The 72,089-nt window shown below is 40.7% G+C and overlaps 2 protein-coding genes and 1 pseudogene across 3 annotated transcripts in view; all 3 read right to left on the bottom strand.

Annotated features, from left to right (window-relative positions):
- The window catches only part of LOC111154340 (NADH dehydrogenase [ubiquinone] 1 subunit C2), a 9,961-nt gene extending 8,987 nt beyond the window's left edge, over positions 1 to 974 (bottom strand). For both annotated transcript variants that reach the window (XM_022513889.1, XM_022513890.1), the window contains exon 1: positions 613 to 974. In XM_022513889.1, the coding sequence (XP_022369597.1) occupies positions 613 to 781 (169 nt within the window). In that variant the 5' untranslated portion in view covers positions 782 to 974. The remainder of the gene's footprint in view (positions 1 to 612) is intronic.
- Positions 975 to 13,327: 12,353 nt separating this feature from the next.
- On the bottom strand, positions 13,328 to 39,729 carry LOC111154338 (ALG8, alpha-1,3-glucosyltransferase). Its single transcript, XM_022513886.1, has 13 exons — positions 39,605 to 39,729; positions 35,966 to 36,044; positions 30,487 to 30,680; positions 28,552 to 28,661; positions 27,417 to 27,484; positions 24,081 to 24,207; positions 23,507 to 23,610; positions 22,585 to 22,705; positions 20,009 to 20,148; positions 18,392 to 18,531; positions 16,989 to 17,086; positions 16,576 to 16,648; positions 13,328 to 15,030 (listed from the first exon to the last, which is right to left on the bottom strand). The coding sequence occupies exons 1-13, from the start codon at positions 39,697 to 39,699 to the stop codon at positions 14,799 to 14,801; spliced, it is 1,581 nt and encodes a 526-aa protein (XP_022369594.1). The 5' UTR covers positions 39,700 to 39,729; the 3' UTR covers positions 13,328 to 14,798.
- Positions 39,730 to 66,005: 26,276 nt separating this feature from the next.
- Positions 66,006 to 69,535, bottom strand: LOC111154383 (annotated as a pseudogene).
- Between the last annotated feature and the right edge of the window lie 2,554 nt (positions 69,536 to 72,089).

Below are 72,089 nucleotides of genomic sequence, written 5' to 3'. Positions count from 1 at the left end.
AAACCACTAAATAATAAATGAACAGATAGAATGATTACAGCTCAGTGGTTCATCCTCTCCTACTCAAAGCAAGTCCCCAGACCAGCTTTATCTGGAAACTTTTTAACAGCAGGCTTCTTCCCAGACCTTCTGAATCAAAATCCGCATTTTAACAAGATCCCCAGATTATTAGTATGCACAGCAGGTTTGAGAAGCACGGACTTTGAATATAGACTTGAGGTCTAAAAACAGGCTTGCTACTTAATGGCCATAAGACGTTGAGCAAGATGGGTTAACCCCTCTAAAGCCGTTTCTTCATCCCCCAAAAGTATTTTGAGGACGAAGACTACACTGCACGTAATGTCAGTAGTGCATGGCACGAAGTATACACTCATTTTTGCACACACCCACTTGTGGGTTAGTGGGCTGCAATGACCTCAGTTTCCATAGTGCCACTTTGGCCCCACCGGGTTCTGAAGGCCTCACGGGACGCAGAGGTCCCAAGGAGGCGAGGCGGGGCCTGCTAGGTGAAAAGGCCCGGAAAAGCGAAAGCACTTGGGCGTCCTACTGGGGAACCGGCCGGCAGCCCCCGACCCCCTGCCTCCCAGTCGATCCAGCCCGCGTAGCCCTCACCGGCAGACATCACCGGCCTCCGCCGGATCGCGTTATCAAGTAGGCCGGAACAGTAGCCCAAGAAGCCGATGTAGGCGAGCCGCGGGTCGGTCAGCTTGGGCGGGGGGAGGCTCCGGGCCTCATCCGGCAGGAACTGTAAGGGCACTCGGCCCGGCCTTCCGTCCATCATGGTGACGCCGTTCCCACTTGAGGCCTGGCCTCGGACCACCAATTACAAAGAAAACTAGCAGGACCACGGCCTGGCCGCCCGCCTCAAGCTTTCTCCTCCGAAAACGCCGCTGAAGGGCAAAGCGCAGGGCGGTGCAGCACCCAAATGCTTCCCGGTGCACGCTGCTGCCGGGACCCCGCGCACGAGGTTCCGGGCTCCTAAATGGCCCACGCTGCTCCAGCTCCTGCCCGCGCTAATTCTGGCTGGTAGGGTTTGGGGGCTTGATGCCGTAGGTTCGGGGCTACAGGAAATGAGCAAAACTGGAAGAAGACTAGTAGATACTGCTTTTTTGGTTCAACACCCCCCCCCCCCCCGCCCCAGGAATTGCCTCTCCCTTCCCTGACCCTGAATGGTCCTTCTTCCAGAATTTTTCTCTGTATCCAATACCCACAGGTAAGCTTGATAGATTGTTCTAAGAAACATAATTAAACGAAATCTCATAAAAGCTTGTTTGCATTTCCTGGGGTTCCCGCCTTTCACAGATAGACCTTCCAGAACCTAAAATTAAGGTACAGTCAGCAACAAAGAATTCAGAAGACACCAGGACCTGATCATTTAGCCAACTTGAAAGTTAGCCTGGGTGGCAGCACCCTAAAATTTTTCATCTGTGGGTCTTCAGGTCCTTGCCCGCCGCTGAAGGAAAAAGCTGTTAACTAAAGGTTTGGGGAATGAAAGGAAGAAGGAATTTATAACATTTTACTAAGTGTCCAGTCTCTGCTTGCTTGCCTCCAGTAATGGGGAGCTTCTACCTTTGAAGAGCTCTCTTTAGAAAATCCTTACTAATTTGAGTGAAGATGTCTTTATTAGTGAGAGCAACATTTTATCTAGATGAATGCTGATCAAACCCGAGATAATTGCAAAGGTATATTTGTACAAGGTATTGAGCTCTAAAGCAGTAGAGTATAGTTAAGAGAGGTTAAAGGATTGGGGGGCCTGGGTGGCTCAGTTGGTTAAACCTCTGCCTTCAGCTTAGGACATGATCTCAGGGTCCTGGGATCAAGTCCAGAGGGTGGCTTCCCCCTCAGCAGAGGGCCTGCTTCTCCCTCTGCCTCTGCTTCTCTCCTGCTTATGCCCTCTCTCTGTCAAATAAATAAAATATTTAAGAAGTAAAGAGAGAGTGGTTAAAGGATAGACCTTTTGTGCCTATAAAAAGCACTCCCAGAGCTATCATGTATCAAGTTAGGATTTCCTAAAGTAGTGTATATTGGGAGTTTCCTGGAAGGCAGCAAATGTTTCAAAGTTTCACATTCTTTGACCCAGTAATCACAGGGCTGGGAATCTATCCTATGGAAATAGTATGACATTTGAAAAAGCTGTTCTGCAATTAAAAAAAAAAAAACTCACAGTGTTTATTTTAAAATTACATCAAAAAAAGGAAAACCACTAAAAATTTTCCACAGTAAGATTATGTAAATTTTGAATACTAGATGAACTCTTAGGCAAACACTTAAAAATATTTAAATGATGTTTACACATTCTTCTTCCCCACAGTCTTCTGAGTCCAATTTGGGGCCGTTTTTTTTTTTTTTTTTCCTAAAACAAAACTTAAAAGACAAAAAATTACAAAGAACAAGATAACAAATATGCATATTCTACCACCTAATATTAACAACCATTAATATTTTGTCATATTTATTTTTTTATTTCTTTAAAGATATTATTTATTTCATTGACAGAGAGAGCACAAGCAAGGGGAGCAAAAGAGGGAAAAGCAGACTCCCCAAGGAGCAGAAAGCCCTGATATGGGGCTTGATTCCAGGACCTGGAGATCATGACCCTAGCCGAAGGCAGACACTTAACCAACTGAGCCACCCAGGAGCCCCTTGTCTTATTTATTTTTAACCTTTTTTTATTTTTATTTTTATTTTTTTAAAAGATTTTATTTATTCATTTGACAGACAGGGATCACAAGTGGGCAGAGAGGCAGGCAGAGAGAGAGAGAGAGAGAGAGAGAGAGAGAGAGAGGAGGAAGCAGGCTCCCTGCTGAGCAGAGAGCCCGACGCGGGGCTCGATCCCAGGACCCTAAGATCATGACCTGAGCTGAAGGCAGAGGCTTTAAACCACTGAGCCACCCAGGTGCCCCTAACCTTTTTTTAAAAGAAAATAAAACACTATAGATAAAGCTGTATTCCCCTTTCCTTTCTTTCCCAGAGGACCATTATCATGAGTTTAGTGTATATACTTGCAGTTCACTTTTTATATTTTTATATATATTTAGTATTGTGGTATGTGTGTTTTTAATTTTTTTACCTCAATAGTATAATTCATTGTTCTCTTTTCTCTCACTTTTGTCTCTACACGGTCATTCCTTTTTGACTACTATATAATATTCCATCATATAAATGTCATATTTTATTTATCCATTACCCTTTTGATAGATATTTAGATTGTTTTCAATTCCCTGAAAGTCTATACTCCAAGCCTATACTCTAATGTCCAGAGAAACTTTTGCATACATGTACCAGGACTAGGAGATGTATAATATTCACAGGAGGAGTAGCCATTTGTAATACTCCCAAACTAGAAACATCCTAAATGTGCATTCGGAACAGAACAGATGATAAATTATGGTATTTTCATAGAAAGGTGTATCTATGTATTAGTATGATGAATCTCAAAAAAGAGAGCCATGTTAAAAAGTGAATAAACGATAAGGGAACCACAGATAAGTTATAGGGGAATATATAATTCCATTTATATAAAGTTCAATATTAGGCAGAAATACATTGTTTAGGGGTACCTGTGGTTCAGCGGGTTAAAGCCTCTGCCTTCAGCTCAGGTCATGATCCCAGAGTCCTGGGATCGAGCCCCGCATCAGGCTCTCTGCTCAGCGGGGAGCCTGCTTCCTCCTCTCTCTCTCTGCCTGTCTCTCTGCCTACTTGTGATCTCTGTCTGTCAAATAAATAAATAAAATCTTTAAAAAATACATTGTTTAGAGATACACATATTAGTGGTAAAACTGGAAAGAAAAGCAAGAGAAGGATTAACATAAATGTTCAGAATAGTTATCTCTGGAGAAGAAAAAGCACATAGAAGGCCTTTAAGATATTAATACTATTCTACTTCTAAGCTGTGTGGTGTACATTTTATTATTTTTAACTTTACATATGCATTTTACATACTTTTGGATTTATGATATCTTAACGTAATAATAAATTTATGTTACTAAATTAAAATTTTAGCTTTTTATTATGGTCAAAAATATATAACATTAAATTTACCGTCTTAACCACTTTTTAAGTGTGTAGTTCAATAGTGTTAAATATATTCACATTGTAGTGCAACATATCTCTAGAACTTCATCCTGCAAAATGGAAATTCTATACCAATTAAACACTAATTCCTTTTCCCTCCTCCCCTCAGCTTTGGCAACCACCCTTCTACTTTCTAGGATTCTGACCTCTGTAGATTCTTCATATGTGTGGAGTTATACAATATTTTCCCTTTTGTGACTGGCTTATTTCACTTACTATAATGTATAACCTTGAGCTTAACCCATGTCATTGCATGCGACAGGATTTTCTTCCTTTTTGAGGCTATATAATATTCTGTCACAAAATACATATACTACAAGATTTTTAAAAAGATATAGGGGCACCTGGGTGGCTCAGTGGGTTAAAGCCTCTGCCTTCGGCTTGGGTCATGATCCCAGGGTCCTGGGATCGGCCCCGCATCGGGCTCTCTGCTGGGCAGGGAGCCTGCTTCCCTTCCTCTCTCTCTGCCTCTCTCTCTGCCTACTTGTGATCTCTCTCTCTCTCTCTCAAATAGATAAATAAAATCTTAAAAAAAAAAGATTTATTTAGGGTGCCTGGGTGGCTCAGTGGGTTAAAACCTCTGCCTTCAGCTCAGGTCATGGTCTCAGGGTCCTGGGACCGGCCCGCATCAGGTTCTCTGCTCAGCGGGGAGCCTGCTTACCCTTCTCTCTCTGCGTTCCTCTCTGCCTACTTGTGATCTCTCTCCGTCAAAATAAATAAATTACATTTTTTAAAAAAGATTTATTTATTAGAGAGAGTGAATACTGCACAAGCAGGGAGATGGGCAAAGGGAGATGGAAAGAAGCAGATGCCCAGCTGAGTGCAAAGCCCCACCCACATGGGCCTTGATCTCATAATCCTGAAATCATGACCTGAGCTGAAATCAAGAGTCCGATGCTTAACTGACAGAAACCCCCAGGTGCCTCCTACATCTTCTTTATTCGTTCATCTCTCAATGGACATTTGGGTTGCTTCTACCTTTTATCTACTATGATTAGTGCTGCAATGAAAATAGATGTATGCAAATAGCCCAAGATCCTGCTTTGAATTCTTTTAGATATATATGCAGAAATGGGATGGCTGAATTATATGGTAATTCTATTTTTTTTTTTTTTTATTTTTCTGAGGAACTTCTATACTGTTTTCCATAATGGCTGTTCCATTTTACATTCTTATGGTGCCTAAGGGTTCCAAGTTCTCTCTGTCCTTGACAATACTGTTCTTTTGATAATGGCCATCTTATTAAGTGTGAGATATTATCTCATTGTGGTTTTGATTTGCATTTCTCTTATGATTAGTGATGTTGAGTTTCTTTTTTTTTTTTTTTTAAAGATTTAATTTATTTATTTGACAGAGAGAGAGATCACAAGCAGAGAAGACAGAAAGGCAGCCAGAGAGAGAGAGGGGAAAGCAGGCTCCCCGCTGAGCAGAGAGCCCGACGTGGGGCTCAATCCCAGGACCTTGAGATCACGACCTGAGCTGAAGGCAGAGGCTTAACCCACTGAGCCACCTAGGTGCCCCGAGCTTCTTTTCACATAACAACATGTAGGTCGTGTGTGTATCTTCTTTGGATAATTGTCTATTCAAGTTCTTTGACCATTTAAAAATCAGGTTGTAGACAAATGGCCATCTTGATTACTATTATTTTGTACTGTTTTGAAATCAGAAAGTGTGAGGTCTCCAACTTATTTTTTAAAGATGATTTTGGTAATATGGTATCAATAATACATTTTTTTCCGGGGCACCTGGGTGGCTCAGTGGGTTGAAACCTCTGCCTTTGGCTCGGGCCATGGTCTCAGGGTCCCGGGATCGAGCCCCGAGTCGGGCTCTCTGCTCAGCAGGGAGCCTGCTTCCTCCTCTCTCTGCCTGCTTAAAAAATAAATAAATAAAAATCTTTTAAAAAAATACATTTTTTTCCTTCCTCTCTCTCTCCCCTCCTTCCTCTTTTTTTCTTCATGTAGTCTCCATGCCCAGCATGGAGACCAACCTGGGACTTAAACTCAGGACCCTGAGATCAACACCTGAGCTGACATCAAGAGTTGGATGCTTAACTGACTGAACTACACAGGTACTCCCATTTTTTTTTCTTAAATACATTTTTTTAAAAGATTTTATTTATTTATTTGACAGAGAGAGATCACAAGTAGGCAGAGAGGCAGGCAGAGAGAGAGGGAAGCAGACTCCCCGCTGAGCAGAGAGCCCGATGTGGGGCTTGATCCCACGACCCTGAGATCATGACCTGAGCCGAAGGCAGCGGCTTAACCCACGGAGCCAGCCAGGCGCCCCTCCCCACATCCTTTTTAACCCTTGCCTGCTGCCATTGCCAAACTTTGATTTTGCCAATCTGTTGGTAGAAATGCTATTTCATTATTTTTTTCTTTCCTGGATTATTAGTAAAGTTGAATATCTTTTCATATTTATTGACTCTTCCAGGTTCCTCTTCTGAATTAGTTGTTCTGAATTAGTTGAAATCAACTAATTATCTTTTACTTAGTTAGATAATTTTTCCTTAGTTAATTTTTATGTAATTAGTTAATTATCTTTTACTCATTTTTCTTTTCGATCATCTTTTTTACTGGCTGATCTCCAGTAATTCCACAGATACTCTCAACACAAATGAAATTTACTGTTTTTATGTAGTCAGATATATTCATATCCCGCTGTTGTCGTTGTGCTTTGTGTGTCTTGCCTAGGAAATCTTGTTCACCCATAACAATGCCTTTCCGTTCTCACCTTCAATTAAATTGCTCTAATGAGAAAACCAATGACCTCCATGATACCACACCCCTTGGTAACAGTTTTACTCAACATCTTACCGGCGTTAGACTCTGTCGTCATTTCCATACTTTTGATGAACACTCTCTTCCTTTAGCTTCCAGGACAGCATGCACTCCTAATTCTTCTCTTGCTTCACTGGCTTCATTTTATCAGTTTCTTCGATGTCTTTTTTCTTTTTCTTTTTAGCTTGCAAATGTTAGATTTCCTCAAGACTTGTCCTGGGTCCTCTTCTTTTTACTATCTATTCTCTTTCCTCAGGTGACATATCTACTCCCTTGGCCTTAATTATCATGCATATATTGATGACTCCAACTTGTATTACTCAAGCCCAACTCAGTTTCCTGAGCTCAAATGATGCATCTGTTATCCTGCTTAGAGTCTCTGCCAGGATATCTTACTACCATCTCAAATTAAGTATGTCCAAAAATAAGTCTTCACACTGAGAAAATTTTTAAAAAATTTACAAGTATAAGGAACAATATAACAAATACCCGTATTTTTACCATTGTAACATTTTGTTGTATTTACCTCAAATCATTATTTCTTGATGTGTATATGTACATGCACACATTTGTATATTCTCCTTCACAAAATATGTAAATAATATAATACGGAGCTAAAATTCTTTTTTTTTCCTTTTTTTTTTTTAAAGATTTTATTTATTTATTTGATAGGCAGAGATCTCAAGTAGAGAGAGAGAGAGAGAGGAGGAAGCAGGATCCCCGCTGAGCAGAGAGCCCGATTGTGGGGCTTGATCCCAGGACCCTGAGATCATGACCTGAGCCGAAGGCAGAGGCTTTAACCCACTGAGCCACCCAGACGCCCCTGGAGCTAAAATTCTTGACCTCAATCCTCAGTCCCAGTCTCTTTCCTTCCTTCCTAGAGACAACCATGATCCTGAATTCCATATGTATATTAGTGTCCATATTAATACATTTGCAGTAATAAATAAATGAATTCATGAATAATATAAAACAATTTGTGGTGTGTGGTTTTAAGTCTTTAGATATTGTGTATAAATTACCTCCTTAAGTTCATGTTCAAGAGTTTCTTAAGGGTCTGTATTTAGAAGTAGAACTGCTGAGCTTCAAAATATATGAATTTTCAATTTTATTAGATATCACCAAATTCCTTTATAAAAACTGATTCAGTTTCCATTTCCATCCACAATATATGTGAAAGTAGCAATGTTTCTATTGTTAGACTTTAATTTTTGCCCATCTGATGGTGAAAAATGGGATCTCAATCTTGTTTTAATTTGCATTTCCCTATTTTCCAGTGAAAATAGTTATTTTTCCATTTGGGTTCCATTTAGGTTTCCTTCTGTTTGGTTGCCTATTCATAAATTTTGATAATTTTCTTTAGAATTGTCTCTTAAAAATTATTTGTAGAAACTTCTTATTTGAGGTAATATGAATCCTTTGTTTTATATATTATTAAATACTCTCCCCTAATCTGTTGTCTGTCTTTTAACTTTGTTTATAAGGCCACCTATTGTACAGAAGTCACAGAAGTAAAATTCTAATGTAGTAAATTTTATCAATCTAATTTTTATGCTTTGTGTCTTCAAAAAAATCTTTCCAGAGGCGCCTGGGTGGTTGAGTTGGTTAGGTGGTTAAGTGTCAGCCTTTGGCTCAGGTCATGATCCTGGGGTCCTAGGACTGAGCCCCGAGTCTGGGATCCCTACTCGGTGGAGAGTCTGCTTCTACCTCTCCCTCTGCCCCTCCCTCTGCTCATGCTCTCTCTCTCTAATAAATAAATAAAATCTTAAAATAATAATAAAAAAAATCTTTCCAAACCAAGGTCCTAGTTTTTCTTTTTACAATTTCCAAAACAAAGCTCATGTACCACCTTACCATCTTCTGGCTTCTTCTGCATTTTTCCCATCTTAGCAAATGGTGCCACCAACCATCCAGATGCAACCAACACACGAAATACAGGGGCCATAAGGGGTCCGTCCTTACCCCCAAGCCCAACATTGAATCCATTTTCATTTCAAACTCCTGTCAATTCCAACTCCAAGCCCATATACTTCTCTGTCACCCTTCTATCACTCTTCTCTCAAACTCCATAGTCTTGCACCCAGGTAATTCTTCACAAGTGGAATGAGTTTCAAGAAATATATACTGACTTACTGGTCAATAAGAAAAAGTGAAAAATCTAATAGGAAAAGTGGCAAAGAATATAAAATTTTCAGAAGAGAAAATACAATTGGCTCTTAAACATGTGAAAAGATTCTAATCTCTCCAGTAAGAGAACTGTAAATGAGTATGACTCAGACATCATGGGCAAAGATCAAAGTTTGTGGGAGAAACCACCATCCTCATGCATTGCCTATGGAACATGAACCGGCACAATTTCTTTTCTTTTCTTTCTTCCTTTCTTTTTAAGTTGCTTTATGCCCAACATGGGGTTTGAACTCATGATTCTGAGATCAAGAATAGAATGCTGTACCAGCTGAGCCAGCAAGGTGCCCCCAACTGGTTGCTTTTTATGACTAATTTGGTAATAACAAATATTCAAACAATTTTTATTTATTTATTTAAATTTTATTTTATTTAAAATCAATTAATTAACATAGAGTATATTATTAGCTTCAGAGGTAGAGTTCAGTGATTCATCAGTTGTATAGAACATCCAGTGTTCATCACATCACGTGCCCTCCCCAATGCCCATCACCCAGCTACCACATCCCCCTACCCACCTTCCCTCCAGCAACCTTCAGGTTGTTTCTTATGGTTGAGTCTCTTTTGGTTGATTTCCCTCTCTGATTTCATCTTGTGCTATTTTTCCCTCCCTTCCCCTATGGTTCTCTGAGCTGTTTTTTATATTGCACATATGAGCAAGATCATATGATATTTGTCTTTCTCTGATTGACTTATTTTGCTTAGCATAATACCCTCTAGTTCCATATACATTGTTGCAATCAGCCAAATTTTATTTTTTATTTTTCAAAGATTTTATTTATTTATTTGAGAGAGACAGAGAGAGAACACAAGCAGGAGGAGCAGCAGGAAGAGGGAGAGGGAGAAGCAGACTCTCTGCTTAGCAGGGAGCCTGATATGGGGCTCAATCCCAGGATGCTGGGATCATGACCTGAACTAAAGGCAGTTGCTTAACTAACTGAGCCACCCAGGCACCCCAACCAAATTTTAAATGCACATAGCTTTCAACCCAGGAACTATTTCTAGAAATTTAATCCTATGACATGTGCAATCCTAGCACATGTGCAGAATGAAGTATCACTATTATTGCAGTATTTATACTAGCAAATATACTGGAAACAACGTAAAGTTCCACTAAAACTTGTTAAATAAATTATGGCCCATCTATACAATGGATACCTTAACGGACAGACTCTAAAATAGCCCCCAATTATCTCTGCCTCCTGGTACTCATGCCAAGTGTAATCCCCTCCCTTTCCGTGTAGGTGGGAGATGTGACTTCCTTCCAACATATGGAATGGAGCAAAGGTAACCGGGTGTCACTTCCATGATTATATCACGTAAGGTAACGTACATCTGTCTTGCTACCTTGCTTACTTTGATGAAGCCTACTGCTAGGTTGTGCGTTACCTTCTGGAGAGTCATATGTGGCAGGGAACTGAGGGTAGCCTCCACCCAACAGTCAGCAAGAAACTGAGGGCATCAATTCTGTAATCCACAAAGAACTGCATTCTGCCAACAACTGTGTGGGCATGAAAGCGCATCTGTCCCCAGTCAAACCTTGAGATGAGAACACAGCTCCAAGTGACACCGTGACTGCAGCCTGTGAGAGACCCCGAAGTAGAGGACCCAATAGGCTGCACCTGGACTGTCAACCTACAGATTTTGAGATGAGGAAGGTGCTGTTTTCAGGCACGAAGTTTGTTATGCTGCAGTAGATAACTGAAGCAGGTATTATGTGGCTCTGAGTATTATTTGTGTGTATATAAACACTTGTTTGGGCATTGAGTTTGGCTGGCATCTCTAGAATGATACACAAAATGCTGAGAGCAATGGTTGCCCTCTTGGTAGGGGAACTAGGTGGCTGCGGACCCTCTGAATTTTGCTCCATGTTCATGAAAATGAAATTCGGGAAATTTTAAACCCTTCCATTCCCACTGTAGTCAAAATAAACTTTAATTCCTTACAATGGCTTAAAAAGACCCTACAGGACTTGGGCTTTGCCTACTTCTCTAACTTGGACCCATGCCACTCTTTCTGGCTTTCATGACTGTCCAGCCACAAGAATATAAATTCCTTGGAAGCAGGAATATGTCTCTGTCTTAGCTTTTGATCCCTAGCACCTAGCGTAGTACAAAACATTCAGTAGGAATTCAGGGAATTTAAAAAAAAAAAGATTTTATTTATTATTTATTTGACAGAGAGAGACACAGCAAGAGAGGAAACACAACTAGGGCGAGTGGGAGAGGGAGAAACAGGCTTCCCGCTGAGCAGGGTGCCTGACGTGGGGCTCCATCCCAGGACCCTGGGATCATGACCTGAGCCGAAGGCAGACGCTTGATAATGACTGAGCCATCCGGACGCCCCACAATGAATTCTTTTCTTTGAAGGAATAATGAATGAATTTGATTCCCAAAGTTTTAGGAAGGGTAAAAGAGGGAATGCCTCGCAGAATACCTGGCACTCAACAGAAGGGGACACAATTTTGGGATTTTTCCCTTTGTGAATCACCGAAGGGCTATCATAAATGGGAGTAAACCTCACTATGTATTGCTCCAGAGACTAACTGGTTAAAGTCAGAGGAAGGAAAACATGAATCCAGCACTAACTGCCCTAAGAAGCATGGGAGAGGCTGTTTTATGAAGGGGTGAACACCTCCACACTGCCTATTTATTCTGTCAGGAAAACTGTAAAAAATGAATGTGGCCCGAGTGAACTTCTGAGAGCCTTTCTAGGATTCTAAAGTTATGTGATTCTGGACATAGGAGTATCTTCGGTCCTGTCCCTTTTGTAGTTGTTTTATATATACAAGCATATTGTTCTTCTTTCTGACTCCTGAGACCAAAACAAAAAACTGGTACATTTATCTACCTTTCTATACAATAAGGATGCTGAATATAGGACTTCATCGTGAGATACTAATGGCTGTATTGATTCAAGTTTTTGAGGTCTATAAATTTGTTCTAATCTCAGACTATGCCATTAGCATAGTAGCCTGCTTTTTTGGTGCACAAGAAAGGGGATAGAGAGGTCAAAAGATTTGCTTTTTACCACAATCGTGCTGGAAATATAATTCCATCAAACTACTCAAGACTAACATCTTTTTCAAAGGCCATATTTTATTGGAATGCTTTTCTGTCCCATTAACTGCAAACAGCCATATGGGGTATATATCTATGTAGGGGGCATCTCCCTGACACCGAAGGGCTTCCTTCTCAAGGAACAGCTTTCAGGCGGAAGTCATTAACAAGGAAACTTCCCAGTTTCAGGCTGGGAAGGCAGCGTACTCTCCTTTGCTCCCTTCCAGTTCTGGCTCTACCCCTCTGCTTAGGGAAAAGACACTGTGACCAAGAATACCAAGTCCCTCCCACCTTTCTTTTATCTTGTTAAATGTTGGCACACTACATATAAAGAGCAGGTAAAAAATGAGTTATTTATATATCTTATTTAAATTTTGATAGTAACCTTAGCTTGTTCTTGACATTGCTTAATTCTAGATTTCAGAACATTCTGAAGCAGCACTTTGGTTTATTTAGCAACTGCTGAAACCTAGGAATTTGTTCTTGAAAATCAGCCACATCTCACAAAATCTAAATACGTGAACATAATGTATCATACTTGGGACTCATGGGCTGTAGGCAGAAGTCTGGGTTCTAGTCTATGTTGGCACCAACAAGCTACTGTTGTCTCTGGAGCCATTTCGCTCCTGACCTGATAATGTAAGAGGGAATGTATTTAAAGGGAATGTATTTGGACTTTGAACTTTTTGGTCAAACAAAAATTTATGTGAAGCCTAATATATAAATAGATCAAAGCATATTTGCTTTGGTAGAAGATGGGACAGGGCCCAGAGCCTCTCAGGCAACTCTCAAGAACATCCCAGGCTCTGCAGAACATTCTGGAAATCTCTGCACCAGATAAGCTCCTCCAGTTCTGACTTCACAGAACCCCCTACAAAGTACAGTTAAATTTGGCCTTGTGGAGATGTGTCCAAATGTAACTTCTAGTTGTTTTTTTTGTTGTTGTTGTTGTTGTTTTTGGCTTGCACACCAACTGGCCAAGATGTGAACTATATTGAGTCTCTTGTGTTAATGTTAGTATTAGTAAATACTTGGATTTTAATCATGGCCTGTGTTGTGTGCTTCATTCATTCAACTGTGCCAAAAATGGGCTATTAGGGCAAGTGTGATTTCTGCTTTCAAACTTCCAGTGGCTCCAGGGGAACAGGTAAACAGGTTAATGGTAGAAGGAGATTCCCCAGCATGGGAACACCCATGGTGAGGGTACTCAATTCCGGGGGGTGGGGAGAGATCAATTCTGGGGGGTGGGGGAGAGACAGGAGAGGAAAGTATTCATAAAAATACCAGGTGATATTTATTGAACATTCCTGTGTCAGGCAGGGTTCTGATTTTTTGGGTGATCATTTTAGAGACAAGGACATAGAGGCAAAGGATGGCTAAATAACTTGGCTACAGACAGAAAATGATGGAGGCAGGGTTTTCAATCAGGCTGTATGATTCCAGGGCTCCTACTCTTAATCACTACACTGTACTACCAGTCTATTAATAGATATGGTAGTGGTTATGTTTGATCTTGAAGAAGTATGTACAATCAGATGACAGGGTAGAAAAGTCAGCTGAGAGAGAGCAAGTACACAGAAGGAGAATGAGTGAAAGAAAGCAGAGGTACAAAATAGCATGGCACTCTGGCAATTTTCAGTTGTTAGGATAGTTGGAGCCCAAAGTGTGAGGGGGACTGTGGGCCTATGCTTCTCTCTCCCTTTGGCAAATGCCCTATTTTTATCTCTGCAATGAGACTCAAAGGAAGTCTCAGAATTGAGTGAATTTAAGGGAGAGTTATATAGCTGGATTAGCATCCCAGGCTGCCATTGGCCTTGGACTCTGAGCTTCTTAGGGGATAATGGGTCAATAAAGTGGGTGAAAGGTCCTGGCGATGGCTAGATAAACAGCTGAATTTGAACCTGCAGCAGGTATTAGGCAGACTGGGGTCCTGGATAAAAAGTGTGTATGAAGTCCTCTAGTGGAAGGCCAGGCTGCAAAGACTACTTAAGTTTGTTCACATGAGGAAAGTTTAAGAAGTGGCAGCCTTATCAAAACCACAGAGGTTGCTATTAGAATGAACAAACTGGACAAGATGTCCTTAAATCAGTACAAGTGTAGATGCGGTTTATAGCCTCTGCTGACAGGCCAAACCAGTTCATTAAATATTCCCCCCAGCTTTCTGAGTACTGTCATTGTATAATTCCAAGAACAACAACAACCCAAACTCCTGGAACAAGGTGTGCAGAATGGGGACAGTACATCATCTGCTTGCACGCATGCCAACAGCAAAGTGTAGGAGCCGGTAATGATCCCACACCTTTTTTGTTCAGAAATACAAAATGGCATTTTATTTACACTTCCCTTAGCACATGATTCTAATTACGCTTTATAGCCTGACCTGGTCCTCACAGGGTACAGATAATCACACTGTTGGTCAACTCCTCGCATGCCTTGAGCGAGCATAGCAGTCCAATGATCTCAGACAATTTTACAGGGCAAGGCGAGATTCATTTCAAAGTGTTTCATTGCTTTTGGAGGACAAATGGCTTTCACCATGGTGACAATCAGGTTGCTAGGCTGGGCAAGGCCAAGTTTAGAAGAATGGTCCTCCAAACAGAACAACTGAAATGAATGGTTCATGCCACCAGCAACTTTCTTCAAGTTCTGATTAATTTCCTATGAAATAACTGTTTGGAATACATCCAACCAGTTCCTTTATTCATTGTTTCTTTGTCTTGCCGACAGGAGGGTCAGTCAATACTGAAACATACAGTTTGAACCAAGCATATGTGATGCCCACTGCACAATACACTGAGGTCAGTAACAAAGGGATAAAGGGGTACTTCAGCTTCCAGGAGGTGAAAGGGAATATGAACTCACAGAAGACTTCCAGAGGCCCCAGGCCGAGGAGGTAGAAAGTTTCCATCCAATTAAAAAGAGGCTTTTCTTTTCTGAAGAGAAAAGGAGAGAAAGGCCTGATTTTAAATGTGTCACTCTGGTGTAGCAAACATTTCTCAGTTAAAGCTTCCCACTTGCACTGTCCTGATGTGCAGAATAATCAAAGCCAGAGTCCAAAGAATGCATTAAATTTCACATTTAGAAAAAACTGATAATGATATTGCACTGCATTATCTCAACAGTCCAAATGCAGCCAATCACCAGCCACCTACGCCATCACCTGGCGGAAGCGGCTGAGGGAATCAGCTGTGCACCTGGAAGAGGAAAGGCAGCTGCTGGGATACTGGAGTCAGAATATGGTCAACAGTATAAATGGATGGTTTGTAAAATGTTTTTGTTTTGATACAATCACATACAATTTGCTATTTAACCATTTTTAAGTATATACTTCAGTACCATTAAGTAGATTGACAATGGTGCTACCATAACCACTAGCCACTTTCAAAATATTGTCACCCCAACAGAACTTCTGGAAACATTAAGCAATAATCACTGTCCGTTCCTCCTCCCCCACCCCTACTCTGTAGCCTCTAATTTACTTTTTGTCTCTGGGAATTTGCCTATTCTAGATAGTTCATACAATCTCTGTCTGCTCCTGTGGATAATGCTGCAATGAACATTGGTATACAAAGATCTGTGTCCCTATTTCCAGTTCTTTTGGGTATGTACCTAACAGTCCAGTTGCTGGGTCATATGGTCATAACTGGGTTTTAATGTAATTAAGTATATGAGGTTCATGGACACAATCAGATATGAATCATAGGGAAGCTTTAAAAAATTATACAGGGGCGCCTGGGAGGCTCAGTTGGTTAAGCCTTGGTTTTAGCTCAGGTCATGATCTCAGGGTTGTGAGATTGAGCCCATGTCAGGCTCTGCACTCAGCAGGGAGTCTGCTTGAGATTCTCTCCCTCTCCTTCTGCCCCTCTCCCTGCTCGTGAACGCTCTCTTTCAAATAATAAATTAAATCTTAAAAAAAAAAAATATACACTGGGCTCACCCATTCCCCCACCCCCCTCCCAAAGGAAGGCACGGACTGCATGGAGCACTTGGTGTCATAAGCAAACAATGACTCATGGAACACTACACCAAAAACTAATGATGTACTATATGGTGACTAACATAACATAATAAAAAAAATTATACAGATAATGTTATATTAAGTTTAAAAGAAAAGAATTCTACCCATAATTCTCTAACAAGAATTTTCACATGTATTTTAGCTTTATGCATCTATATTTATGTGGTTTTTCTCATAATGCATATTTTACATTCCAATTTTTAGTTTTCCTAAAGGTTTTAATATCAGCTAGGTAGTCCCTCCTGAAATATACCTTAAAATAAAGACATGAACTATGGTGTCATGTCAGAGTGATAGGATTATGGGTAATTTCTCCCTAAAAAAAAATTGGCCAATTTTTTGTAATGCTGTTCTATTATTTTTACAACTTAAAAAATATTTTTAAAAGGTTTAGCTGACCATTTAAGAGGAAACCTTTCACAAGAGCAAACATAATTTTAAATGTACTTTTTTGGATTACCTGAATAGAGTCTTCAGCGAGGAAATACTATAGATGGTAAATAGTAACATGAGTAATATTTTAATGGGAAGTTCTGTTAAAAGAATAAAGAAAAAATACAGATGATAATTCAGTTGAGAAGAAAATGATTTGTGATACATAAGGCAATATAATAAGCACACTGACACAGCTATATAGTGCTAGCTAAGGTTTTTGAGTTTAATTGTGCATTTTTGTGATATCTAAAGATACTGAGGATTAGGGACAAATTAGAGGTTTTATTTAAGACAATGGATGAGCTCACTCCTTCCAAGAGATTTTAAAGTTGTTTAACTCAGATAGTATTGATCTTCAGGCCCTGATGAAAAGGGCATGGCAATCAAATCTCTAAATCTCTCTCTCTCTAAAAAAGAAAAAAAAAAAAGGCTATTTACCTGGTGCAGTGAAGAGCAGAGGGAAGAGGGAATAATGTCCTGTTGTGCTCAGAATCAGAAAAATTGAAGCATCTCCTGCTTTTCCCACAGACAGAAGGCTAAAAATAAAAATTCTTACAATAATTCCTTAAAACAACTGAAACTTGGACACTTACAGATAACCTGAATAAACTAAGAACAAGTTGCATCTATCATTATTTCTAGAACTGACTTAAGCATAAGATAACACACTGATCTTTGCTACAGGTTCAATTCAATTGAGGATACTAATGTAGTGGGAAAATTTATGAAGAATGTACCACAGTGAACTGGGGCGTATTCATAAAGAGTCTTGCTTCCCTGAGTAATTGCCTTCTCCAGAGAAAGTGATGTTGTGGGATTGGGAGCTGCCTAATGGTGGTAGCCAGGGAAAGAGGACTTAGGAGTTTCTAACCCTATAGCTCTTCTATGGGGTGGTGCCCTGTGCCTGATGGTGGTTAGTATGAATTCTAACCAAAGACATTAGCAGTTTTGCCCTATTTCTTAATTTGGAAACTCCACGTTGGTGAATGAATCCAGACAAGCCATGTACTGATGTGACAAATTTGCTTAAGGTTCCTTCAGAGCTTAACTGATTTCTTACAGGATTTGAGAGAAATCTCAAGAAAAAAAGGCTAGTTATATTACCATCTATCAGGTTTTAGTTTTATACAAAATGGACACTATTGCATTGAATTTTTTTTTTAAAGCATGGTACACTGAAAAGATCATAGGAATCGGCATTATAACATCAGGTTTAAGTCCTAACTGTGCTACTTGCTAGCTATGTGGCTTTAGGTAAGTCACTTAAACTCTCTGGGCTCCAGTTTCTGTAGATGTTAAGACAGAATGATATCCACTTACCCTAATTACCTTACAGGTTGTTGTGAGGCTCAAAAGAAAAAAATACAAAAAAGCCCCCACAAAATACCCCCCTTCAAAAAGCACCCCAAGAAAAGTTCTGCAAAATGCGAAGTGCTATACAAATGTTACATTTCATTCCATAATAGCCTCGATACTGACTTTGACTAACAACACTTAGCAAGAAACTGTGGAACCTTATTTTCACAGATGTGATGACACCAAAGCCCACGCTTTTCTATACTATGCTGCCATTCAATATCCAGATCTAACAGCCCAGTATCCTGGTTTTTAATCACTATAGTACCTCTTAACAAAAAAATGCAGAAATGGTACGTGCAATTTCACAGGTCCAGGGATCCCAAGTTAAGCATCCCTGTCCTGTCCTAGTATAAATCTGTTCCTGTACATCTTTGCCTTTGCCTATCCCACAGGACATGCCAAGAAGGGACAGATCAAACAGAAAACAATAGAGTCATTGGGAAATCTGCCAGAAATGCCAGCTGACTGAATTATCTGCTTACCTCATTGGGAGAACTGCGAGGAGTATGGCTTTTTCGTGGACGTGCCACCCAAAGAGGAAGGAGCTTAAGGCGCAAAGAATTAGACATCGGAGAAAGCCTCTAGGCCCTTGAGGTTTAAACCAAAGACAGAAAACAGAGGGCTAGAAACAACAGGCAAAGATAAAACTTCAATATCATTCAAAATAGGCTTTATAAAAAGTCTTCAGATGAATACAATTTATATCATCTCTGAAAAACTGTAGATCTTAGGCTATTTATTCTCCATTAAACTGGGATAATTCATTACTTTGTGAACACTACAACAAAAGTTATAAAAAAAGCTACTCAGAAAAAAAGGCTTTTGGAAATACATATTTAAGTCATTAAAGTAATTCTGTTCATCAGAATTAGTAAAATAAAATTAAGTTCTAGGATATCCAGTAAACCCCTTATTACATCTTCAGAATTAGTTAATTAGTAGCCACTGAACCTATTAGGTCAAACTACAAAAGTTCATAAACATTTTGGGGCTAATAATAAATTAGATTTTGTCATACTAATAAAGACATACCTACTTCTGTGGGCTAGAGTGTAATTTATAACAAAACTATGGGGGCAGCTGGGTGGCTCAGTCGGTTAAGTGTCTGCATTCAGCTCAAGTCATGATCACAGGGTCCTGAGATAGAGCCTTGCACTGAGCTCCTTGCTTGGCAGGAAGCCTGCTTCTCCCTTTCCCTCTGCCTGCCACTCCCCATCCTTGTGCGAGTGTTCTCCCATTCTCTCTTTCTCTCTCTCTGTGTCAAATGGGTACATAAAATCTTAAAAAAAAAAAAAAAAAAAAAACTTAAAAAAAAAAAACAAGAAAACTATGGCTTTCCACATGCAGCTTATGAGGCTGAGGTTTTAAAAAAAGCTTTTACCTTAGAACATAGGAACAAGCAGGCCAGCAAAGCTTAATTACCAACCAGTACTGCCATTTAATTAACTGGGGTCAGGTATCTTGCTGGGTTTGATCATTTAGAAACCAAAATTAAAGCTGAGTGTAATTATAGGTAGGATTGAGTTATTTATATTGAATGCCACCAAAATTATATCATGAAATTGAGAGCATTGTGATCGCTAAGCTATCATGAAAACATCTATGAAGGAACCCTCTAACAGCATCTGGCTCACGTTAGATTCAATGTCTGACGCTCAAACAGCTATTGTTGACTCTCTTAATTCACGGTTATCATCAAGACAAAAATATCCCTGCAGTCCAGCCAACTTCCGATTTTTGACTAGTCACAATGAAAACAACACCAGAAACCCAAGCTCCCCACTACACACATTTCCCTCTTTAACCACAGTGCAGTCCTCGCCCCCTTCTCCCTGGGCTTTTCTTTTTTCCTCATCTGAGGGTGGACAGATGACCTGACAGCCATAGTGAGGGATCTTTCTCACAGAGGTTTTACTGGTAATCTTTCCTTAAGGTGTTCTGTTACTCTAAGAATAGAAATGAAATGCCTCAATCTGCAAAAGCATCACAGCCACGGTATCTGTCCTACAGCTGGAAAAACTTGGAAGCTGAAATTAACCAGCCACACAAAAGAAAAGCACAGAAAACTCAAGAAATGAGTACTGTGGGTGAATTCTTACCAGTATAGCCATCAGAGTGCAGATGAGGGTGGCCAAGGGAGTCACTGAAGGAAGGACTGTGTGTTGGAATTGCTGAACCAAACCACTTGTCATTGAGGCCTTTGGAATTTTGTTGGGATCAAGAAGTTTCAATTTCAAACCTACGGAATACGTAGATACTTTATTTTTATTGACAGTGTACAATATTTCACCAGCGAACTCCTTAAAAAAAAGCTACTAAATCTTATTGCTACTTCAAGGTCAAGATATTTTAATTCAATTCTGTACTATTCTACCTAAAATGGCTCTGGTTTTGCAATGACACAATGCAAAGCAGCTGTGTGTATTAGAATAGGGAATTCGTGCAGCTTAAAAGGAACTTTGCTGGCAGGCAGCATGACTAGCAATCTGCTCTCACCTCTAAAATGAGCAGGCTTTTTTTTTTTTTTAAAGATTTTATTTATTTATTTGACAGACAGAGATCACAAGTAGGCAGAGAGGCAGGCAGAGAGAGAGGAGGAAGCAGGCTCCCTGCTGAGCAGAGAGCCCGATGCGGGGCTCTATCCCAGGACCCTGGGATCATGACCTGAGCTGAAGGCAGAGGCTTTAACCCACTGAGCCACCCAGGCGCCCCTAAAATGAGCAGGCTTTTAAAATGCAGGTCTGACCATGTCACACGCCAGCTTGGAATCCTTCAAAATCCATATTCCCAAGCATGGCAGAGAATGTCTCCTTCCTACCTCTCCAGCTTCATCTCCGCTTCATTAAATGTGGCGTGGCCACAACCAACTGACATAGGATTCTCCACACTTGTCCCTTTTGCTTAGAATGGCCTACTCGATTAGCAAAGTTAACTCCTAATTCACTCCCTCATCTGAGAAAGCTTTTAAATAAAAAAGTAGAGCTGATTTTCCTGTGGCTAGAGATACACATGTGGACCTTCTACACATCTCTAAATGGTGTTGACTCCACTGCACTGTATCTGGTTATGTGCTCATTTCCTCCACTGTATTGGGTTTCATAAAGGCAGAAATGATGATTAATCTATTTCTATGCCCAGCACACAGGGGCTCAAGGAATACTTGTTAAATGAAATAAGTCTGAGGATGATGATGCAAACCCCATCCCAAACAAGCTAATAGGACAGACAGTCTGAGCACCTGCATGGCCCTAATACCACTGAAAATCACTGAAACGTGGAAAGGTGTAGACTACCAAAATATTTTGTATTCATTAACGTCTTTCCTTTTCCCTTCAGTCTGATGATTCTCCTTAAAGCTAGTAACTATCTCCCTGCCACTGACTTTCCAGGTTAAGACATCTTTGAGGAAACAGATAAAAAAGATAACGTACAGCATAGTTTCCTGACTCAGACAAGGAAAGTGACCCTTGAATCTCATACTGTGCTGGTTGTTTAAGGTTTCTGAAATATAAATGTTAAGAAATTCTTGTAAGGATCCATGTACATCAAGGCTGGATTCACAGTGGGTGAGGGATAATCCCATATTATGATTTCCCACAAGTATGTACCAAAAACAGTAATGGCAGCTATCGTGTGCAGAGTTTTGCAGCCATTATTTTCAGGCCCCTGAGGCACAGAGAGATGTGTAACTTGTCCAAAGTCACACAAGTGAGAAGTTGTAGAATTAAACCCAGGTCTGTCTGGCTCCAAAGGCCCCTACTATGAACAACGTAGCATTTCCTTATTATTATGTGTTTCTTACAACATGGTGCATGTGGACAGTCACTTCTATTATCCCATTGGCTTGAACAATGCCACACAGCCAGTAATTTATACCGGTGGGCTTCCAAAAAACTCACCAGACTAGAGGAGGCGTTGACAAAGTCTAGCCTAAGGGTCAAATCTCCAGTGTGTGACTTACTTTTGCACCAGCCCTGAAGCTATGAAGTTTTTATATTTTCCAAGGTTGTAAAACAAAAACACTTTATGTGGTCTGCAAAGCCTAAACTATTTACTATCTGGCTCATTAAAGACAAAGTTTGCTGACCTTTCTCTTGATCGTACCATTTCCCTATATAGCTAGGCTATATTCACAAACTACTGTGGATTATTCCAGAATGAATTATTTTCAGCAGAACCATCTCAAGATTAAATCGTTTGTTTGGTTTTTATCACAATCCAAACTTAAAAGGCTAGCTTAGGTTTCTCATTTCTTCTCATCTCGTCATGGCTATCATTTTCCTTACTGGTTTAATACCCAGAGTCACAACTTACACATTCTTCCTTCCTTCTGCACATGTTAAGTTTAAAAGTGGGATTAACTGCTGAATAACATCTTATTTAAGGCAAAAATTACCTTTAAAAAATGTCTACCTTTAAAAATGTCTTTATTTTTTTCCCAAGGAAAGGATCAACAAGGTCATGGCCACAACAGCTTTTGTAAGGAGCATAGTCTGTCTACTTCCCTAAAGCCTTAGTCCTTGAGCTGCTCCCCTGTTCATTCTGAAACCTGGAACGCACAGCTACAGAACCAACACTTCAGCCATATTCCAAACACAAAGCAGTGTTTTCCATTTCTCAGTGTGACTTGTCCTTTCCAAATTCATTGTCTATGTAATAAGGCTTGCTACTATACCGATGACGGAGAGCACTTTGTCCAAAGCATTGTACAAAGCCCAGAAGTTTGGAGCCCAATATGCATGGCAGAGGCCCCTCTTGAAAGGGAAGAGTCGGGACAAGACTTGAGGCAGCTGGTTCTGTAGAAAAAAGATTCAACAGTGACCAATCTTCTCTGACTCAAAAAGAGAACTAGGGAACTATGTGACATGGTGAGTGGAAAGTTATGTCTGAGTTCCAGTCTTTGTTCCTTCAAGTAGTTATGTGATCCTGAGCAGTTGTCAGAACCTCCTCTTATCTAACCTTATCTGTTGATGGGGGACAAGACAATTCTGAATACCAATCCACTGCTATGAGAGAAGCATCATAAGGGAAGAATTTATGAGGTGCAGAAGAAGACATTGTGCAACTTATCCAAGTCTACTGACAAGAGGATGACCCCAAGGAAGATTCTAGAAAGGATGTGATGTTTTTCAGTTTTATCAGGAATTAAAATTAATTAGTGGAATTCAGGGTATGGGAAGAAGGGAGCAATTTTAAAAAATATCTGTTGAACATGTGTAATATTCTAGGCACTTTGAATGTTTGCTGTCAGAGAATGTAAAAACACCATGAGTACTGATTTGGGGGTTACAAATAAATTACAGCAAGTAGGGAAATGAGCAAATGCGGAAATCTGTGAATGATGATTATCGATTCTGAGTGTGTGTGTCTATGTGGAAGACATACTTCAACATATAAATATATACATGCATATCTGATTATGAACAAAGAATACCATTCTATCTTTGGGGAGTCATAGCAGAGAAGAGTAAGAAAAAAGTAGTTTTGTTTATTTTATACATTCTTGGTTTTATTATTTTTTTCTAAACAACAAAGCAGCAACTCAAAACACATGCTACTCTATTAAAAAAAAAAAAAAAAAAAAAAAGAAGACTTACCAAGGCTAGGAAAGGACCCAATGAAAGAGCAGAAACAAGGAAAACAACCAGTCCCAGGGAAATAAGACGGACAAAGCTGAAACTGTTCCACCGGACAGACCCATCTACAGAAAAGAAACATTACCATTACTAGGAGCATGGACCACCATAACTTAATAATGTGCTAAAAGTAGGAGTATCCCCTGATAGTATACCAATCTTTACGAAGTGGAAGAGCACAGAAAAGTCGAATGGGTAAAGGGTTTGTAGGATCAGTTAATTGAGAGGTATCTCAGGCATGCCTGGGTGGCTCAGTTGGTTAAGTGTCTGCCTCCGGCTCAGGTGGTGATTCTGGGGTCCTGGGATCCAGCCTGGCATTGGGCTCCCTGCTCAGTGGGGAGTCTGCCTCTCCCTCTCCCTCTGACACTCTCCCTACTTGTGCTCTCCTACTCTGTTAAATAAACAAATAAATCTTAAAAAAAAAACACAACAGTCACGAGGTATCTGTTGTGCCTCATAAAACCCTCTCATGAAGCAAATTACCAAGCTAATAAAAAAATAAAATAAAGGTTTTGCTATCATCACTGAAACTTGCCTGGTTTATTTGCAGTGAAACAGTAAGACCGTAGCAGGTATACACCATAAGCTGGTGCTACGTAGAGGTAGATGTGCTTGAAGTGTAGAAGAACAGCAAAGAGAAATGCTCCTTCCATATGCCTTTTCTAGGAGATTTAAAAGGGAAATATCACTTTAAAATTCAGGGTAAACTAAATGTAGTAATATAGTATCCTGGTTGGATCCTGAAACAGAAAAAGAACATTAGTAGAAAAACTGGTGAAATCTGAATGTACCAAATGTTGGATTTTTAGCCTTTTATTTTAAAGCTTTAATTTTAATTCCAGTTAACATGCAGTGTTATATTAGTTTCAGGTGTACAATATAGTTAAGTGTCTGCCTTCTGCTCAGGTCATGATCCCAGAGTCCTGGGATCGAGCCCTGCTTCAGGTACCCTGTTTAGTGGGAAGCCCACTTCTCCCTCTCCCACTCCCCCTGCTTGTGTTCCCTCTCTGCTGTCTCTCTCTCTCTGGCCAATAAATAAAATCTTAAAAAAAACCCATAAAACAACAGAAAAACCCAACAACCATAAGAGACCCTTAATCATAGGATACAAACTGAGGATGACTAGAGGGGAGGGTGTTGGAAGGATGGGTTAACTGGGTGATGGACATTAAGGAGGGCACGTGATGTAATGAGCACTGGGTATCATACAAGACTGATGAACCATAGGCCTGTACCTCTGAAACCAACAATATACTGTATGTTAATTGACTGAATTTAAATTTTAAAAATGTTTAAAGTTAAAAAAATGTGTAAGTCACAGTAATAAAAGAGAATATTCTCTAAAATATAGAGAATATAGCCAGTGGTGTTGAAATAATGTATGGTGACAGATGGGAGCTTCGGTGGTATTCTTGTGGTAAGAATTCCCTAAGGTACAGAGTTGCTGAATCACTATGCTGTACACCTGAAACTAATGTAACACTGTCAACTATGTCTCAATAAAAATATAATAATTTAGGGGCGCCTGGGTGGCTCAGTGGGTTAAAGCCTCTGCCTTTGGCTCAGGTCATGATCCCAGGGTCCTGGGATCGAGCCCCGCATCGGGCTCTCTGCTCAGCAGCCTGCATCCCTTCCTCTCTCTCTGCCTGCCTCTCCGCCTACTTGTGATCTCTGTCTGTCAAATAAATAAATAAAATCTTTAATTTAAAGATCCATTAAAAATATAAGATATAACAACAAAAAATACACATTTTAAAATATATATTCTGAACTACCTAATGAACAAAATACTGCGTCTGTGATGTGTTTCAAAATAATCCTGTGTATGTGTATGTGTGCAGATCACCCTACTATTTTCCCTACTTTTGTATATGATTTAAATTTGCTATAATATAAAGTTTTTAAAATTCAGGCAAATATTCTACATGCAATAGAAGGTGAAAACAGGCAAGTGATCCTAGTTAGTTTTTATACTGAGCCAGTTCGTTACTGCAACAAGTATTCATTCAATACTAAGCTTGATGCTGAGGTACAGGACACATCATGACAACACATTACAAATTCCCCTTATCTAAAGCCCTGAGAATTCAGTGCCCCCCTTACAGTTTTACAACAGATGGACTTGATTTCCAGAGAGAAGGTGGGAAGGAGAGTACGAAAGAAAACATATGATGTTATGTTACCAAAGAAGCATTTCAATCTGCTGTTACAGATCAGGTGATGTATAGAACTGTCAGGCTGAAGATATCAAGTACAGTACTTGACCCTAACAAACTAAAGGTAGTCTGATTTAAAACAAATAAACAAAAAAATCCCAGATTGACTATAACTAAATAAATCTGCTTTCTACCTACCTCACAGGAATCTGGGGATCAAATGAGATAATGTTCCTGTGGTTCAGCAAGGAGACTGCAAAAGGGACCATGAAAGGCCAGGTTCCTTCTCTCACTCTCTCATTGGGTGTGGTCTAGAACAGATGAGTGAGGAATGATAAGGAAAGAGAATGGAGGGCTTTCGGATCTCTCATCACCCATTTTATCAGTTATGTAAGATTCAGAGAAGGTCTAGCTGGTTCTATAGCTAAACTTTATTCGCTCAACAATCACTGAATGCCAATGATGTTTTCTACTACTGAGTAGCTTTTTTTTTTTTTTTTAAAGATTTTATTTATTTATTTGACAGAGAGAAATCACAAGTAGGCAGAGAGGCAGGCAGAGAGAGAGGAGGAAGCAGGCTCCCTGTTGAGCAGAAAGCCCGATGCGGGGCTTGAACCCAGGACCTGGGATCATGACTTGAGCTGAAGGCAGCGGCTCAACCCACTGAGCCACCCAGGCGCCCCTACTACTGAGTAGCTTTTTATGGTTAAAAGAAAAAACGTATCCAGACATTAATAGTTGACAAAGAACTTTAAAACGGATTATCAAATTTGATCTTTCCAAAGTCCCCATGAGGTAGGAAGCCCCATTTTAAGTAGGCTCTGCATCTAGTGTGGAGCCCAATGTGGGGCTTGAATGCAACCCTGCGATCAAGACCTGAGTTGAGATCAAGAGTCGGATGCTCAACCAACTGAGCCACCCAGGTGCCCCAGTAGGGAGCCCTGTTTTACAAATAACAATATAATAAGGGGGTACATTTCATTTTATGGATGCAAAAACTGAGGCTGAGGGGGTTAAATGACTTGCTTTGGGTTAATGGTTCCCAAACCTGACTGTGAATCAAAATTCCCTATTGAGTCCGAAACCCTGATGGCTAAGGATTCTGATTCAGAGTATGGAGGGGTGGACCAGAAATCCAAACTTCTGATTTCTTCCTCTACAAAGGGGAGGGTAATAATTATAATAACTTCACAGAATAGCTGTGAGGTTTACTCAATAAGATATATATAATGTACCTAACTCAAAGCGGCCAAAGCATTTGTGTGAGCCCTGTCTGAGTCATACAGTTTATTAGGGTCAGTCAGGATTTCAACTCAAGTCTTCTGATTCCAAATCCCATACTTTCTGTTACACGATGCTAGCCTACATCTAATGGTGAAACCCCACCATCAGTGATCATATTGTAAAAACTGAAGATTTCATTCCTAGATAAATGATTCCAACCAAACATAGCATCTCAAGTTTATTTCAGGACTGCCACCCTCTAACAAGTTTTTAGAGTCTACGTGTAAGAGGAAGAAAGTTATCAAGAGAGGAGATGGGATTTGCGAAACACTCAAAGTGTCTACAGCTTGGTAACGACAAGTGTCTATAACGCTTGGCAATTCAAAACAACTGGTCAAATAAGTCTGTCCATCACCCATTATACTGTTAACCTTATAAGCTCAAAGTCAGACCTAAGGAGCAAAAATCTCATCAGCCTATTTTGCCTTTACCTGAAATAATCGTGCAACGGAGAGTAGCATTAATCCAAATAAAAAACCATTGTACTGGAAATGAATATCTGAGCTTAGGTTAAGGAAAGATAACCGAGGATACCAAATTCAAATTGAACTGGGTCAGCAGACTGAGTATAAAAATGCAAATGCTTTCCTAATGGGCAAACTAAAAACAAAAATATTCCTCCCAGTTTGGACTTCTCATAAATGTGTTTCTCATAAACAGAGTCAAATCAGAGACAAACTCTAATTAACATATATATAGTATCAAAGATTATATAGGGCATAAAGAAATTTACATTTAAGAAGAAAACCAGGAAGCTTTCCAATGTTTTTTCTACCTTAAAGACCCAGAAGCGCTGGGGGAAGTTTTTTGGTTTTGTTTTTTAGGATTAGGGATGAGAAAGTAAGGGCCTAAAAGCCACTGAAGGCTGCTAGCATGCGGCAGGCCCTTGGTTAGAGTACCTATACTCAATCTTACACAGTAAGCCTCCCAATGAGCCGGTGAGGAAGTTAGAGCTCGGAGCCATTAACGCACATATGGCCTAAAGCTACTGTGATGCCATAGCTAAGAAATGAGTCCAGGTCAGACTTGAACCAAAGTCTGGGTGTTTTCCTCACATGTGGCTACCTTTATGAAAATTATAAAACATCAGGCTTCTATCATTAAGATTTTAGTTTCATTCAAACCTTCTGGATTTAAGAACTTTGCCTGTTAATATGTGGTAAGCCAAAATGGCAGAAAAGCATGAAGGCCTGTCTGTTCCCATATGCAACGGTGAGGGAGGCCCTTTCCTAGAGAAGGTATTTAGAATAATGTGTTATAAAACTATTTAAGATAAACATATTAATCTAAAGACAGTCAACAAATCCCAGTATATTGCTTTACTTACTGGTGGCTTAACTGGTTCTTGAACATCATTAACTTTTCAGAGACAAAGTGCTCTAACAATCAGAATCTGGTAGAATTGCAGAACCCACAGAAACCATAGTTTGGGGAATCCAACAACCCATCCCACATCCATTTACAAAAGCAGCTCATATTTCAGAATCATCATTGTAGAAATAATTAATCTTATACTTAGTTATATCAGAATAAGTAAGGGAATAGCACAGAAAATGTCAAGGATACGGTCCACAATTAGCAACCCGAAGTTCCATAGCAGTAACACTGATAGGATAAACTTTGGCTTCTCTGTAAGTTCTTTACCTGCTTTTTTCCCATCAATGCATTTACAACACCTACATTGAAACAGCAAGAAGGAAGCAGAAACACCTTTCATCTTCATTAGAACATCACAATACTATTACAAAGTACACTATGATACACTCAGATACATTTTACTAGCTGTTCCTGATAAACTGTCCATGCTGTTCTTGACTGCTTAAAAAGGTGACAGCAGAAGCAAAGACCTCAGGGCCAGTTCCATGTCTTTCTCAGCTATGCTGATTGGAAACAAAGTCTTCATTTAATAAAAAGAAAAATTAAAAAACAGCCACTATAAACCCAAAAGGATTTTGAAAACTTAGAGGGCATACACTATTTCAGTCCTTGAGTAAAAAATTCAGACCATACCTAAGACTAATATAACAATGTAACATTGTGTGTCAACTGTACTAAAAAAAATGCAGACCAAGATGATCTAGCACTCTAAATATGTATATTTATATATTTATATAATAAATATTAAATATTTATATATTTATAATATAATATTATATATATATAGCAGTCAAAAATAGTGCCATTAACTTATAGCTCCTGATTGTCCAAATAATTTTAAAAACAATTTATTAAAAATGTGTATCATTTAAAGGAGAAGATCTATTATTAAGTGACAATAGCAGATGACAAAAAATTATGATACTGTTTTTACTTTATAAAATTATATTCAGACACAGAAGAGAGGCTGAAATAATGGGCACCACAATGCTAACAGTGATAGCTGTAAGTGGAAAAGTATGGGTCATTTTTATCTTATGTATACGTGTACATTTGTTTTTCAAAACTGACACAGATATATAATCCTATACAAAGATTTTTTAAAATGTATTTTCATTTGAATATTGGCAAATCCTAAAAACAGAATTCTAAGCCAAAAAACAACAACAACAACAACAACAAAACCCAGACAATAAAGATATAATTAAAGAGGGGTTAACAAAAGGTGACCTGCTTTTCCTCCATGGAGTCTGTTTCCTCATCAACAAAGACAGCAACCTTATAGGGTAATTGAAAAAATTAAGTAAATTACTATCTATACTTGGTGCCTAGTTCTAGGAATTGGTACATAGATCTCAACAATTTATATCTTACTTAACGGCTCCCTCTACATTGCAGATGGAAATTAATTCTACTCCTCCTCTTTCTGCCTATATATACACTTTCCCTGGAAGCTTGAATTCAAAGGTTTTGAGTTTAAAGGACTACACCACAAATTGAATTCCCTTTCAACTCTTGCTAGGTGATAAACAGACTGAAAGTTAAGGTGTCAAACAGGAAATACTCCATGATAATGATCAGGGATTAAAACATTCCCAAGGGACTCTTTCCTGAATGGGGCAAGGGTTCAGGGCTTCACAAAGAGAAATGATTCATTTGTGACAAGGTTCACTGAAGGGACACAGTTAGTGTGGTCAGCACAATGCATGTGCGTACACGAGTGTGTGTGTGCTACATGTATGTGTGTGTATCCTAAACAATAGGGTAGGTCACAGAAGCCTCTGGGGGCATTTGGAAAGGAAAGGAAAGCATACGGAACCATTCTAGGCAGGAGAAATGGTTATGGAACTCTACTTGGGACTACTTTTCACAATGTTCACAATCTCCTGTTCTGCCTCTGCCTTGTAACCCCACCTTATCTCACATTTTCTTCCACAAGACTCAGCTAGACTGTTTACTGTGATTACTCACTGCATAGTTTAAAACACTAATAGAGTTTGGGACTGTTCAAGCATTCGCTATTATATGAACTTCATTTCCCCCAAATGAGGGACCAGTTAATACTACTTAATACTATATCATGTTCTCAACACCTTTCACACAAAATGACATTCTCAGACTTACTCGTGGACGGCATACACAAAGAGTACATCTGTAAAGATGACAGAAAATCTCTGGAAAAGTAAGGTCCTTGAGCTGGAGTAATTCAGGTTATGGACATTCAGCATCTCTTGATCAAAATACTTGGCAACATGTGACAGGGCATACTCAAACCATGCAAAAAAAGGCGGGTAATCCAAGGTCCACTCTGAAGTTGCCTGTGGTGAAAATCGAAGAGAGAAGGTATCCTAAAACAAGTGAATAAATGAAGTATGTGTAAAGATTGAAAATCTCGTTCTCTGGTCTTTAAGAAAGATATGAAACGAAATCGCATTTAAAATATGACCTGCCTGGCTCAGCTGGAAGAGTGTGTGACTCTTGATTTTGGAGTTGTGAGTTTGAGCTGCACGTGTGATGCAGAGATTACTAAAAAAAAAAAAAAAACTTTAAAAAATGACCTAGGCGCCTGGGTGGCTCAGTGGGTTAAAGCCTCTGCCTTCAGCTCAGGTCATGGTCCCAGGATTCTGGGATCGAGCCCCACATCGGGCTCTCTGCTTGGCGGGGAGCCTGCTACCCTTCCTCTCTCTCTCTCTGCCTACCTCTCTGCCTATTTGTGATCTCTGTCTGTCAAATAAATAAATAAAATCTTAAAAAAAAAAAGACCTAAATTAATAGAATAATTCCTATGTAAGACTGAGCAGAAACCAAACCTGCTTCCTAAGTTTTTTTTTTTGGTAAGATTTTATTTATTTATTTGACAGAGAAAGAGAGAAAGAGCACAAGCAGGCAGAGTGGCAGGGAGAGGGAGTGGGAGAAGCAAGTTCCCCACTGAGCAAGGAGCCCAACGCAGGACTTGATCCCAGATCCCTGAAATCATGCCCTGAACAGAAGGCAGCCACTTAACCAACTGAGCCACCCAGGCATCCCAGCTTCCTAAGTTATTTAATATGGTCTTCAATTTCCTTAAGTAGAATCAACTATATTTGAAAGGAAATTATGAAATTTGCAAGAATAAACTTGGTTGTGATCTGATGCTACTCATCTAAATATAAAAAGGGAGCTACGGCATAACAAATGATTCACTAGCTTGGGTTCAAGTTCTGTCTCAGACTTATTTTCCCTATTTGTAAAATAGGTATTACAAGGGCTAAGTGACATAATACATACGAAATACAGTTAAAAAGCAAATGCAACACAAATGCTATTTATCTTTTGTTCCAGTAGGTTATGAGATACTGAGGTTAAGACAGCAAATGCCATTCTTTGCCATTTCTGTATTCTGAATATTTAGTAAGTGCCTGATATATTAAGTATTAAATAATCATTAGTTAAGTGGATGAGCAGACAAAAATGCACAGCATGTGAAATACAGAATACACGAAAATGAAGTATATAATTTCAGATACTACATTTTCTAGATTTCTTTAAGTCTCAGTTTCTTCATCCGAACAACAGGGATAGTAGTATGTACCTCATGGGTTATAGCATTAAGTTTTACATACACATATAAAATACTACTTATATAGCACTGAGCCAGATACAAGCTCAGTATCAATAAATATTATTTACTATCATTTTAAAAACTATTACTATCACCATAGGATGTCCCTAAAACTAAACCTGGACCTTGCACCTCCAAGAGCTCAGACCGTAATCATCTCTCTACTCTGCACTTGTTGCTCTTTTCAATGGGAAATTCCTCTCCTTCTGGAATTGCACTGAATGTTTACCGGGCACTAACTGGGTACCCACAGAGACTACTGCTTAGAGTTGTTCTGTGGTATAAAGTGAGGTGAAAGAGACTCACCTCTGAGTTTTATTTATTTTAGTAGTTTATTTATTTCTTTAAATAAAGCTCTTTGTCTGTGGTAAGGATAAATGACAACTTTAGGTCCATATAAGAAGTAGCCTAACTACTCCCCCTGCAGGTATAAAAATGTAGAAGCCTCAGAAGAGGCAAACCCAGAGGCTCTCGGTCTAGGGCACTCAAGCTATGAACCTACCCATTAAGCTCTCACTCATGAGAAGTTCCTTCCCTAATTCCAAGTTTCTAATGTGGACTGTAAACGAGATGAGCTATTAAACTGTAAATAGAAAAATTAGAAAATTCTATCGTTTAATCTCATTCTTTTTAGTGCCTATTTTTTACAGTGTATTAATAAAGCAGTACTTTTATAACTTATAAATAAACTCACATTGAATAGTAAATGCTCAAAAACGCTTTTTTGCTAGGATAAAGATACTTAAGAAACAAGTTTAGAAATTACTGTTCCAGGTAATTCTAAGAAGGTCCACATCAACTTGGATTTTATTAACATCAGCAGTGTCCAGCTATAGTTTCTATGTCAGAGTTCACTCTACATTTAAAGAGCCATTTACCCTATAGGAACAGTAAAAGGTTCATTCCTATTTTATCTTATTGACACGTTTATTACTTTAAATAAAATGAGGACCAGGAGGTGTTGAAAAAAATTGGGAAGGCACGTGCTGCCTGGGATATGGTCATTTTTCCAAAACAAAGTGTCCCTGTCCTTTCTTTACTATTCTCAATCCCACACCACTCAGAGGCTCTCTATATATTGTCCCTATTCCCCACACAAAGACTTTCCAAATCTAGCCCGAAGGTTCTCTTGACCTCAAGGATTTCTATCTGGGGCCATTTTCTTAAATAGCTTTTGGGAATTAAGTCAATCTATTAGCTATCATCTTCTCCCAAGTGAACAGTTCCATCACTTAACTAATACCTGGTGAAGGTGGAACTCAAATCTGGATCTCCTGACTCCAAATCCACGAGTTCAGTAAGCTACTACAACACAGCTGTAGAGAACAAGATGGAGTCACTCATGTCAAGCACTGACTCATGCAGAGCAGTGTGGTAAGCGGCCAAGGGCACTGCAACTAAGACCAGATAACATGAAGCCAGCACAGGCTGATGACAGCCAGAACTGATAACCAGCAGAACCAGAAGACTCCTGCAAAGACCCAAGACTGATAAGACTCCTTTAAAAAGGGAGGGCTTCTCTGACCTTCTCCTCGCTCATGCTCTCTCTCACTGTCTCTCTCTCCAATAAATAAATAAAAAAAAAATAAAAAAAAAATAAAAAAAAAAATAAAAAGGGAGGGCTTTTGCAGCAAATTGTTACTCTCCAGACATTGAATGCGGTGAAAAAAAGTCAGTGTCTGATGAGTTTGATGGTTTGCTGCAAAAGTCCTCCCTTTTTAAAGGAGTCTTATCAGTCTTGGGTCTTTGCAGGCGTCTTCTGGTTTTACTGGTTATCAGTTCTGGCTGTCCTCAGCCTGTGTTGGCTCTTCATGATATGGTCTTAGCTGCAACGCCCTTGGCTGCTTACCACACTGCTGTACACGAGGGACTCTATCTTGCTCTCTCCAAGAGCTGTATCTTCAAATATGGAAACATCCAACCTCTTCATATGAAGATTGAAAACAATTGTGTTCATTCCATAAATATTTATTATGCGTCTTTTTGGTGTCTTTCCCAGTCAGTGGACCAATCAATTTAAGCCGAAGCCAGAGCAGAAAGGCAGGTTGGAAGTCACAGTTAAGCAGTCTGCTGCTCACATGTTCACTCTCCTTAGTATGGCAGAGACCCTTCCAGACCTGACCACATGTACCTCTCCAGCCTTATCTCCTACTGTGAGCTTCTTTTCACAGAGAATCAAGCCTTGCCCACAACTGAGTTTTGCACCTGTTGGCTTTCGTTGTTATTTTTGAGGAGAGCAGGAAGAATAAATAAGCATACCATTACTAGAATATCTTTTTTTTTTTTTTTTTTTGAGTAAGCTCTATGCGCCCAATGTGGGGCTTGAACTCACTACCCCGAGATCAAGAGTTGCACACTCTAGTGACTGAGCCAGCCAGGTGCCCCAAGAGAATCTTTTACGTAAGTCTCTTTTACCTAAAACAAACTGATAAAGAAGACAGTTCTGGCCTAAATACAGTTTTAGGAGTCCTAAGATAACACATAGTGGTGAAAGTTATAGAAGTAAAGGAGAGAGAACACCCAGAAAGACTTACAGAATTAAAAGAACAAGGACCACGAAGAGAACCCTAGAGAGTACCAGCTTTTGAAAGGGTGTGCAGGTGAGGAAGAGTTAGCAAAGGAAACAAAGAGGGAATGGTCAGAGAGAAAGGGGAGATAGGGGCTGCCTTTTCATTTATAGTCCAGGGGTCATTATTATGAATAGGGCTAATTATTTTTTTTTTTAAGATTTTATTTATTTATTTGACAGAGAGAGAGGGATCACAAGCAGGCAGAGAGAGAGGGGGAAGTAGGCTCTGGGCTGAGCAGAGAGCCTGACTCAGGGCTTAATCCCAGGAACCTGAGACCATGACCTGAGCCGAAGGCAGAGGCTTAACCCACTGAGCCACCCAGGTGCCCCAAATAGGGCTAATTGTTAATAACACTTAATGTTTACTGAGCTCTTCTGTTCCAAGACTGTGCTAAGTATTATAAGCATTATATTTACTTCACTCTAACACTTATTATCATTAACAGGTAGGGATGTTGAGGCTTTGAGAGGTCAAGCGGTGTGCCCATGGTCACCCAGCATGGACATTATGTGGCAGAGCTGCGAGTCACACAGAGCAGTCTGGAACCACAGCCCAAGCTCTTGACCACTATGTCACATATAATGTCTTCTAATTGGTCTGCATACATAAAGACTGAAATATTTCAAATATTTTGCTTTAAAGTGATACTTACAGATCCTTAATATTCCTACCAAATACTTGTAGTATTATTATGTGAGAAGGAACTTGATCCCTTAGGTCAATTGTTCTTAAGCTATTAAGGACTTTTCTGATCTGAACAAAAAAACCCCCAAAAAGCAAGAATGAAGTCACAGAAAATTTTAGATTGTCTTAAAAAACATCTCCCTACAGCAGAGTGCTGTTTTTGATCAAGATGCGTCTGAAGTGAGGTCTGTTTTTCATGAAATATCATATGCAACTTAGTAATTCATACCAGAAATAAAAATAAATAGTATTTTTAATAAATAATAGAAGAGAATGCTTTGTATATTACCAGAAGCCTCCAAATTACATTTGATTATTCCTTTTCTCATAAATCACTAAATACTGGGGACAGACAGGACCTTAGAAATAATTCATTCCAAATCCTTATGTGCCAGATGAGAAACTAAAACTCAGAGAAATGAAATATATTTTCTATGCTGTGGCACAGCCAGGTCCAGAATCCAATTTTCCTTCCTTCTCAATCCCAAATTCTTTCAAAAAGGGTGTGGCAAATATAAATTATAATTCCCAATTTATAGTCTGGGAAACTCACTTTGAAGTAAAGGGATTCCCTAAGAGTGCCACAGGACAGGGCAGAGGAAAAAACACAATCTTTATGAAGATTAATTAGACCTGTAATCACACACACTTCTTTTTGAAAACTGTTTTAATATCAGTAATACTTATATAATACCACATATCATCATAAAAGATAAGCCACCAAAAAAAAGTGAAAATTAAAACTTACCTCATAATACCACTGTGATACAGGTAAACTGTGAGTTATAGCAAGCCAGTTTCGGTGTACTTCAAAATCTGTGGAATGGCTACTCAAAACAATCAGATGAGTGAAATGAGATTTTTGTCACATTTATTAATTTCAAGTTTCCTTCTCTTTCTTTCTTTTTTTTTTTTTTTTACAGTAGGCTCCACACCTAGCCAACTTGGGGCTTAAACTCCCAACCCTGAAATCAGGAGACTCCAGCTGAGATCAAGAGCTAGATGCTCAACTGACTGAGCTACCCAGGCACCCCTCGATTTCAGATTTCTAAAATAATGCTTTTATTTTTTTATTTTTATATATTTTAAAAAATATTTTTATTTATTTATTTGACAGAGATCACAAGTAGGCAGAGAAGAGAGATAGGAGGAAGCAGGCTCTCTGTGGAGCAGAGAGCCCGATGCGGGGCTTGATCCCAAGACCCTGGGATCATGACCCGAACCGAAGGCAGAGGCTTTAACCCACTGAGCCACCCAGGTGCCCCTAAAATTATGCTTTTAAATGAACCAACACTCCTATATGGTCATAGCTTATGATCCTATAAAAACACAAACAGGCATTATATAATCCTGAAATAGCTCACTTATCTGAAGGACAGATTTCCTTCTGGAAAAGCTGGGGATCTATATGTAAGTGAAAAGAAAGGTTCCTGGAGTTATCTAAAGGGCTGACCAAAAGCCCATATTTTTTCATAAGGGAGGTCCTTTGGCTATTGTTCAGAGGTGACTTACTTTTGTTTACAAAGAATTCTAACAAAATTCATTATCTGGAAAATGTTTCACACACCAGCTAGATCTTCAAGGATAAGTAGGAGTTCATCAAACAGAGAAGGTGGGAAAAGGCCCCTGCCCTGCTTTTCCCATGTCTCCAAATTCCTCACTATATACAAATAGAGTCAAGCATCTCCCTTGCAAGGGAAGAAACATGTTCTCTTCCACCCTTCTAAATTCTGTAGCTGGCCTAAGAATGAAACTGACATAAGACAGAATAACAGGAGGAAAAAAGCCAATTTTAATAACACATATGTATGGAAGCTCCAAAAATAGATATAAGAAAGATAGGAGACTTAGAAGGCAGCCAAATGACTGAGGCTTATACATAACCCTGAGCTGAGGAAAGAGATGGGGGCCCTGGGCCTTCAAATGGGAGGAAGGCAATTCACTGGAAGCCAGAAGAGGATGTTTGGTGCCCTGCCAGCAGAAGAGTCTATCAGGTGAAAAAATGATCTCTAGTGGTAACAGCTCTCTTCCCAATACAGGCCCCTTTTCTAATGTAAATTTTCCTTAAAAAAGAGTAACTCCTACTCTGCCACCAGAGCTTCTCCAGTGCCTGCCATTTCTCCAAATAATCAGCCCCAAATAATCCTGAAGCCAGAGACTTATTTTGGGGTGGCATATTCTGCACCCTTTTCCCCTCTTCAGAATAATTTTTTCCCATTTGTCCACTCTGTACTGCCCCTCCATGTCTCGAATAGCTCCTGATACATGGATGGGCTCAACACATTCTTGCTGAGTTAACTCTCATCAAAGTCAACCATAAGTTCTGCAGCAAAACTCGATGAACACTTCCCAATGTTTTATACAACCTTTCCAGTGACTCTCCTGATTTTCCTAACCAACTGCTTCTATGTCTCTTTCATGGCTTTCCACTCTAACATTTATCAAGTAAATGCTCATGTTCCCCTAGGTTCAGTTCTTGATCCTCTTCTTATGCAATTTATTCTGTTCTGGACAATCCTATTCACACTTATTGTGTCCATTATCAACTGTATAATGGTAACTCCCACACCACAATACAAGCTTGATCTCTTTCCTGAGTCCTACGGACAATGTCACCTTAATTTCCCACGGAATCTTCTAAATCACAATCCAAAATTGATTTCATGACTTAGGAATTCCATGTCTAAGCATACACAGTACTCAAAAGAAATGCATTTACCTATGTTTACCAAAAGATATGTACTGGGCTTGTCTTCAGGCCTTCAACTACATGTCAATTCCTCAGAGACTTTCCCTGACACCCAATCTAAAGTAAGTCCCCCTAGTTATTAGTCCTCTGACAGAATCCCATTCTTTTCCTTTGTAATGCTTTTAATACAAGTGTAGTTATGTAATTACATATTTGCACTGATTTGTTTCTGGAACTATTATCCTACAAAACCACACCCTTTACAGGGTTGGTGATCATATCCATTTTGCCCTCCCTTGTAGTGTCTAGCCACAGTACCTGATATGTAAAAAGCAGTTTACAAACATTTTGTTGACTACATTTACATTTATCCTGTAGCTTCCCTCTCACATGCCTGGGTTTTACAATTTGAGAAGCAGAGAATTAACTACAACTACATACATCCTTAATCTTGGACTAACAACCCTGAAGACATATCTCTAGGCTTAAGTAACTAAAGCAAGTCACTAAAGCACGTAACTTTAAATGTACAGATTTACAGTTAAAAAAAATTCCCTTTCACTCTGATTTGAAAGAAATTTCTTACATTGTAGAAAGATTTTTCCAATTTGCTTTTACAATGGGAAGATGTTTCTTATTTACTTAACTCCTTCTTTTTCTAAGTCTCTGTAAGTCACTTTGCTAAACTTATACACACTTCATTGCTTCTGTAATTTCATATACCCAGTAGTATGAATGTACACTCTATACATAAAGTTCTTCCTTCCATATCCAACAGGATATCACCAAGAACTTGAACCAAAGGATACCAGTAAACCAAAACCTAAACTGGTAAGGGGTAGGGAGACCTAAAGGGAAGGGAGAAAAGGAATGAAGGGAAAAAAATCACTGCATAAGAGTTAGGAAGAATGAATAGATGGTGGATGCTAATATTAATAACTATTGAATACCCACAGTATACACATTACTTGGTGGTTGCTTCCTTACTGGTTTCCATGCTTTGTGAGACTTGCCCCTCCATTTTTCAAATAGTCTAAACTTGTGTGATCTGGCTACTACCCACCTCATACTGTGCCAGTCCCCTCGTCCCTTAACGCTCTTCAGCCACAGTGGCCACTTTCTATTCCCAGAATGCTCTAAGTTCTTTCCCACGACGGGGCCTTCACACTTACTCTCTCCTATGCCTGAACTGCTTTCTACATTGCTTATTCTCTTTCATCCTTCAAATTTTAACTTAAACACCACCTCCTGAAAGAGTAAAGCCTTGGCCCGTAGTCACTCTATTTCCTTCATAGATCCTATCACACACTGAAACTATCGTTTTTGTCTATTTGCCCCCAAAAATTCTATCGAGGGCAAGAACAGGAAGTGTCTTTCTCACCACTGCACCTCCAGAGACTTAGCGCCTAGCCAGCAGGCAACTGTTAAATACCGTTAAATGAATGGTGGAGGTGGGTGTTCTTAACGTGCGCGCTAAGGATGAGGGCCCAGGGCTTATACACTTAAGTCAAGACAGCGCCAAGCCTGAAACCAGCCATCCAGGGCTGTGATCAAGTTCTCAGGTCAAGTAACAATCAGTCGGCGGAGCGGGAAGCAGAGCAGCGCCCATATGACTTCTAAGTTTCCTCTCCTCCTACCACCCACGGGCATCCACGCTTCTCATTCCCGCTTTGACCAACCGCGGTGCGCGTCCCTTACTAGGTGGGGATGAGAAGACATTTGAGGAGAGTCACCCCGAGCGCCAAAGCCGAAAACCAATTTCCACCACCAGCCGCAATTCCGACAGCAGCCATTACTTCAGCGCCGCGCGCTTTCAACCAACTGGATCCGCATCCGGGCTCCCGCGCATGCGGGGAAGGCCGTCTGAGAGAGGGCTCCCGGGCCGCTGCGCGCATGCGCGCAGCCACTCCGCCTGCGGGACTCCGGAGCTCTGGCATTTAAACCTAGAGCTTACTGTCCTTTTACCGCCCGGCCTCTCACTCGGGCTCCGCAGGTTATGCCTGCGTCTGCGTGGGTCTCAGGGCGACGAGTTAAGTTTCGGTAGCTACTTTATATTTCCTTTTAAGTATTTGCTGGGCGTCTGCTCTGGCGTTTCCTGCATTTTGCTTGGCAGAACCTAGCGTTGGTACCTGGGCGAGAAAGAACTGTGTTTCGTACTAGTGACACAGTGGAAAAGACAGCATTGTAACCCGAGAGTTACAGGAGACAAAAACACCCGAGAGTTCTGGAGGTGCCTAATCCCGGCACCTGAACAGAATTGTTAGCTCCAGGTAGAGAACGATGTGAGCAAAGATACAGAGGTGAAAAACGTTCTGTGCTCCTAGAACTCTGAAGTAGGCTCTAGGTGAAGCACCTGTCTCAGTGGAACCCATTCTAGAAGCAGGCAAGAGTCTAGTGCTTGTTGCGCAATGTATAAATGACTTGGGGATCTTGTGAAGATGCAGGTTCTGATTCAGTAGGCCTAACAAACTCCCAGATCATGCCAGTGCTGCTGGTGCGTGGGCCGTAAGGGTCAAGGCAGAGGAACGGAGTTAGCCTACATCATGTACTGTCAGAATTTGGACGTGACTAATCTCTCTAAATCTCAGTTTCCTTTTCTGTAAACAGGAGATAAAAATGGTGTCTCCCTCATGAAGTGGTTGTGAGGATTAAATGAGAATGCACGGAAATAGCTTGATAGGATGCCCGGACAGAATAACGTTTCAATAAATAATGTTTCAGAGACGTTAATTACCTTGTTGAAAGATGCACAGCATGTAGGTGACAGGTGTCACTCTCCTCATAGGAGCTTACGCCTTCCTACATCTTCAAATGCTACCTACCTGAATATGACACTGAAATGTATATCTCAATCCCAGCCCTCATCTTTCACCTCCAGACCTTTATAGCCATCTGCTAACAACTGACCTCTCTTAAATGTCTTAAAGGCAATTTGCATTAGTCTCCTATTCCTGTTATAACACATCGCCACAAGCAAAGCACAAGTTTAAAACAGTACAAATTTATACTCTTATGACTCTAGAGATCAGAAGACTAAAATCAGTCTCAATAGGCTAATGTCAAGGTGTCATTAGGTTTGGTTCCTTCTGGAGGCCCTGAGGGGAGAATCTTTTCTTTCTCAGCTTCTAGAAGTTGTCTGCATTCCCTGGTGTCTTCCTCACATAACTGTAACCTCTTCCGTATTGTCACATCTATTGCTTTTCTGGAGTCAAATCTCCCTGTGCTTCCCTCTTGTAAGAACACATGTGATTACATCTAAGGCCCACCTGGATAATCCAAGATAATCTCCCCATCTCAATATTTAATATAATCATTTCTGCAGAGTTCCTTTTTCCATATGCAGTAATATTCACAGGTTCTAAGAATTCAGTTTACCATATACCTCAAGCTCAATAAATCCCTAACTGAACTCATGATGTTGATATCATTCAGAATATCAACTGTCCAGTTGTTCACCTCCCCAACCCTGTACCTGAAAACTCACTGTGAATTGATTATCTCAACATCCATTCCCAATCCCCTTCTCCCTTTTCCATTTTTTCTAAAGGGAATAGAAAAGTTACGCAGTTGATCTTCCAGCTTTCCTGGCAGCTAAGAGTGGCCTGATAACACAGTTATGTCAGGTAAGACTTCAGCAGAAATCTGCTGGGGATAGGAGGTGGTTTGGGAAAGGTTTTCCTTTCTTGAAAAAAGAGACAGTTGTCTTGAATTTTTCCCCTTTTCCCAATTCTTCCTGCCTTGGACTTGATCATGGGGCTTGGAGCTGCTTTCGTTTGCGAGGAAAAAGATCTTCATGTTGGCCCTGGCATCAGTGAAATGCTTAACAAATCCCTCCTACCTCTGGAATTTTTATTATTGTGTTATTGTCTAAAGAAACTTATTATCTGAGGAAATGCATACATACATGCATGTACACACACCACCTTTACGCGCTCAAGCCACTGTTGGTCAGGTTGTCGGTCATTCCACAAAAGTATTCCTAATTGCTATTGCTAAGTCCTGTCTTTTTGACCTTCCTGTCTCTCACATGCATTCCCTCCTCCTCACCCTTCTTCACTCTACCTCATTGGTCTGCTTTCAGGCTCTAGTACATGCACATTCCCTCCTGTCATTGTGCTTTTACACATCTGTTCTCTTATCTGGAATATTCTTTTTTTTTTAAGATTATTTATTAATTTATTTGACAGAAAGAGAGAGAGAGAGAGCGAGCACAAGAAGGGGGAGTGGAAGGCAGAGGCAGAGGGAGAAACAGTCTCCCCGCTGAGCAAGGAGCCTAATGTGGGGCTCAATCCCAGGACCCCAGGATCATGACCTGAGCTGAAGGCAGGTGCTTAACCAACTGAGCCACCCAGGCACCCCTCTTTTTTTTTTTTAAGATTTTATTTATTTGAGCAAGAGAGAGAATAAGCGAGAGAGCAATAGCAGAGGCAGAGGGAGAAGCAGACCCCCACTAAGCAGGGAGCCTGATGTGGGGCTTGATCCCAGGACCCTGGGTTCATGACCTGAGTCAAAAGCAGATGTTTAACTGACTGAACCACCCAGGCACCCCTGGAATATTCTTCCTTCTCCCCATTAAAAAACAAAATTCAACTCAGTAAATTTAGAGATCTTATGCAATGATTCATGAATCAGCAGCATCCAGTCTAGCAGATTGAGAAGAACTCTGAAGAGCTGTACAAAATGAAAGAGGCAGGGGGGAGCAGGAACAAGAAGTTGTATTAGGCAAAAAAGCAGGTTGGTTATTGCTTTGGATTGGGTTACTTTCCTTTAGGGAATGGTGGGGGTCTATCAGGCCGATTAACTAGTGCCGATTAGGCAATTCCTGATTTACTGGTTTAGGATTCTATTTCTGGGAGAGCTGACACGAATGAGTCCTGGTTTAGTGGTGTGGTGTTTAGCGTAAGTGACTCCATCTTGGGCCTACTGTCTTGTTTCTACATCGTTTAAGGCTAGTTAACTGTCTGTCCTTTAGCCCTTGGATTAAGTACCTCTTCCCCAGGGAAACCTTTCCTGGTCTCAACTTGTTCTACCGCATGCACCAGTCAGCTGAGTGGAATTTTACGTTTATTTATGTGGTTATTTAATACCCCTACCAGGTATTCACTCTGTAGAGACAAGGAGCTTGTCTGTTTTTACTCTCTATTTTAGCAGAAGCAGTTGGCACAACCTATGCACTTAGTATTTGTTGAATGTGTGAGTGTCTGAAACAGGATTCTAATTCAAGTCTCTCCTACTCCTGAGTCCCTGCTTTTTCCCTATGGTACACCATCCAGATTGTGTAGATCTGGGACATGGGGAGAAATTGCTGAAAAGGGCCAATCTCAGTTTCATAGTGTCTTCAGGCTGCAAAAACTTATCAGATAGAACAATACACAACTTGGTGAAGAAGTTTTTGATAAACGACATGACCTGACCTCTCTTTTTTAAGGAGTTAATTCAGTCTGCTCTCTGTTTTGGTGCTTTGCTGGTGTCTGGAAGCTCTCGTGACCCATATAACAAGCTTCTCTCTAAGAGGGAGGAGCTCAAATTTTGGTTATCCCACAGACTATGGTAACTCTGTGGGTTCTGAGTGCCTAGAGACATGGTTTTATTTTTTTATTTTAAAAAATATTGTAGGGCGCCTGGGTGTCTCAGTGGATTAAAGCCTCTGCCTTTGGCTCAGGTCATGATCCCAGGGTCCTGGGATCCAGCCCCACATCGAGCAGAGAGCCTGCTTCCTCCTCTCTCCCTGCCTGCCTCTCTGCCTACTTGTGATCTCTCTGTCAAATAAATAAATAAAATCTTTAAAAAATATATTGTATTGATTTTTGTCATGATAGGTGTATTCTTTAATCATCATCCCTTATTTCCCCCATCCCCAAACCTACCTCCCCCTGGTAAACATCAATTTGTTCTCTAGAGTTAAGAGTTTGTTTCTTGGTTTGTCTCTCTTTTTTTTCTTTGCTTATTTGTTTAAGTTCCACATATGAGTGAGATCATAAAGTATTTGTCTTGCTCTGACTAATTTATTTTGCTCATAATTATGTGCCCTGGCTCTTTCCATGTTGTTGCAAATGGCAAAGTTTCATTCCTTTTTATGGCTGGCTAATATTCCATTATATATATCCACATCTTTATCCATTCATCTATCAATGTACACTCGGCCTGCTTCTATAGTTTGGGTATTGTAAATAATGCTGCAATAAACATAGGGGTGCATGTGTCCCTTTGCATTTTGGGAAAATACCCAGTAGTACAATTGCTGGATCAAAAGATAGTTCCATTTTTAACTTTTTGAGGAACATCTATACTTTTTTTCACAGTGGCTGGACCATTTTGCATTCCCACGAACAGTGACAAGTGTTGCTTTTTTTCAATATCCTTGTCAACACTTATTGTTGACACAACACTTATGCTATTGATTTTAGCCATTCTGACAGGTGTGAAGTGATATGTCATTGTAGTTTTGATTTGCATTTCTCTGATGGTTAGTGATGTTGAGCATCTTTTCATGTGTCTGTTGGCCATCTGGATGTCTTCTTTGGAGAAATGTCTATGTCTGTTGCCCATTTTTTAATTGAGTTGTTTTTTTGGGTATTGAGTTACATCAGTTCTTTATATATTTTGGATACTAACCCTTTATTGGATACGTCATTTGCAAATATCTTCTTCCATTTGGTAGGCTGCTTTTAGTTTAGTTTAGTTTTGTCAACACTTTCCTTCACTGTGTAGAAGCTTTTTATTTTTATGTAGTCCCAATAGTTTATTTTTGCTTTTATTTCCCTTGCCTAAGGAGACATGTCTAGAAAAATATTAAGAGAACCGACATCAGGGAGATTACTGCCTAAGCTCTCTTTGAGGATTTTTTTATGGTTTCAGATCTCACATTTGGGTCTTAATCCATCTTGAGTTTATTTTTGTACATGGTGTAAGAAAGTGGTCCAGTTTCACTCTTCTGCATCCAGTTTTCCCAACACCATTTGTTGAAGAGACTCTTTTTCCCCATGGTATATTCATTCCTCCTTTGTTGAAGATTAATTAACCATATAATTGTGGGTTTATTTCTGGGTTCCCTGTTCTATTCCACTGATCTATGTATCTATTTTTATGCCAGTTCTGTACTGTTTTAATTAGTATTGCTTTGTAATATAACTTGAAATCTGGAATTGTGATGCCTCCAGCTTTTTTTTCCCCTCTTCTTCAAGATCGTTTTGACTAGGGGTGCCTGGGTGGCTCAGTTGGTTGAACATCTGACTCTTGAGTTCAGCTCAGGTCATGATCTCAGAGTTGTGAGATTGAGCCCTATGTTGGGCTCCATGATGGGCGTGAAGCCTGGTTAAGATTCTTTCTCTCCCTCTCCATCTGCCTCCCTCCCCCATCCACTGCTCTGCTATGTGCTTGTGTTTACTCTTTCTGTCTCAAAGGAAAAAAAAAGATTACTTAGGCTATTTGAGGTCTTTTGTGGTTCCATACAAATTTTAGGATTGTTCTAGTTTGGTGCGAAATGCTGTTGGTATTTTGATAGGGATTGCATTAAATCTGTAGATTACTTTGGGAAATATTTGTTCTTCCAACCCATGAGCATGGAATGTTTTTCCATTTCTTTGTGTCATCTTGAAATCTTTCATCAGTGTTTTATAGTTTTCAGAGTCCAGGTTTTTTACCTCTTTAATTAGGTTTGTTCCTAGATGTTTTATTGTTTTTGGTGCAATTGTAAATGGCATTGTTTTCTTATAACAGTAGTGTATAGGAATGCAACAGATTTCTTTCTGTACATTGATTTTGTATTCTGTGACTTTAATGAATTCATTATCATCAGTTCCAGTAGTTTTTTGGTAGAGTCTTTAGGGTTTTCTATATATAGTATATCATCTGCAAATAAAGTTACTTCTTCCTTACCAATGGGATGCCTTTTATTGCTATTTTTGAAAAAGATTTTTAATTTATTTATTTGAGAAAATGAGCGAGTGAGAGCGAGAGAGCATAAGTGGAGGGGGGAGGGGCAGAGGGAAGAGAAAAGCAGACTCCCCACTGAGCAGGGAGCTCACTGCAGGGCTTGATCCCAGGACCCCAGGATCATGACCTGAGCTGAAGACAGATGCTGAGCCATCCAAGCACCTCTTGATGCCTTATTTCTTTGTGTTGTCTAATTGCTGTAGCTACAACTTTCACTAGTATATTGAATAAAAGTGGTGAAAGTGAACATCTTTGTATTGTTCCTATCTTAGAGGGGAAGAGCTCTCAGTTCTCCACCATTGAGTATGGTGTTGGCTGGAGGTTTTTTCATGTAAGGGCCTTATTATGTTGAGATATGTTTCCTCTAGACCTACTTTGCAGAAAGTTTTTTTTATCATGAATGGATGTTGACTTTGTCAAATCCTTTTTCTGCATCGGTTTAAATGATGATGTGGTTTTTATCCTTTCTCTTATTGATATGACTTATCATATGGATTGTTTTGCAAATATTAAACTACTCTTGCATTCTGGGGATAAATCCCATTTGATTGCAGTGTTTGATTTTTAAAAATATGCTGTTGGATTTGGTTGGCTAATATTTTATTGAGGATTTTTCATCTATATTCACTAGAGGTATTGGCCTGCAGTTCTTTTGTGTGTGGGTGTGTCTTTATCTGGTTTTGATATCGGGGTAATTCTGGCCTCATTGAATGAATTTAGGTTTTCCTTCATCTTGTATTTTTTGGAATAGTTTAAGAGGAACTGTATTTACTCTTTTTTTTTTTTTTTTGGTATTAATTCTTTAAATGTTTGGTAGAATCCACCCATGAAGCCATCTAGTCCTGGATTCAGTTTTATTGATGGTGATTGGTCTGTTCAAATTTTCTATTTCTTCCTGCTTTTGTTTTGGTAGGTCATGTGTTTCTAGGAGTTTATTCATTTCTTCTCAGTTGTCCAATTCATTGGCATATAGGTTTTCATAGTATTCTGTTATAATTGTTTGTATTTCTGGAACGTAGGTTGTTATTTCTTTTCTTTCATTAGTAATTTTGTTTATTTGGGTCCTATCTCTCTCTTTTTTAAAAAAATGAGTCTTGCTAGAGGTTTATCAATTTTGTTGATCCTTTCAAAGAACAAGCTCCTGGTTTCATTTACTGTTCTATTGTTTTTTTCTTTTCTGTATCATTTATTTCTGCTCTGGTCTTTATTATTTTCTTCCTTTTGCTGGGTTTCGGTTTATGTGTAAGGTAAGCCCTTCATGTGTAAGGCAAGATTGTTTATTTTGAGATTTTTTCTTGCTTTTTGAGGTAGGACTGTGTTGCTATAAACTTCCCTCTTAGAACCACTTTTGCTATATCCCCCAAATTTTGGACTTGTGTTTTCATTCTTATTTCTATTTCATTTTTATTTCTTTTTCAATTTCTTAGTTGACCCATTCATTGTTTAATAGCATGTTATTTAACCTCCATGTATTTTTGCTCTTTCCATATTTTTTTTCAGATATTTTTCTTGTGGTTTATTTCTAGTTTCATAGTGTTGTGGTCAGAAAGGATACATGGTATGACTTAGATTTTTTTGAATTTGTTGAGACTTGTTTTATGGCCTAATATGTGATCTGTTCTGGAAAATGTTCCATGTGCACTTGAAAAGAATATGTATTATACTTTAGGATGGAATGTTCTGATTATGTCTGTTAAGTCCATCTGGTCCACTGTGTCATTCAAAGCCACTGTTTCCTTGTTGATTTTCTGTTAGGATGATCTGTCCATCAATGTAAGTGGGCTGTTCTACCGTTACTGTATTCCTATCAATTATCTATTTTATGCTCATTATTAACTATTTTAGGTATTTGGGTGCTCCCATGCTGGATGCATAAATATTTACAATCGTTATATCCTCTTGTTGGATTTTCCCCTTTTTATTATATAGTGTCCTTCTTTGTCTCTTGTTACAGTTTTTGTTTTAAAGTTTATTTTGGAGGTACCTCAGTTGGTTAAGTGGCTGACTCTTGGTTTTGGCTCAGGTCGTGACTCATGGCTCTTGGGATCGAGTCGCATGTCAGACTCTAAGCTCAGCAGGAGTGTGTTTAGATATTCTCTTCCTCTGCCCCTTCCGCCACTCTCTCTCTCTCTCACTCTCAAATAAATAGATAAATCTTTTAAAAAACTAGTTTATTTTATCCAATATAAGTATTACTTCCCCAGCTTTCTTTGGACATCCATTTGCTTGAGAAATGTTTCTCCATCCCTCACTTTCAATCTGCAGGTGTCTTTTGGTCTGAAATGAGTCTCTTGTAGGCAGTATATAAGTGGGTCTTTTTTTTTTTTTTTTAAACCTACTCTGTCACCCTGTGTCCTTTGTTGAAGCATTTAGTCCATTAACACTAAAAATAATTATCAGTGGATATGTATTTATTGCTATTTTCTTTTTACCTGTTTTGTGGTTGTTTCTGTTGATTTTTTCCCGATCCTTTCTTCTCTTGCTCTCTTTCATGGCTTGTTGGCTTTCTTTAGTTATATATTTGGATTTATTTCTCTTTATTATTCACATATCTGTTAGTGGCTTTTGACTGTGGTTACCATGAGGTTTTGCGCATATAGCAGTCTATATTAACTTGATCGTTGCTTAAGTTTAAAGCCATTCTTTACTTCTCTGTCTCCCATGTTTTAGGTATATGGTGTCATATTTTACATCCTTTTATTGTATGAATCGAATCCTTTGACTGATTTTTACAGAAATATATATATATATATATATTTATATATATATATATATATTTTACTGCTTTTGTGATTTTTACTTTTCATTCTCTCACTTACGGTCTTTCCTTTCTACTCAAAGAAGCCCCTTTAATATTTCTTATAGGGCTCATTTAGTGGTCATGAACTCCTTTGTTTTTTTTTGTCCGAGAAACTCTTTTTTTTCTCCAACTATTCTGAATGATAGCCTTGCTAGATAGTGTTCTGGGCTGCAGATTTGTCCTTTCAGCACTTTGACCATTATCATGCCACTCCCTTGACCTACAAAGGTTCTGCTGAAAAAGCTGTTGATAGCATTATGGGGTTTCCTTTGTATGTAATTCTTCTTTTCTCTTGCTGCTTTTACTACTTTTTGCCATTTTAATTACTATATGTCTTGGTATGGACCTCCTTGGGTTGAATTTTGGGGTGGGGGGGATCTCTGTGCCTCCTGGATCTGGATATCTTTTTTCTCCCAGATTAGGGAAGTTTTTAGCTATTATTTCTTCAAAGACATTTTTTTGCCCCCTTATATCTCTCTTCTTCTGAGATCCCTATAAAGTGGATGTTTTTACACTTGATGGAGTCACCGAGTTCCCTAAGACTATTCTCAATTTTCATAATTTTCTTTCTTCTCTTTTGCTCATCTTGATTACTTTCTATTACTCTGTCTTCTGGTTTGTTAATTTGTTCCTCTGCTTTGTCCAACCTATTTATTCCATCAAGTGTATTTTTAATTTCATTTATTGTGCTCTTGATCTCTGATTGACTCTTTTTTACCTCTGTGTTAAGGGATATCCTCCCCTCTTTTCTCAAGTCCAGTAAGTATCTTTATGATCATTACCCTAAATTCTCTATCAGGCATATATCTTGTGTTGGTCTCTTGCTGTAGTATGGTCCTGTTTTTTCTTCTGGGAGATGCTTCTCTGTCTCCTCATTTTGTCTGACTTTCTGTCTCTGTTTTTGTGTATTAGGAAAGTCAGCTACTTCTCTTGCTCTTAAAGATAATAGCCTCATGAAGAAGAGGTCGTTTGTTGCCCTGGCACTTCCGGGGGTATCTCCTATGTGTTTCACATGTGTTCTGCTGTTGAGTTTTGGCCTCTTTTTCCTTCAGTCCAGTTGTCTGCAGAGGCTCTCTTTGCCTGGTGTAGGCAGCAAAGTGTGTAGTGGTCTGCTTGCGAAAGGAGATGTATTTCTGCCACTGCCAGAACTGAGATTCCGCAAACTGTCTGGGTCAGGAGATGTGGTATTGGCAGGCTTTGCACTGGTCTTCTGTGGGAGGTGCCCACAGCACCAAGACTCAAGCTAGCATGCCTGGGAAGGCAGGTCCAGCAAAGTGCAGTGGGGTAGGCTTGATGCAGGCAAGTTAGGTATAAGTGTGAGCACTGCTGTTTCCCGCAGGTGGCAGTTTTTTATGCTGCAGTGTAGGAGAGGGAAATGGCACCTGCTAGCTCCTTTGTTCCCAGCCGGGTGTCCCGGTGATCCCTGTCTCTCCAGGCTGTGCTTTAAGATGAGCAAATCACTCTCCCTCCCATCTACACCTGGCCTTTTTCAAACTGTTGGTTCTATGTCATGTCTGCTCTTTGTCTTGCTATCTCTTTATTTAAGGGAGGGAACTCTGCTTCCTAATGCCTTTTTACAAAGTCCAGGCTTTAAGTGTGGCTGGTTTTAAGAACCAAAATTCAGCCCCTCTCACCTTCAAAGACAAGTATTACTGAGATTCTTCCTCCCTGTTCATGGGCCCTGAGGTGTGAATGCCTATTTTCTGCCCTTCTCTGCATCACTGGCTCCATCCCCACTATGGATGGCCATGGTGCATTCACTCCCAGACTGTGTCTTTGCCCTTCCTACCATTTTCAGTATGGCCTCTTCCCTGCCTTTAGTTGTGGAGTTTGTTTTTCCAGGCTTTGGGTTTTTCTCTGGTTATTTTTGCTGATATAGGTGTTATCTAGTTGTATCTGTGGGAGGAGGGGAACTTAGGGTCTTCTTACTCCAGCATCTTCCCAGCCAATCCTTTGTTTTTAATTCTTACATTTTTTGGAACACAAACCAAAGATTATGATTAATCCAATAAATTATATATTTTTATCTCTCAGGATGAATGTATATAATGTCACTTGAAGAGTAAAGTCAGAAAGAATCAAATTCCAAGTTTAAAAATAAAAATGAATGGTATTGCATTTAGGTATTGTATTCTCTATTGTTGCTTAACAAATTACTTGAAAACTTAGTGGCTTAACCCAAGAAACATTTATTATCTCATTGCTTCTGTGGTCAGGAGCTCAAGAGTGGCTCAGCTGGGTGGTTCTGGCTCATGGTCTCTCATGAGATTGCAGTCAGGATGCCATGAGGGGCTGTGGTCAACTGAAGGCCTGACTGGAGCTGGATGATACCCTTCCAAGGCCAGCAGGCCTTAGTTCCTCACCACATGGACCTTTTCTTGTGCTGTGCAAATGTCCTCAGGACATGGCAACTGGCTACTTCTAGAATGAGTGATCCAATAACCAGCAAGGAGGAAGTCACAGTGCCTGTTATGACCCAGGCTCTGAAGATGCACATTGTCACTTCTGCTTATTCTGTTTGTTAGAAGCCATCTACTAAATCAGCCCACACTCAAGCAGAGGGAGGTTAGACTCTACCCCTTGAAGGGAGGAATATCAAATAATTTGTTGACTTACTTTAAAACTATCATAGGGGTGCCTGGGTGGCTCAGTGGGTTAGCTGTCTGCCTTTGACTCAGGTCATGATCTCAGGGTCCTGGGATTAAGCCTTGCATCAGGCTTCCTGCTCAGTGGGGAGTCTGCTTCTCTCTCTCCCTCTGCCCCTTCTCCCTGCTTATGCTTTCTCTCTCAAATAAATAAATGAATGAATAAATAAAATCTTAAAAAATAAAACTGTCATAGATGCCTCAGCCATATTCTTTTTTTTTTTTTTAAAGAAACAGCTTTTCAAAAAAAGATTTTATTTGAGAGAGAGAGAGAGAGAGAATGAGAGAGAGAGAACATGAGTGGGGGAGGGTCAGAGGGAGAAGCAGAGACCCTGCTGAGCTGGGAGCCCAATGCAGGACTCTACCTTAGGACTCCAGGATCATGACCTGAGCTGAAGGCAGTCACTTAACCAACTGAGCCATCCAGGTGCCCCTCTCAGCCACATTCTTATGATATCAGGAGCATGATTATATCTAGATGAAAAAACAAACAAACCAACCAACCCAGACTCTTATGCGAGGACCCTTCATTTATCATGTCTGGTTTGTCCTCCTTATCAACAGTTGTCCTGCTCATGTTTCCTCCCAGGATGTGTAGGCCCTGTGTTAGGCTGTGCCTTTCAAGGGTGAGTCAGAAGAAGAGTTGCTTTGCCTAAGAACTAATGTATGCAGGCACAATGCTGAGCATCTCCGTTCTTTTTATCTTCACTGCCATCCTTTGAGGTAAGTACTATGATTATCCCCACTTTGCAGATGAGGAAACAGTCTCAGGGTGGTTAAATAATTGGCCTAAGGACCCTCAGCAAGTTGAGGAAATAGAATTTGAATCCAGGGCCATCTAAATGTTTCCAGCCTTCCTGGAGCTCCAGGTTTTCCAAAGCACACACCACAGGATCAATTGCTGGTAGAGTGTGATAGTCGCAGCAATTAGAGGTACATGTAAGGCAAAAAGATGCATAAAGGAGGAAATAGCCAAATCGCCTGGTGCTGTACCACCTCCAGGGTCATCTTCTACAGTGCGGGTCTTCTACACGTAAAAGTCGAAGCTGTCGATTTTTACGGACTTTGTGTCATGGCCCCTGCTGGCTTCTTCATCTTCACTTTGTCCAGCATCCCCACCAAATCTGTCCTAGCCACACAGAGCTTCTCGCTCTTCGTGGACACACCGTGTTCTTCATACACCCGTGCCTCTGCATAGGCCATTCTCTCTTTCCAAAATGCCCTCTTCTTCCAGTCCGGCAAGTTGCCACAATGCCTTCATGACCCATCACAAATAGTTCATGAAATTTTCCCAAAGCACTTTGCGCAGCCTTTCTTTTAGAGAATTTATCGGTAGCTGTTGTAATTGCAACCCCAGTGGCAGCCAGGGCCTCCAAGATTCTTAAAATCTGGGTAAAATTGGCTTTGCCTAACCATTTCCTCTCAAGTTTACAGCTTTGTGGAAGCCAAAGCCCTCCCTCATTTTACTGCAGATTCTCAGACTTAAATCATCACATCAGCTCTTTTTTCCTGGGCTTTCTACTTCCTCATGTGTGGTCTGTGTTTTCACCTTGTTATCCAGATGGGAAATTCTGCTCCTTCACTAGTCTCCAAGCAGAGTCTGCTCACCACATAGTACTTAGGAATGCAGAAGACTTTACTGAAGAGCTGGAGGGTCACACAGCAAATCTTTTAAAGTCCCAGGGCATCACCCTGGCCCTCTTAAGTCCTCTTTGGCTACTTGGTCATGGGATGTTCCCCCCTTTGCCCTTTCCTCCTGCAGTACCTGTCCCTGCTATTTCTCTGATGTTCCCTTACTCTCTGGGGGAACAAAGCTCTTCCAGAGCCTTTCTCATGCAGAGGAGATCCAGGGCACTTTCTGTTCTAGGCAGTTCCTTCCACCTAAGAGCTTATCAAAGTGTTTTCCCTAACAGGGCAAGTCCTTTCAAAAGAGAATTCTGGAGCCAGCAGTTAGGATAATAATTTCCCCATCCCTTTACCTAACTATTGTGTTATGAGTGTCTTACCCATGGGTCTACTTCAGGTCTTACTCAGTTCATTTGGGCTACCCCAGCTCCCTGCAGAGGGGCCTTAGTAACATTGATTGAATAAATGAATTGATGGTTGAGGGGAATGATTGACTGAAAAAAACAATGGCTGACTCAGTCAGAAGAGCATGCAACTCTTGATCTCGGTCAGGGTTATAAGTTTGAGCCCCACATTGGGTGAAGAAATTACTTAAAAATAAGATCTTAAAAACAAAAAACAAAAACCAAAATTTCCTTAGATATCCACGGCTGGTGGGTGATGGAGCTTGGATTTCACGCCATCAGGTGTTGGTAACTGCATTACTAAGCACTACATTACTTTTTTCTCCTAGCTCCCAATTTGATATTCTGAAGAAGAATTATATAAAGAGAAAAAAAAAATCTCTTCCTGTATTAGCCCCTAGAGCTTTGTCATTAACTTGGAAGTATTTGCCATGGGGTTTCTTCCGACATTGCCTTCATGAGTGTTCCATGCTCATGAAGTTACTCACCATAAGTCCAGAAGAATCCAGACATCTTTGAGCATCATATGTTTGGATCCTTCCCCTTATCCACATCAGATGATACTGATATTAACATTTTATAGACCCTAAATATCAACTGGGAGAAAGATGAAAGCTCTATTCTAAGGGCAGAAGCACTGCTGATTATCACCAGGTGACCTGATTTCATTGGAAGAAAATGTATATGACATTTTATGAACAATAACAATGTTTCATGTTGGCACACAAAGGAGGACATTTGACTCCAACCCCAGCCACTGAAGACAGAAGTCCAGAATAGCCTCCCTATTCTATTAAAGCCTTGAAGCATTTGTCTTAGCCTAGATTCTCCTGAAACAGAGCTTGAAACAAAGGCTTATATGTGAGGAGTTTAATTTGATATGGTTCTACTGGGAAACAGGAGCAAAGGAAAAAGAATGAAACAGAGCAAATACAAGGATGAGATGTTGACTACCATTAAGGGCAACTGGTTACTCAAATATGGGAGACCTTTGGAGACGCTCTGTGAAATGCATTAAGGACCATCTTGCTCAGGGAAGAAAGAGAGATATTTATCCGTCACTGTCTATCTCCCATTGGTCAAGAGTGGCCCTAGGGCACATTTAGGTGTCCTGTAAATGAGTGTTAAGTGAACTCCCACATTTATCCCTTGTGGCAGCTCAAAGGGTCTAGGAGGCTGGAAATGAGAGGCGTGTGGCAGGCCTAAAGCCAGGCACTGTGAGGTCGCATCTGTATGAAGGTAGACACTGTGCTCAATGGCTGGATGAAGAGATGAGACAGACGCAGTCCCCCCTTCCCCTCTTTACCATTCAGGCCCCCTGATGTTCTCCTCTAGGTCCACCTGGTCAGAGTCTTCTTCTGAGTGGCTGCTGGCTGCACTCTCTGCAGTCACTTAATAATCCAAGAGAATTAGTGAAACAAGTCTCAATTCCTGTGGCTGCAGCTGGTCCCAAAGCTGTAAGTGATGCTCGTCATTGTCTTCCTCTGCCATCCAGTCCAGATTTTCCTTACTCTCCATCCACACTTCTGCTGGTCTTGGTTTCTTGCCTCGTGGTGGTACTTGGGGGCAATGACCTTCATCCTAAAAGTGCTTATCATTGCCTTCGCCTTGACAGGTCATACTTACTATAATTGCCTGTTTGTCATTTCCACTGGGTTTGTTCCCAAGCTAGCTCTTAACTGAGTTTTAACAGAAAATTTCACCGTTTTGTAATAACCCTTCTAAGTAATGATGTATACAATATGATCCATGGATCCCTGTAATCAGCACCTTCTTTGCTAAAAGTGGTTCCCTTGTTCTGAGTCAATGTTGTGTGGGCATAGGGACCTTGGAAACTTTCAAATGGTAGTTCTAGGGTAGGCACTGAAGGCAAAATCATATCCAGGGTGGGCATAATTTCACTGCTCTTCCCAGGACTGAATAAGTTCAATTAATGAACTTGCCACCAAGAAGCTAATTGGTTTCTTTAAGGATTGGTGTTATGCTGAGAGCTCAGCCTTGGTCTTTGCTCCTGGCTTTTTTTTTTTTTTTTTATGAAATGTTTTATTTTAAAATACCTAGATGTGGGGCGCCTGGGTGGCTCAGTGGCTAGGGCCTCTGCCTTCGGCTCAGGTCATGATCTCAGGGTCCTGGGATCGAGTCCCGCATCGGGCTCTCTGCTCAGCAGGGAGCCTGCCTCCTCCTCCTGTCTCTCTCTGCCTGCCTCTCTGCCTACTTGTGATCTCTCTGTCAAATAAAAAAAAAAATATTTAAAAAATAAAATAAAATAAAATAAAATAAAATAAAATAAAATACCTAGATGTACTTGCAGTCATTAGAGGCAATATAGACCCTACATGCTCTCTACTCAGTTTCCCTGGGGGAACTGCAGAACTAGAACCATAATATGGGTCAACTGGCTTTTTTTCCCACCAAATTTTATTTTTTTAATTATTTAATTATTCTTTTTTAGCAGAATAATCTCAAACACATTTTATTTATTTTTATTATTATTGTTTTTAATTTTTAAAATTTATTTATTTATTTATTTGACACAGAGAGAGAGAGAGAGAGAGAGAGAGAGATCATAGGCAGGCAGAGAGAGAGGGGGAGGCAGGCTCCCTGCTGAGCAGAGAGCCCGATGTGGGGCTCGATCCCAGGACCCTGAGATCATGACCTGATCTGAAGGCAGAGGCTTAACCCACTGAGCCACCCATGCGCCCCTCAAACACATTTTAGACTGGAGTTCTTTTTTAAAAATTTTTTCATCTTTCTTCTCTTCCAGTTTTTAAAAAAATTCTATTAGGTGACATACAGTGTAATATTAGTTTCTGGTGTAGGATTTAGTGGTTCATCACTTACATACAACACCCAAGTGCTCATCACAAGTGTCCTCCTTAATCCCCATCACTATTTCACTTATTCCCCCACCCACCTCCCTCTGATAACCATCAGTTTGTTCTCTATAGTTAAGAGTCTGTTTTCTGTTTTGTCTTTCTCTTTTTTTCCCACTATGTTAATCATTTGTTTCTTAAATTCCACATATGAGTGAAATATGATATTTGTCTTTGTCTGACTTATTTCACTTAGTGTAATACTCTCTATCTCCATCCGTGAGAAGTATACTCTTTAACCCCATCCCTTAGATCCCCCATCCCTCCACCCACCTCCCTCCTGGTAACCATCAGTTTGTTCTCTATTGTTACGAATCTGTTTCTTTGTCTCTCTTTTTTTCCCCTTTGCTTGTTTTTTTTTTTTTTTTTCCTTTCCTTAAATTCCATATATGAGTGAGATCATATGGTGTTTTTCTTTCTCTGACTGATTTATTCTGCTTGGCATTATGCTCTCTAGCCCTATCCATGTCATTGCAAATGGCAAGATTTCATTCTTTTTTATGGTTGAATAATATTCCATTTTATACTAATACCACATCTTCTTAATCCATTCATCAATCAGTGGACACTTGGGGTGCCTCCATAATTTGGCTATTGCAAATAATGCTGCAATAAACATAGGGTTGCATGTGTCACTTTGAATTAGTGTTTTTGTATTTTGGGGGTAAATACCCAGTAGTGCAATTACTGGGTGGTAGGGTAATTCTATTTTTAACTTTTTGAGGAAACTCTGTACTGTTTTCCACAGTGGCTATTCCAGTTTGCATTCCCACCAACAGTGCAAGACGGTTCCTTTTTCTCCACATCCTTATCAACACCTGTTGTTTCTTGAGTTTTTGATTTTAGCCATTCTGACAGGCATGAGGTGATATCTCATTGTGGTTTTGATTTGCATTTTCCTGATGGTAAGAGATGATGATCTTTTCGTATGTCTGTTGGCCATCTTATGTCTTATTTGGAGAAATGTCTATTTATGTCTATTGCCCATTTTTAAATTCGAGTATTTGCTTTTTGATGTTGAGTTATATCAATTCTTTATATATCTTGGATACTAACCCTTTATCGGATATGTCATTTACAAATATCTTCTCCCATTCCCAACCTCCCATATCAACCTCCCAAGATAGGTTGCCTTTTAGTGTTGTGGATTGTTTACTTTGCTATGCAGATACTTAAAAAAAATTTTTTATTTTTCTATTTATTCGAGAGAGAGAGAGAGAGAGAGCAAGAGAGAGAGCAGCAGGCAGATGGAGAGGGAAAGGCAGGCTCCCTACTGAGGAAGGAGCCTGACATGAGGCTTAGTTCCAGGACCCTGGGAGTCATGACCTGAACCTAAGGGAGACGCTTAACTGCCTGAGCCATTCAGGCAGCCCTGTGCAGATGCCTTTTATTTTGATGTAGTCCCAATAGTTTATTTTTGCTTTTATATCCCTTGTCTCAAGGAGACAATATCTAGAAAAATGTTGCTATAGCCAATGTCAGAGAAATTACTGCTTGTGCTCTTTTCAAGGATTTTTTATGGTTTCAGATCTCACATTTAGGTCTTAATCCATTTTGAGTTCATTTTTGTGTATGGTGAAAGAAAGTGGTCTAGTTTCATTCTTTTGCATGTGGCTGTCCAGTTTTCCCAACATCATTTGTTGAAGAGACTCTTTTTCCCCATAGTATATTCATTCCTCTTTTGTTGAAGTTTAATTAACCATATAATTGCGGGTTTATTTCTGGGTTTTCTGTTCTATTCCGTTGATCTATGTATCTATTTTTATGCCAGTTCCATACTGTTTTAATTAGTATTGCTTTGTAATATAACTTGAAATCTGGAATTGTGATGCCTCCAAGTTTTGTTTTTCTTTCTGAAGATTGCTTTGGCTATTTGAGGTCTTTGTGGTTCCATAAAAATTTTAATATTGCTTGTTCTGGGTCTGTGCAAAATGCTATTGGTGTTTTGATAGGGATTGCGTTGAATCAAAAGATTGCTTTGAGGTAGTACAGACATTTTAACAATACTTGTTCTTTCCCTCCAAGAGCATGGAATGTCTTTCCATTTCTTTGTGTCATCTTGAATTTATTTCATCAGTGTCTTATAATTTTCAGAGTACAGGTCTTTCACTTCTTTACTTAAGCTTATTCCTAGATGTTTTATTATTTTAAATTGTAAGTTGGATTGTTTCCTTAATTTCCCTTTCTTCTCCTTCATTATTTATGTATAGGAATGCAACAGATTTCTATACATTGATTTTGTATCCTGTGACTTGACTGAACTCATTTATTAGTTCTAATAGTTTTTCAGTGAAATCTTCAGGGTTTTCCATATAGTATCATGTCTGGTTTTTGTTACTGACTTTTTAGATATTTAGCAAAAGCAATAAATGGATCAGCTTTAGCAAGAGGGAGCCTATATTGTTGATCCCATGCATAGCTCCATCTTTGCCATTACAGCCACTCAACAAATGGGCCCATTGTGCTAGCACTGGGGTAGTTTAGGAGAGAGACTGACTGACAGCCATAGGCAGGATCATCCTCTCTTTGGTTTTTGAGCACCTTCTCTATGGTGGATGCTCACTTGTGAACATTAACTTCAGATACAGAGACATGTATACTGACTCCCACAGGTCGATCCAAAGACTCCTACAGGTCTCTCCAAAAACACCATCTCTTTGCCCAGATTTCCTTAGTCCAATCTTTCATGTCTCTTACCACCCACTTCAAGTCATTTACCAGGGCTCAGGAAAAATCTAGAACTGTACCTCAAGCCTCACAAAATGATGAATCAAGAATATTGATTGTAGCTCTGTTCACTGGGAGGATTTTCCCTTAACCTCTACAGGTTAACTAACATTTACAGTCATCCCTGAGTCATGAAACAGCTGTCCATTTTTGATTAGTATCAACAAATTGCACCAAGCCATCTCTGAATTAGGTTTGAGTTTCTACCTTCTCTGTCAATATGTTATGTGGGCTGATCCCCCTCCCCACAAAGCCATAGGTATGAGGTGAGGAAGAGGTGTTAGTGCAGTGCAAGTAAGTGACACGGGAGGCTGGGCCTATTGTAACTGTGCTTTCTAGACCTGTTTGGGCCCAATACCAAATGTGCCGTTTCCAACCTATAGTAGGATTGCTGCTGCAGTTCTTATGGCTTGGTGGATCTGATAATCTTCATAATGGGCAGCTCCAGTTGTACAGTAACTTGGTGTATTAATTTCCTGTGGCTGCTGTAATGAATTACCACAAACATGGTGGCTTAAAACCTTGGAAATTTATTGTCTCATAGTTCTGGAGGTCAGAAGTTCAAAATCAGTTTCATTGGGCTGACCTCAAGGTCTCAGAGGGCTGTGCTCCCTCTAGAAGCTCATGGGGAGAATCTCTTCCTTGCCTCTTCCAGCTTCTGTGCCTGTTAGCATTTCTTGACTTGTGGATGCATTGTTTCAGTCTCTGCCTCCATGGTCATATGCCTTCTTTTCTTCTCTCTGCGTGTTAAATTTCCTTCTGCTTTTCTCTCATAAGGATACATGTGATTGCATTTAGAACCCACTTTATTTTATTTTATTTTTTAGAGCCCACTTTAATCTAGAATAATCTCCCCCATCTCGAGATATGTAATTGAATCATGTCTATAAACTCCATTTTGCCATGTAAGGTAGCATTCACAGGTTCCAGGGATTAGTACATAGGTATCTTTTGGGAGTTCACCATTCAGCCTACCAAATGTGGTATCCCATGGTCAAGAAATTACTCTCTACAGGACCTTGTAACATACCACGATCTGTTTTTAAATGATGAGTGGTTCTCTGCCACAGAAGGCATGGTCTTACTCCAGAACTCTAAACCTGCAACTCTCCTTTTTTTAAAAGTTTAATTTATTTATTTGAGAGAGAGAGAGAGAGAGAGAGCGCACACAAACAGGGGCAGAGGGAGAAGGAGAGGGAGAAGCAGTCTCCCTGCTGAGCAGAGAGCCTGATGTGGGGCTCAATCCCAGGACCCCAGAGACTGTGACCTGAGCCAAAGGCAGAGGCTTTAACTGACTGGGCCACTCAGGTGCCCATGCAACTCTCCTTATAGAGGTTTCCTGAGATGCTACACAGTTTCCTTATGCCCCACAGATCTGGGTCATATTCCTGAGTATCAAGGTGACTTACACTACAGATTGAATCTGCTGTAGAACCCTCTTGCTCTGAGCGCCAAACAGAACTGGCAGCCTTCCAGGTCATCAGATAAATGGGCCAGAATAGCATTTGTAGTCTAAGATATGCTGCCTCCAAAATCTACCAGGTACTGTGGCTCTTTCTCAGTGTTAGGAATGCTAGTGCAAAGACTTGTCCTTTACCTTAAATAGGATGTTCTGCATACCCTGGGCCCTTGAACCACAAAAAACTTCTCTAACTTGGCAAGCCCCTGAATCTTCATGGGGTTTATCTCCCAAAGTCTGGAACACTCATGTCTTTGGGGGGCATGTAAGGTATGTCACTGCCTACCAGGACGGCTGGCATGATGTCATTATTCTAGTGGGCCACTGTTGGGTGTTTTCTGGAATGAGAAGATGATCAAGGAGTCTACGGACCTTTCTGTGACAGAGAAAGAGGGTTGACATAGACTTGGGGCAAGATAGTGAATGTGGACTTGTATCCTTTTCAGATAAAGGTACACTTTTTTTTTTTTAAGGATAATGTGTGTATGTGTGTGTGTGTGTTTTAAAGATTTTATTTATTTATTTGACAGAGATCACAAGTAGGCAGAGAGGCAGGCAGAGAGAGAGAGGGGGAAGCAGGCTCCCTGCTGAGTAGAGAGCCCTGGACTCAATTCCAGGACCTGAGATCATGACCTGAGCTAAAGACAGAGGCTTCACCCACCCACTGAGCCACGCAGGCTCCCCAAAGGTAAACTTTTTAAAAGTTTGTTTGTTTAACTGTGTATGTATACATGTGTATGTAAGTAAGCTCTACATCCAATGTGGGGCTCAAACTCATGACCCTGAGAACAAGAGTCACATGTTCTTCCAACTGAGCCAGCCAGGTGCCCCAGGTAAGCTGCCTTTGATCCTCTTTAGCAGTGGGAAAGAACATGTTTGTCAGATCAATAGTCCCTTTCAAGTGCCAGAGGATGCATTACAGTTAGAATACCACATTCAACATGGCAGCTACAATTAAGGTTACGAGTCGGTTAGGTTTATGATAGTCCACCATCGTCTATCAGGAACTGTTTACTTTTTGCAAAGGCCAGAGAGGTGACCTGAATGGGGATATAATGGGATGAACACTCTTGCCTCCTTGAAATCTTTTATGATGGTACTAATCTCTGCAATTCCTTCTAGATGCAGTGTTGCTTCTCATTTACCCTCTTGGTTGGAAACAGCTGTGGGCTGGCTGGGTAGTATCACAGACTTCCAGTTGGCCCTTTCTACTACAAAGTTCAGGAAATTAAGGCAAAGATTCTGATAACTGCTAAATACACCTCTACCAATTTGTATTCTCAAAAATTGCGGGATTAACTACAGGATGGATCTATGAATGTGTTTCACCATTGCGCCATGGGCTTGGGCTAGAAGTCCTTTTATTACTTGGCATCCATATTCCTCACTCTAACTGGACCCCCCCCCAGTGATATTTTGAGACCCCTGGTATGATCAGTGACAGTGATGTATGTAATAGTAGAAACATTTACCTAGCTCTGACTCCGCTCACACTCTATATCCAACAGTCTTGAGAGGTTTTTTCTCCCCAACACAATCTCGTATTTAATCCATCCCCCTAAGTCTAATACCTTCAAGATCCATCTCTGGACATATTCCCCTGCTTCCTTCCAGCACACATCTGCCAAGGCCTACAATATGTTTCGTATAGAAGTCATGTGCTCCCCAGGACAGAGACCCTTGTTTTCCAGCCCAGGCCAATACCTGACTCTGGCTCTTAGCCTGGAAGCCACTGGGGCAATTGGTCAGGTATTGAGGAGGACAGGTGTCACCTTATCAAGTACTTGCCTTAGGTCAGGCTTTTGTAGCATCTGCAGACAAGGAGAGACTGCTTTCCTCCAGCAAGAGGGAATGGGATGCTTCTGCTGGAACAGAGAATCTGGAGTTTCAGGTTCTGAGGTTTCTCTGCTAATACATCCCTATCTCAGGCATTAGGACTCTTCTTTTGCTAGTGGGACTCTGGCATTGGCACAGGAGATGACAGAGGTTGTGCACACAGCCTCCTTTGCATCTCTGCCACCAGTACTGAGAAGGGCCCTCAACAAATAAAACATGGAGCCTCATTTTTAAGATCGTTCCTTTTAAGTTTCCGATTAAAAACATACTACATGTTCATTGTACAAAATTTATAAAGTACAGAAAAGTATAAAGATGTGGAAAAAATTGTCACCTATAATTATACTACCCAGAGGCAATTGGCACCTTTACTTCCAATCTTTTTTTTCTTTTTTTTAATGCCTATTTTAACCTAGCTGAGGTCAGGCTATAAATGCAATTTTATCTCTTCATATAAAATATTCACTTAGTATGAGAAAAATTGCCCATGCTATTAACATCCTAAGTTTTAGAAGCTGAATTTTCATAAGTAGGTAGAGCCAAATTTATTTAACTGTTCTGTTACTGGGCATTTAACTTGTTGCCAAATTTTGCTGTAAGGACAAGATTGAGGGTTTTAAAGGTAGATGTACTTGAGTTCCAGTCTTGGTTCTGCTTACTAGCTGTGTAGCCCTGGGTAAATTACTTAATTTCAAATTCATCTTCTAAACATGGGGTTGACAGTTCCTATCTCCTAAGGTTTTTGTGAGGATTAAGTGATACATTTAAACACCGAAAGCAGCTCCTGCCACATAGCAGGTGTTCAATAAATGATACTGGGATGGGACATCTTTCTGCAGAAACCTTGGTCCCCATTTTGGATGATTTCATTGAATTCTGAATTTTTTTACCCCCCCCCCCATTGCCCTCTGCCTTGTAGCATAATAATTAAGAAGAAAGACCTGGAAATCAGGCTGCGGGAGTTTTATATCTTGGCTTTACCAGTCACTAGCTGTTGAACTTCAGGCAAATGATTTTACTTTTCTGGGGCTCAGCTTCTTTGTTTATAAAATGAGGAAAATGATGCCATGTGTCTCATAGTATTATTTTGAGAACTGAATTGCTGTGTAGAAAATACTTAGATCTGCCTGGTACTTGATAAGCACTTTGTAACTGTGATTATCATCGTAATCCTCATTTTTTAAAAATGATTTTTTTATGTATTTGTCAGAGATAGAGAGAGAGAGGGACAGGGCACAGGTAGATTGAGAAGCAGGCTCTTTGCTGAGCAAGGAGCCCGACCCGGGACTTGATTCCAGGGATCTGGGATCATGCATGACCTGAGCCGAAGGCAGATGCTTAATTGGCTGAGCCACCCAGGCGCCCCCATTATGATCCTCATTTATTGGCCAACATTGTTACTCAGAATTTCTCATGGGCTGACTTTTCCTTCAGAATTCCCATTCTGTTGCTCAGTTCCTTAACACCCTACTTCCTCTTCTATCTTCTCCCGGGCCTAAAATCTAATTCTTATTTTATGTTATCTCTGTTTATTTTTTTTTCCCTTCCAAACCATACCTGAGGGGCTCCAAGTTTCTGGGGAATGTAATAATAGAAACATTCACCTAGCTCTGACTTTGTGCCAGGCACTGAGCTAAATGCTTTTATGTGGATTAACTCATTTCATTCTCACAACCGTCTCACGAGGTAGCTATAAATGTTATGCCCACTTTCTAGACGGAGGACATGGCAGTTTTGGAAAAATGTAACAGCTTACCTAAGCTCCTACCCTAGGAACTGGTGGAGTTAGGAATTGAACCCAGGTTTGTGGGATTCCATATCTTGTGCTCTAACCATTGGGAGATGATAACTACAGGGAGATGGTTAAGATTGTACACTCTAGTGTCAGACTGTCTGTGTTCAAATTCTGGATTAGTTGCTCTCACTTACTACTGTCATGCCTACTACCTAAGTCGCCCCTGAAAGGAATTGCTATTCCATTTGAGACAGAAGCAAATGTGGTCCAGTTGTATTTTTATATAGTGTTTTCTCCAAAACCCAATGTAGAACCTGCCACAGAACAGAAGCCTTATAAACACTTGCTCAAACAAATACATTCAATACACTGTTATAGGCACAGTGTGGGTTACGGGGTGATAGATGTGTTGTTTTTGCCCTCAAGGAACTTACAGATTAGGAGAAACTAGTCAGGCTCTTAAATCATCATAATATCAGGAAGAATGTGCTAATGTTTGCATGTAAAAAAAAAATTGTCTGGGGGCGCCTGGTGGCTCAGTCAGTTAAGCACCTAACTCTTGGTTTCAGCTCAGGTCATGATCTCAGGGATGTGAGATTGAATCCTGCACTGGCCTCTGTGCTGGACATGGAGCCTGCTTGAAATTCTCTCTCCTTCTCCCCTATTCCCCACACCCCCATGTGTGCTCTCTCTCTCAAACAAAACAAAACAAAACAAAACAAAACAAAACAAAACCTATCTGTAAAAACAAAGAAGAAGGAGAGGGTAATTCATTTTGGAATATCCACTAAGGTTTCCTGGAGAAGTTACTGTTTGAGATGGTACTGAAAGAAAAGTAATCTTTTTTAGGAGGAGGGTGGAGAGGAATGTCATTCTAGGCAGAAAGCAGGAAAAAGGCATAGAGGAAGGAGGGTTTCAGGTATGTTCAAGGAATGGCGAGTCACAGGAGGTTGTGTGAGCATAGGTTGTATGGGTAGGAGAAGGAGTTGAGGAAGGGTGAGGTGATGTCCAGCCTTGGTCTGCTGCAGTAGACTTTGTGGATTGTGCAGCACTCACTCATCTACTTCAGTAACAACTCCTGATTTTCATTCAGGGATCTACTCTACCTTATTTTCAGTCCATGTTGGTTGGGTAGGGCAGGCCCCATCCATACACATAGTGTAGACCCAGACCAACCGATGAATAGCACGACACTGCTAAAAGTGACATATGTCCACAGCAGACTAATCAGAGCCCCCAAAGCTCAATTTTCCTACACCTTCTACTTTTGATATGGGAGAAATGAACTCCCTTTTTCCCCAGAACTGGATCTAGGAGTGTGCAGGCTGGAGCAACAGCAACCATTTTGCGCTGTGAATGGATAGCATGACCAAGAAAGAGATTAAAAATTAAAAAAAAAAGGGGAAAGCAAAGCTGAGCGATGGAGAGAGAGAAACTAGTTCTGGAAAAACCAGCAGGGCTTGATCTCAGGACCCTGGGATAATGACCTGAGTTGAAGGCAGACACTTAACCAACTGAGCCATCCAGGGGCCCCTTTTAAAAAAAAAATGTTATTTAGTAATTTGAGAGAGAGAGAGAAAAAGCATGGTGGGGCAGACAGAGAGGGATAAGCAGACTTCCCGTTGAGTGGGGAGCCTGACCTGGGGCTCCATCCTGGACCTGGAGATCATGACCTGAGCTTAAGTCAGAGGCTTAACCAACGGAGCCACCCAGGCGCCCCTGGACTAATCTTAGTAACAATATTGAATGGGAGAAGAAGGAAGTCTCAGAAGGTTACATTTATCATGAAGCTTTTTTTGAAGTTCAAAAGAGCAAAACAATATGTTGATTGGGCATAATAGGTACATGACAATGATATATTTTTTAAAGATTTTATTTGTTTATTTGACAAACAGAGATCACAAGTAGGCAGAGAGGCAGGCAGAGAGGGAGGGGGAAGCAGACGACTCCCTGCTGAGCAGAGAGCCCGATGTGGGGCTGTATCACAAGACCCTGAGATCACGACCCGAGCCAAAGGCAGAGGCCCAACACACTGAGCCACCCAGGCGCCCCGACAATGCTATTTTTCAAAAGAGAAAAGGCAGATTATATTCTTTAGGTCTTTGAATGACTCTGCACATGTCTCTGAAGTAAGTATTCCAGCCATGGGAAACTGAGGCATAGAGAGGTGGTCACACACCGAAGCACAAGGCTGGCCTCCAGAACGTGAACCTTTGTCTGAGTTGAGGTTACCAGCCTGGGTAGGCCACAGGGAGTTTGTCATCTCTCCGTCTGGTCAGAAAGCCACCCACCACTCTGCTCTAGGGCCCAACCACCTAGATCCAGGCAGGCTGGGAGGCGGTGCTGTCTGGGGCCTGGCACATCCCCCTGCAGCCAGCACAGGGCAGGGAAATACTGCTGGAGCAGCGACAGCTACAGGGTATCCCTGTAGGTCTTCTTCCTCCTCGATCTGGAGGGCCACAGTGAGCCCACAACCCTGAACAGACCCAATCTGGTGGCTGAAGTGGGCAGCTGTGTTGAGAAGCACCACAGCCATGTAGGCCGCTCCCTGGGGCCCCCAGTCTTCCTCGAGGGACTCCTCCAGGCCATCCAGCAGCAGGAGGATGGGCGCTGGGCCCAGGGCCTCATGGGCAGAGCACAGAAGCTGGAGGAGGTCGTGGGTTAAGAGTGGGTGCAAAGTGGATCTGCTGTAGCCCCAGGGGGTGGAGCGCTTAGAGCGGCTCAGTTTACGGGAGTATTGAGACAGACTTGGCAATAGTTTAGAAGGGCAGGATTCTGTTGGGATAAGAATGTATTTTTCCAACCTGGATGCTTTTTAAGTGAAGTAATATATGTACTTGGGAAAAAAGTTAAACCAATTCAAATTGGTAGTCACTGAAAAATTAGTTTCCCTCCTACTCCAGAAGTTTAGGCCTTTTACTCAGAAGTGATCAATGTTGACAGTTTCCTAATGGCTTTCCTGGATTTTGTTTTATATGTGTAGATACACACGCATGTGCATGTACACACACACACATACCTTTTTTCACATCCAGTTTCCCCACGACCTCCGCGCCCCTCCAAAAATCTTGCTGTTTTAATTTAAACAGTATACTTTGGAGAAAGTTCCATTTCTTCACATACAAATGTACTTATTCTATGTTATTTTTTTATTTTTATGTTTTCTAAATCAGCCTCATGCCCAGCATGGAGCCCAATGCAGGGCTTGAAATCACAACCCTGAGATCAAGACCTGAGCTGAGATTAAGAGTTGAATGCTTAAACTATTGAGCCACCCAGGAACCCCCAAATGTACTTTAAAAAAAAAATGGCTACAAAATGTTCCAGAGTGTGGTTAAACAATTATTTATTTAAAAAGTCCCCGACTGATTGATGGTCATTTAGATTCCTAACATTTTTTGTTGTTACAGATAACACAAGAATAAACATCTTTGTATGTATATATCTTTGTGTAATGTACAAGAACATCTGTAAGGTAAATTTTTAGAACCAGAAGTGCTGCATTAAAGTGTTTGCACATTTGGAATGTCAATAAATGGTACTAACTAGTCCTTCAAAAAAATCATGTTAGTTTATATCCCTCCAACAGTATACGAGGTGCTTGCTTCCCTACCCCCTTATCAACATGTCCATCCTGGATTTAAACCCACCTTTTTTCTTTTATTAAAGTACCAAAATACCTATTTAAAAGAACGGCATCGTAACAATTCCTTCTCGGGGCAAGAGCTGCAGTTTTGTTTGGGTTTTAGCTTTCTGAGAGCAGAGCTCAGCCTTCTGCCCTGTGCTGTGTTCACCACTCTGAACGGTTGGGGCAGGTGACAGAATAACTCCAGGTCACCAGGCAAAAGGGCAGGCCAGACCCCAGGCCTGTGCCTTGCTTGATGAGAGAAATGCAAACAAGCCCAGTTCTATTATAGAACACAGAGCCATTGTCGGGAAACCATAAATTGCTGACTTGCTCCTGCAAACAATCGATACTCAGAAGCTGAGTCCAGGAATTCTAAAGCTGCATCCTGCATGAAGGGCTGCGGGGTCGGGGGGGTGGGGAGGGCAGGGACAGCGATGCTCTTAGAAATGAAAACAGCCACAGACACACTGGTGGTACTTCCTAGAGAGCCTCGAAAAAGACCCCGTGTCCCCTTCACTGTTCCCTCTAATGGTCCCAGAATCAGAAGCTGCCAAAGCTGGAGTGGATCAGGAAATGATCATATTCTAAGAGAGGGCACACATGTAGGTTGAGTGCCTGGGCAGTTCCAAGAAGTAAGTGTGAGAGAGAGTGCACCACGCGCAGTGGTTATTAGAAGATACACCTGGGCTCAAATCTTCACTCAATCACTGAGCAGCTTTCTGACCTTGGGCACAGCACTTCATCTCTCTCTGCCTCAGTTGCCCATCTATAGAATAGACATAGTAACACTTACCACAGGAGGTCATTGTGAGGATTTGATTGAATGATTATGTTCGTAAATAACAGCATGGTGCCTGGCTCTTTGTAAGGGCTGAAAGAATTACTATTATTGTTATTGTTAATAATAGCAATAGGAGCTGAGGGGGTGAGCTAAAAAAGGTTTCCTGGAGGAGGGACTATTTGAACTAGATCTTAGGAAATTGGGAAGATTTGGCACGCTGGAATGAATAAAGAGAACGGGTGAAGTTCACATGTAAGGCTGTCTTATAGCTTCCTGGACCTAACCAGGAGACATGCCAAGGACGCATTAGTAAGCCAGTGTGGAGAGGAGAGCAGAGTACAGGTGGGAAAATTCTGCTGTGGAACATACTAGTCTTCACTTGAATGAGACCTCTAGTGACACTGGCATCCAAATTAGAGCACGGAACTGGGTGCAGTTGTAGGAGTCTGCAATGGAAATGTTTTCCCTCATTAGGAGCCCCTTTTGAGAGGACTTGACCCCTTGGAGTCTTGGGGACAATATGAGGAAGCACCGTGTGTTGGAGTGGGCTCATAATACTTAGTGACATCACGGAAACAAGCTCTGGATTTTCCACTGAGCTCCAAGAGATACATTTCCGTCAAACTGTCTATTTCTCCAATATTTCATCTTCCATAGGGACATGACACAGACTTCTTCCAGTGCCCAGCTGCCATGACAGTTCATTGCCATGACTGCCCACGTCTCATGATAAAGCATGTTGTAAGGAAAATGGAAACCAGAGCTTGGTAATGTTTCCCCTGTCCCAGCCCCTTTGGAGATGATAGTTATTGCATCTTATCTCATGAAACTTTGGCATCTCCTGCCCCTTCCTGTGAAGATTCCCAGATGGAACTAGGCTGCAACACACATCATGGGGAAGAGTGGGGTCTTCCTCTATCAGATGAACACCATGATTCAATAAATCCTGAATGTAAGCTAAGGGACAGATGAGGCTCAGTGTGAGGTTCCCAGTTATCTGCCTATTTAATACATGGGAAAATGCGGGCAACAGAGGCTTTAACTCCCTAATGCCAGATTTGCCAGGAGAGCTTGGATTCCTTAGGCAACAGTTTAGCAAGCCATGGCAAAGAGCCTCCCTCATTTGTACTGAGAATACCTCGATTGCAATGCCCATATCATAGCAGGTGGCAAGAGCCATCTATGTTCCAGGGAAGTTGTCCTTAGGAAGTAGAGTGTCAACCTATGACTGGAGAGGGACCCGGGACAGAATGTAGGCAGGAGGACTGACGGATCTGGACAGTCTTCTGACCCAGGCAAGGAAACTGGGGTTCAGACAAAGCTTTGGTTTCTGGCAGAAGAACTGAACCAACTCAGGGGTTAAGGGGACATCAGAGTTCTTTTGTAGGCTCACTGGACCAGGCTTGGGGCAGTGAGATCAATTTCACCTTGGCTTGCTGTACTGAAACAATCCCTCTACTGAAACTTACATGTGGGTTTCTCTTGTATGGATAAGATGGGAGTATTTTTTTTTTTAAGATTTTATTTATTTATTTGACAGGCAGAGATCACAAGTAGGCAGAGAGGCAGGCAGAGAGAGAGAGAAGTAGGCTCCCTGCTAAGCAGAAAGCCTGATGTGGGGCTTGATCCCAGGACCCTGAGATCATGACTGAGCCAAAGGCAGGCGCCCTGGGAGTATTTATTTTGATTAAGTTTGGTTATTACATGTGAAAAGAAACAGTGGGCTGGTAAGGCTGACTTTCTTTCGTAGAATTGTGAAGGTCATCAGTCCCAGGCTGACAGAGTACTCCATGATGTCAGTGGCCCACGTTCCTTCTCTATTGTGACTCCACCGTCCTCAGCATACGGCCTTCATGTCATGGTCCATGATGGCTACTCCTGCCACATGTCTGCATTCCAGTTAGCATAAGTGAGAGACAAAGAGGGGCAGACTCCCCCAACTTACGGACATGCCTCAGAAGTAGTGCACACCACTTCTCACATCCCATTGGTCAGATTTTAGTCATATGGCCATACCTAGCTACAAGGGAGGCTAGGAAATACAGTCTTTTTTTTGGGTGGATAAGTGCCTGGCTAAAATTCATTTCTTGTTACAGAAAGAAGTACGGAGAAATGAAAACTGAGGGGCAACTCGCAGCCACTGCTATAGTCAGTTTATCGTCTGTTTTCCTAAGGGACTGGATATCCTGAAGACACAGGGAAAGATTGAGGCTAGAGACTCAACTGTCTGCATAAAGTAAGAGCAATATTGCTAATTATCCTGCACGAAGTGTGTAACAGGTGCTAGGTGTTGTTCTGAGTGTTTATGTGGTTCGACTCCTCTGAGCCTTACAGAACTCTATCAGGTGAGTGTAATTACTATCCCCAGTTGTCTGATGAGGAAATTAGGCTCAGAGAGATGGAATACTTTGCTGAAGGTCACATAGCCAGCAAGTAGTAGATCCAAGACTTGAAGTCAGGTAGTCTACCTAGACCCTCAACCATTCCCAGCACCTGCCCTCCTTCCCATCTAGTGCCTCTGTTTCTGAGACAGCCTTGCTCTTTCCAGTCACTGAGCCTGGGCTCTGCCAGAATACTTTCCCCCAATTTCTGGCTCTAGCAAGCTCTACCTGCCCTTTAATGTCTAGCCCAGATAGTATGTCCCTGACCCCACCTGCCTCTCCAGCTGCAGAGGGAGGCTGCCCCTCTTTCCTCTTTGTTCCCTTTGCTAGTTGCTCCCAGCCCTGTACTGGGAGCTCTCCTGAATCAGGGACCCCATCTCATACCTTAGTATCCCCAACCCTTGGCATAGTGCCTGTTCGAGGAAGGTCCTTTGTGTTTGTTGAATGAGTAACTGACCCCATTATTTCACATACAAGGAAACAAGTCCAGAGAGGCCGAGGGTCTTGTCCATATCACAAAACAAGTAAGAGAAAGAGCCAAGGCTAGCCCCCAAGACTCCTGACTCTCAGCCCTGCTCTCTAGTACATAACCACCCTGTTTGTGTGCAAAGTTTGGAAAAGCCTTCCTGCACCTTTGAGCCTTTCTTAATTCTGTCTTACATTCACCCCAAAAATGACCTCTTTGAGTGTCCTGGTGGGAGAGTGAGTTTTGGCAAGTCTTGTCTGGGAGTCATGAGGCAACAGGGAAAAATAGACAAACAATCCTGGGTTGTATTTTGCTGACCCAGTCCTCACAAACAGCAGAACAAAACGCTCAAAACTTGAGCTGGGGCCTCTGGCCAACAGGGCACCAAATCAACTTGCATGGAATTCACTAAATCTTCCTCCCTTTCTTAAAATGGGGTGGTCTTTAGAGAGGAAATGTTTTCTCGTTTGTTTGGATTTTCTTTAAGGCAAAGCAAAAAACATGGAACATTTCACAAGGCCCTAGAAGCTTCCAAACAAACAAGCTCTATCCTATCGCACTGCCCCATCCCCCTGCCAAATTTGAGTCCACTGTGTCCCTGGGTATGAAAGCACCCCCACCATCTGGTCAGACAAGGCCAGAGAAAGAGCTGATCACCATTAATCACAGTTCGAAAAATCAGAGAAATTATTAAGGGAACATTAAAGTTCTTTTATTAACTCTTAACTCCAGGCTTCTATACAAATACAGTAATATGGCAGTGATGAGGACACAGGCTTTTGAGATAGGAGATCAGGGTAGGAATCCTGGTCCTACCACTTCCCAGCTGTGTGAATTTGAGCAGCTTAATCACCCTCTCTGAGCCTCAGTTTTGTCATCTGTAAAAC

Source organism: Enhydra lutris, unplaced genomic scaffold, assembly GCF_002288905.1.
Source record: "Enhydra lutris kenyoni isolate GAN:26980312 unplaced genomic scaffold, ASM228890v2 scaffoldscaffold37, whole genome shotgun sequence".
In the NCBI taxonomy this organism is placed as follows: Eukaryota; Metazoa; Chordata; class Mammalia; order Carnivora; family Mustelidae; genus Enhydra; species Enhydra lutris.
This window is presented reverse-complemented; position numbering and strand designations above follow the sequence as displayed.

What these genes read in the sequence shown, in the direction of transcription:
- LOC111154338 (XM_022513886.1), bottom strand. Translation starts at nt 39,699, where the DNA reads ATGGCTGCTGTCGGAATTGCGGCTGGTGGTGGAAATTGGTTTTCGGCT. An exon ending in TTTGTGTATGCCGTCCACGA is followed by an intron (nt 28,662 to 30,486) that starts GTAAGTCTGAGA and finishes GTTTCAATGTAG; the next exon opens with GTGTTGTAAATGCATTGATG. An exon ending in CAAAGTGCTCTCCGTCATCG is followed by an intron (nt 20,149 to 22,584) that starts GTATAGTAGCAA and finishes CGTATTCCGTAG; the next exon opens with GTTTGAAATTGAAACTTCTT.